This window comes from Temnothorax longispinosus, chromosome 5 (assembly GCF_030848805.1).
Source record: "Temnothorax longispinosus isolate EJ_2023e chromosome 5, Tlon_JGU_v1, whole genome shotgun sequence".
NCBI lineage: Eukaryota > Metazoa > Arthropoda > Insecta > Hymenoptera > Formicidae > Temnothorax > Temnothorax longispinosus.
This window is the reverse complement of record NC_092362.1, coordinates 9618669-9690757: the sequence shown is the minus strand read 5'-3', so window position 1 is coordinate 9690757 and position 72089 is coordinate 9618669. Positions and strand designations below refer to the sequence as shown.

Sequence of the window (72089 nt, the reverse complement as noted above, 5' to 3'; positions counted from 1 at the left end):
CCCGGGATGCTGGCTCAGCGGTTTCGCTGATGATACTTTCCTGGGGGTGGAGGGGGATGATTGGGAGGAGGCCAGGAACATCGCCAATGTCGCGGTAGCGGCCGTGGTGGCCTCGATGAGGAAGGTGGGCCTCCGGGTGGCCCCCCAAAAGACGCAGGCGGCGTACTTCTACGACCGCCGCGCCGTGGGGAATTCGCCCGGAGTGTACATCACAGTAGAGGGGACCCGCATCCCCGTGGGGGCTCAAATAAAACTTTTGGGCCTCTGGTTGGATGGAACTTGGAGCTTTGGCGAGCACTTCGCTCGCCTGGCCCCCCGAGTTAAGGGTGTGGCAGATGGTCTGGCTAGACTCATGCCAAACCTAGGAGGGGCGAGCGGACGTGCTCGCCGGCTGTATGCCGCAACTGTGCACGCCGTGGCACTCTATGGTGCCCCTGTCTGGGCATCAAAGGCGGAGGGCTCCAGGCGCATCAAGATGCTTTTGCGCCAGATGCAGAGGCCTGTAGCCTTGAGAGTGTCACGAGCATACTGCACAGTGTCACACGCGGCGGCGACTGTCCTGTCCGAACTTCCCCCCATGGAGCTAGCTGCGAGGTAGCGAGCTGATACTCATCAGCGAATAAAGGAGTTGAGAGCCCGGGGGGGACCAATTCCAATTCCGGATAGGGCACGCCAAGCCATTAGGCTCCAAGAGGCGACGGTCCTACGGAGAAAGTGGCAGGAGTATCTCCGTAATCCAACTTTAGCCGGGAGAAGGACCGTCGACGCCATCCGACCCTACCTGGATGAGTGGCTGGGTAGACGGCGATGCGGGTTATCATATCATGCGACGCAGGTGCTCACCGGGCACGGCTGCTTCGGTGAGTACCTGTGTCGCATTGGGAAAGAGGCCACCAATAGGTGCCACCACTGTGACGCGGAGAGAGACACGGCGCAGCACACGCTGGAATTCTGCCCGGCGTGGGATGTGCAGCGCCGTGTCTTAAAAGGGAATGTTGGGGACGATTTGTCCCTGTCGGCGGTCGTGGCGGCGATCGTCGACAATGAAGAGAAATGGAGGGCATTCCTGGCCTTTTGCGGCCAGGTAATGTCCTCCAAGGAAGAGGCTGAAAGGATTCGCCGGGGGGAGAGAAACCCTCCCCCGGGTCCGGTGAATGCCTCTCGACACAGATATCGGCGGGCTGTCAGAAGGAAATAACATCCACCGCCCGCCTGGTCGTTGCTGCAGGGCAAACAGTCGCCGCAACACACGAGAGCAGACCTGTACCTCCCAGCCTTTCCTCTCCGACGAGAGGGAAGCTCGGAGGAGGAGAGATTCGGCGCTTTCGGCGGGGAATCCGGAGCGTCGAACAAACTGTCACAACAACGAGAGGAATGACAGAGTGGACGGTGTCCCCACCCTGTCATAACAATAGATAAATAGGCTCTCTGAGCCACGAGCCAACAGCTCAAAGAAGGGAGCCATATAGGCTCGGCGCCGAGGGTGACCCGGATAGCAATAGTAAATGTTCCCGGGCGCCCTCAACAACGGCGCAGGTAAGGACACCCGTGAGGTTTTAGTGGGTAGGCTGCGCGCGCTGCACTTTATCGAATGCGGCGTGCGTGGAATCCCACACTCCCCTCGTCCTCTCCCCGGAGGGCGAGGGGGTCTTCCCCCTCCAACACCAGAGGGGGCTGCTGGGCCATATACCGGGCTTGCTCGGGAACCCAGCAGTAGAAGATTCCTTCAGGTAAAAAAAAAAAAAAAAAAAAGGTTAGGTTGTGACCGGACGTCACTCTCCGGGTACGTGGATCACACGAAAATGTGAGATTTCAGCCAGATTTGCCTATCAAACGGTCGCCACTCGGTTTGACCCATATGTACCGAGAAGGTGAGTAACGAAATTATGACACAATATTGCAACGATATCACATTAATTCTCTCTTATTTTCAGGTTCTCGACGCAGGATGTCTCGACGCCCCGACGCTGCCTCCCCACTGCTGGATCATCGATGGACAACGTGGGACCACCCTCGGAGTACCAGGTACGTAGATAATGGATACGTTTAATTAATCGGTTAATTTCTGTTTCAGGAATTCCACCCGAATGTGTTTCAACTGCCGCTGACTATCCCAGATCCTCGCCTTATCGCATACTGGAACGCCGCGTGTAATTCAACTGCCGCCGACTATCCCAGATCCTCGCCTTATCGCATACTGGAATGCCGTGCTGACAAATCTTCTCGCCCCGGATGGATCTCAACTGCCGCTGACTGTCCCAGATCCTCGCCTTATCGCATACTGGAACGCCGCTGGACTTCGATGGATCGATGCCGTGGGACAAGGTAAGTAGCAGGTAAGTAATTCGAAATTAACTTGACACTGCGTATATTAACAAACGATTGATTTATTTCAGATCGTCGTTGTGGGTTACAATTTCACGCTGACACATTTCGTCGAACGTTGTTACAAATGGTAGCTGAGTACCTCTCGCAATTGTATAACGAGCTATGTTTAACGCGCACATACGCGGGAGTGCTTGGTTGTTATATACCGCGAATCTAAAGAGCGCGTTACCCCGACCGCGGTATCCGAGCGACTGCCACGAGTTGCCGAGCGCTCTCGGCTATCCCACCTCGGGCTCTTTACTCCTACCACCGGGTTGTTATTCCCATGCTGGTACTTTTCCGTGCCAGGTGTTACCCGCTTTCACTTTTCTTTCGATAGTTTTTGCCTGTTTTCGTCGCCGGTGACGCCTGCGGTTCTCAATCTACGCCTTGTAACGAATCGCGCCTGCGGTTCTCAATCTACGCCTGTAACGGCCTAACTTTATCGAACGCGGACTGGTGTGCGGGATCAGGAGTCCGATGACAGGCCCAGAAACAATAATCAATTTAGTGAGACATGCAGTAGTTTATTCAGAGTTTAATTATATACACGAAATGACGCGATATGTACAACGAAAGGGGCAGTGCCGATGCACTCGCTAACGGACGTGGTAGCACGCTATTCGGCGGACTCGGTATACCCGAGCGGGATGTTAGCGCGGTATGTGCGCAGGGACGGACAGAACGCGATATATACAACGAAAGGGGCAGTGCAGATGCACTCGCTAACGGACGTGGTAGCACGCTATTCGGCGGACTCGGTATATCCGAGCGGGATGTTAGCGCGGTATGTGCGCCGGGACGGACAGAACGCGATATATACAACGACGAGGTAGTGCGGATGCACTTGAGTGCATAGGCGGCCGCGGTATCGTTACGGGCTCGGTATATTACATAGACGTATTACATACAGGCGGACGCGGTATATTTATAGGTAGTGCCCTTGCACTTGAGAACGGCGCGGTATTTAACGAACGCGGTACCGTTACATAGACGTATTACATACAGGCGGACGCGGTATATTTACAGGTAGTGCCCTTGCACTTGATAACGGCGCGGTATTTAACAACGAACGCGGTATCGTTGCATAGACGTATTACACGGGCTCGGTATATTACCTAGACGTATTACATGTAACGCGGTATAATGCCTGGAGGCTCGCGGATGTCGCGGTATCGCGATGACGTGCGGGAACGCGTAGCGTAGGAGGATTTCCGGAGCCCCGGGGCGGCGGCAGCGAGAGCCCTCGTTGCGAGGCCGAGCGCGCTCGACCCCGCGTAACCGTGCCTTCGGGGTTAAGTTGAAGGAGTGCGAGAACACCTGAGAGCCCTCAGTCGAGGCTCGGAGCACCGGACCTCGTTTGGCGTGTTCCCTAGGAGTCGGGAATAGGTTTCGTCTGGGGAGCGGATTTCTAGACGAAGTGTCTCTTTTTCTCGGAACGGCGGTTTATATACCCGCCCGGCGCGGCGGGTTTGCTAGGAGCGCCGATCGTCGCGCTGTGGTGGGGAGGCGCGACGCCGCGCTCGTCTTCGGGGCGGCTCGGCTCCCGTCGTCGCTCGTCGGGAGGCACCGGTGCCGCGCTTGGCCCGCGCACACGGTGCGTTTTGAAAGGCGTTTAAAATGTGGGCGCACCGCGCCCTGGTCTTCGCCCGACTGGTCGTCGGTCGGGCGGCATCCGGCGGTCGTTTGCCGGGAACGATGCTTAGCGCACGGGGTGCATCGTTACACGCCTTGTAATTAATCGCACGCATCGGCATGGGTCCCGCTGGACCCCGCTCCCCCGGTTCCCGGGTTTGGGTATTTCACGATTGAGTGGTCTCGCTGACCCTCCGGATCGATTTCGGCACCTCCTCTAATGGCTTTCCGCCCGCCAATTTTCCCCGGGCTACCTCGGTTTCCGATATCCGGGGGTCATCATTTGTCCCCGCTAAACTCGCTTCCGTTATCGATATCGCGTCGCGAGTCGTTCGGTTGTTCTTCGGGTCGCCCTTGAAGCGTGTTTCGCGAGTCGGCCGCGCGCTGTGACCTCCGTGCCCTTCGGCGCGGGGGTCATTGTTATGACCCCGCGATTTTCGCGCCCGTCGGTGGTATCGCGTCGCGGTTCGGTGGGTCGTTGTTTGTGCGTCCCTTGGGACGACCTCCGCGGTTCAGCCTTCGGCTAAGACCTCCGTGCCCCCCGGTACGGGGGTCATTCTCGTGACCCCGCGATTTCCGCGCCCGTCGGTGATATCGCGTCGCGGTTCGGTGGGTCTTTGTTTGTGCGTCCCCTGAAACGACCTCCACGGCTCAGCCTTCGGCTAAGACCTCCGTGCCCCCCGGTACGGGGGTCATTCTCGTGACCCCGCGATCTCCGCGCCCGTCGGTGATATCGCGTCGCGGTTCGGTGGGTCTTTGTTTGTGCGTCCCCTGAAACGACCTCCACGGCAGAGTTGGGCACATTTCATTCGAATAACGAATTAAGAATAAATTATTCGAATAAAATATCATTCGAATAAAATTTCATTCGTATGTGTCTCATTCGTAACATAGTCAACTACATTTTATTCGGATAAATCTTCATTCATAACGTGACGAATGATTTTTCATCCGAATAAATCTTTATTCATAAAATACGAATAAAACTTTATTCGAATAAATCTTTATTCGGAATTTACAAATAAATTTTTATTCGAATTAATGCTCAATCGTACGATACGAATAAAGTTTGATTCGAATAAATACCAGTGTAAGCGCAGAGAAAAATTAACGGAGCTACCGGGACTTGAACTCGGGATCCTTCGCTCACAAGCCTAGCACTTAGGCTGCTACCCCACGACTGCTCCACTACTACGCTAATTTCTCCGATCCCTCATCAATACTGGCCCTACGGCCCCAAATCTCCTACAGCTCGGCCTGACATCACATTCGCCCCGAATGTGCCATGCCCTCCGACTGCCGAAGCCTGCAAGAATAACTCGGAGCTATACTCCACAACTTCCCAATCACACCACCCACACACAGGTATCCGGTGTATCGGGCAAGTTCTCCTCCAACGAGGTAACGCGAGCACAATCCCACTTCTGAACTGTAAGCGAAGAGAAAAATTAACGGAGCTACCGGGACTTGAACTCGGGATCCTTCGCTCACAAGCCTAGCACTTAGGCTGCTACCCCACGACTGCTCCACTACTACGCTAATTTCTCCGATCCCTCATCAATACTGGCCCTACGGCCCCAAATCTCCTACAGCTCGGCCAGCCCTGACATCACATTCGCCCCGAATGTGCCATGCCCTCTGACTGCCAAAGCCTGCAAGAATAACCCGGAGCTATACTCCACAACCTCCCAATCACACCACCCACACACAGGTATCCGGTGTATCGGGCAAGTTCTCCTCCAACGAGGTAACGCGAGCACAATCCCACTTCTGAACTGTAAGCGCAGAGAAAAATTAACGGAGCTACCGGGACTTGAACTCGGGATCCTTCGCTCACAAGCCTAGCACTTAGGCTGCTACCCCACGACTGCTCCACTACTACGCTAATTTCTCCGATCCCTCATCAATACTGGCCCTACGGCCCCAAATCTCCTACACCAGTATGTCTTATTTATGTCTCAAATGTTGGCGCTCGCGCCGCTCGCTTTCATCAATAACAATAACCATCGTACAAGCGTTTGACCGTGTAACGGTCACCATGATATATCCAGTATTACTGTTTTGGCTTTATTCGATCCAGAGTAGTGTTATTCTGTTGTCTGATGTGTGTGGATCGACGATCGACACACAAATTATAGTGAAGTAAAAATATTTTATTAATCGAAGGTAAGATATTTAAATTTGATTGTGGATCAAATCCCAGAGAATTAGGTTCAATTTGACGTGGAATACCACATATATGTTTTGCTTATTTTTATATATTATACATTGTTTTAGTTAGCATGGCTGAATCTGGAACAAACACTGTACCAGACTCTCACTCTCAGACAACGTCCTTGTCCTCGCCCTCGCGGATGAAACAGTCTGAAAACGAAAATAATGGTGCGGATAATACCGAAAATAGCAGAGATTCACCTTCAGTGAATACAATCATCTCGAACATGGCAATCTTAGATGGAAAGTATTTCAAAATTGTACAGGGTAAAAATTCCTTGAAAACTAACGACGTAGTGGCTACATGTGTAGCATGCTTACCAAAGATTGTTGAAGTAAAAGGTACATTAACATCGACATCAAATTTCAAATCACACCTGAAACGAAGGCACGACAGTAATTTGGTGAAGGAATATGAAAAATATTGCAAAGAAAAACGAGCCAAATTATCTGCATCGGACTGTTCTGATGAAAATCAACTTGCATCTCGCAAGAAACGCAAACTGCTGAGCTTACAGGAACAATTGGACGAAGATATAACTCAATTCGTTGTTCACTCTATGACCCCATTAAGGATAGTAGATGATCCTTATTTCCAAGCTATATTTGATCATCTTCAAGTTAAAGCCCGCGGAAAACCAATAACGGTACTAAGTCGACGCTCTCTTGGTAGAAGAATAAAAGATTTGTATGAAAGCAATACCAAATCTATTTAAAAAATTTTAACTGAAGAAGCGCAATATATTTGTACCACAGCTGATGTGTGGTCTTCGAAGAAAAGAAGTTTTTTAGGAGTAACTGCACACTGGATTAACATTAATTCGTTAAAGAGACAATCTGCAGTTTTGGCCTGCCGGAGATTCCAAGGAACACACAGTTTCGATAGGATTGCTGAGATGTTATGCGATATTCATTCCGAGTTTGGTTTAGATTCGTCAAAAATATTAGCCACTGTCACTGATAATGCTAGTAACTTTGCTAAAGCTTTCAGGGTTTTTGGTGTAAAACTTTGTAACTTTCAAAGGGACGTTGATGGTGAAAATAATGAATTTTCGGATACATCAGCAGATGAAGAAAGCGACAATGAGGATTTTCAATCAATTCCGATGGGTAATATTTTTTTCACCAGTTTAAAATTAACGCTGCACCTGCACTATTATTAAAAATGAAGCCAAAATTAATTATATTACGATTCGATTTATATATTATATTATGTATGCATAACATTACAATTTCTAGATCCTGATGAAGAATGTGCTTTAGAGCCAAATAAGCCTCTGCCACAACATCTCAGGTGTTGTGCACATACGCTCAATCTTTGTGTCGCGAGCGATGCCATAAAAGCTATCAACAGCTTTCCATCGCTATTATCAGTGCATGAACAGGCAATGGCCAAATGTACGGTGTTATGGAGATTCGTCGGACGTCCAAAGTCTGCAGAAATACTAATGGACATATTAGGTCATACGTTGAGCAGGCCAGGTGAAACTAGGTGGAATTCATTGTATGATTCTCTGCGCCAAATTGTAAAAATTCGTGAAAAGTGTCCTCAGCTAAGTCGAGCGCTCAATATCAAGAATACTTTAAAGAAGACTGATTTTATTTACATTGAGGAACATCTGTCATGTGTCGCTCCTGTGGCTGAAGCTCTCGATATTCTGCAAGGGGAAAATAATGTATATTACGGAATTGTTCTCCCTTGCCTTTTCGCATTACGTAAAAAATTACAAGTTTTACAAAACAAGGAGTTGAAATATTGTAGACCACTATCGGATGCTCTTTTGGAAAGTGTCGAAAGACGATTTAAAGATTTCTTTGACATGTCTGCGGTATCAGCACAGAATGCTGCAATTGCCACATTGTCATATCCAAGGTTCAGAAATCGATGGTTGTCATGCATTGGCCTTGAATCAGCTCAGATACTATCACTTTTTAAAAAAGCAGTTGCAGCAGAGAGTAATTGTGTAGAAGTTTCCGAAAAAGAAACGGATCCGTTTGACGATTACTTTGATTTTGCGATGGAATCACAATCAGCAGCTTGCGGAGATTCATGTACGATAGATATGGTAGTTTCAAAGTATTTAAGTGACAGTACTCGAGAAGTTTCAATGCTCAAATCTTATCCAGCAATAAAAAAGTATTTGTGCGTTATAATACACCACTGCCGTCCTCTGCCCCCGTTGAACGATTATTTTTCTACGCTACCATGACAAATGTTCCAAAAAGTAGTAAGCTGTCAGATAAAATGTTCGAAATGAAAGTTGTTTTAAAGGGAAATTATTCTAAATCTTATGTAAACGAGTAAGAATTATTAGATTTTTTTTACATTGAGAGCTGCAGTACCGTGTAGTCAACTGCCCAATGAAAGTGGCAATAATAGATGCAATTATAATGCTGCGATTTAAGATAATGTATTTTTGTAACGTTAACAAAAAGTGATTGTTAATTATATTTACATTAGGTATACCGTATTCACATATAAGCATATGTAAACTTATTTTAAGTTTATTATACTAGACCCACACGCAATACATCATAAACCAGCCTTATTTATCTCATTGACCGGCTCATGAGTTATTGACCGAGATCAATCGAAGATGTGGAGACATTTTTATTTTACTTTTTTGTTTTTTTGCAATTAATTTTTTTTTAATTTTTTATAGACACAAAAACTACGTTTTTCAAGTATTATTTTTATGTATTTTTCTTTTATGATGTTATACAGAGCAATAAATGTAAAAAGAAAAAGTTCTCTAACAAAAAAATTTCTCTCCTTGTATCGTAGCTAAAATCAATGTTTGAGCTTACAAAAAAACTCCGACTCAAAACTAGCTATTTCTTTAAGTTTTCCTTGTTTTTTAATCTTATAGCCTTATATTTTACCGAAATTTTATACAATAAAATTTTATTCGTCACTTGTACATAAGAATTTATTCGAATAAATTTTTATCTGCAAGTCAGAAATATAATTTTATTCAAATAATTTTTTATCCGTGATTTACGAATAAAATATTGTCCGAATAAAAAATTATTCGCCAGACATGAATACTTTTTTATTCGAACAATATTTTATTCGGATAAAAAATTATTTAAATAAAATTGTATTTCTGATTTGCAGATAAAAATTTATTCGAATAAATCCTTATTTACAAGTAACGAATAAAATTTTATCGCATAAAATTTTATTCTCACTTTTATCTAAATAAAGTTTTATCTAAATAATGCCCAACACTGCTCCACGGCTCAGCCTTCGGCTAGGACCTCCGTGCCCCCCGGTACGGGGGTCATTCTCGTGACCCCGCGATCTCCGCGCCCGTTGGCGTTGTTGCTTCGCGGTCCGGTGGGTCGTCATTCGGGACCCCTATGAGACGATTTCCGTGGTTCGGCTATTGGCTGCGACCTCCGTGCCCCTCGGCGCGGGGGTCACCCCCGTGACGCCGCGATCTTTGCGCCCGCTGGCGCTATCGCGTCGGAGTTGATTTGATTGCCCTCCGGGTCGCCCCTGAAACGATTTACGCGGCTCGGCCCCCGGCTATGACCGCCGTGCCCCTCTGCGCGGAGTTCATTCGCGTGACCCCGCTATTTCCGCGCTGGCCGTTATCGGCGCTTCGCGTATCGGGTGGTTGGCCTCCGGGTCACCCCTGAGACGTATTCCGGGGTTCGGCTCCCGGCTATTACCGATATACCCTCGTTCGCGGGGGTCAATTTCGTGACCCCGCTATCTCGCGTGCCCGTTGCGCCATCTCGACCGCGCTCGTCCCGATCTGCTCTGCTTGGCTCTCCTTCCAAGACCCGCTCGTTGGCTCGGTCGATCATCTGCTGCTCGCCTGTCGGGGTCAATCGTGCCCCGATCACCTATATCTCGGAATTCAGGTAAACGCTAGCCATATGGGCTCTTCGGACTCGCTTATCCGGTAATTCCATTTGAGAAATGTCGATGTCCGCTGCTCCTCCGGTCGCTGCTGCCCCTTGGAGTTGTTCGGCTGCTCAGCTATGCGAACGGTTGCAAGGTTAGGTTGTGACCGGAACAACGACTAATGATGTTAAAATTAAGAAATAAGCCACTTACGGGCTGTAATTACGGTCGCCACTGTATTTTTCTGGATCTATACAGAAACCTTGTTGCTATGCGGTGCCCCGTCCTTCCTTCCTCAGCAACGGTCGCCGATATCTACGACGCGGACGTGTTCAAGGCCGTCGGCCACGCCCTGGTTAAGCGCACGTTAGACACGGATGTTCGGAAAGGACATTCACTAGGGTCGCGAATAATGAGTCTTTGTTTATTATAAACAAATAATAGTTTAATAATTTCACAGTTACAATATCTTGGTACACGAACGGACAGGTTTTATCGCGCACGGACCTGCGTCGATTGTTAACGAACACTGTATCGCCGTCGTTGTGAGCTTCATGCGGTTAATAACCGTTAACGCGTGGTTGTTCGTCACGTAACTCTCGTATACGGCCACGGGATAAGCGTACGGGATCGAGTTTTATCGCGCGACGTGAAAAGATGTACGCGCCTCGACGTTAATCCGCAGACTGTCCTGGAGGAACGGGTCGAGTTCCCCCTCCTTGATGCTCGCGCAGGCGCGATGCCTGGCTTTTACGCCCGAAAGTGATGTAATCGCGCGCGTTTCTAGTCTCGACCAATCGCGTCGCTTGGTGACGAGCGACACGATCCTTTTGTCGCCTTCCCATTGGCTGAGCCGATCTCGTTGGCTCAGCTCAAAATTTGACCGAGATGTTGATTTGGGATCGGACGGCGGACATGGGCTCTCGCTCCTGACGCGGCAACCAATGCCTGCCGTCGCAATCTGCACGATGTGCAAGTTCGCGGCGAGTCACTCGGAACGTTTTCCGAGTGACCGAAAATGGTCTCTTTGACGTTTCCTTTTGCAACCAGGTAAGTATCATAGTTACTAGAATCAATTTTTTACTAATTCTCCTTTTCTTTCAGGTACCGGGCTCTCGCGGGATCGTCTCGCCCAATCAATGGACTGGTAAACGTCGTCGGTAAGTATCCGAACGCTAAGTATATAATGAAGCATCGTACGTGCTAAAGTAAACTAATACAACTCGTTTCGACAGGGAATAACATAAAATCATTGAATATAAATCAAAATTCGCATCATCGAACTAATTCTCGCTTGTACGAGTCTTGCTCGTTTCCTATTGGTCGGTTTGTACGTTCTAGCGGTACTGAGTCGCTTCGCGCGCTCTCATTGGCTTAAGGCCTTTCATATCAAAGAATAAGTCTTGAAAATAATAAAACTTTGTTAAATCGCCGGGAATATATCCTGTCGGCTCTCATGCTGCTTAAAATGTTATAACTACTCGAATAAAATGAAACTTAACACACACTTGAATATAACGGACCGGGACTCTCGCCATTGGTCGTTGTCGTTCGGCGTTTCGCCTTTACTGTCAAACTTATGATAAATGAATAAAATTGAGTATCAAATAATAATATCGGGACTCGGTTGGCCCTCGCTCGTGCTCGTGAGCACTTCTTGTCGCAACGCATGCATATTCACTCAAGGCTCCTCGGGAATCAATGGTGGATCGATCTCGAGGGTAAGCAACAGGATGTAGAGAGTATAAAGAACGTTTATCATGGTGACTGTTTGAATGTCTGGAAAACTAAGTATTATTGGAACAAATATGATCAGGGTAACTACCAGGTATCCCTTGAGTCTCATCTTGTGACCTTTTTAATCTTTCTCACGCCTGGTAATAAGAAACGGCTTTCGCCACGTTGGAATACGCTAATAGCAAAATGCAAACTATCGAAATGGCAAACAATATGAATATAAATGATAAGACTAGGATGCGAAATTTATCCGAATCCATAGCTAACTCGAACGAATAAAATATTGGCCTCTAATTGGCTCTTTTAGCTGACTCTACTGAATGAATCTATTAAATCTAAGTCTCTACTCCTTGGGATGTACAGGATAATTAGGATATGTCGTTAAGGATATGGTAAGCCTTGTTCTTAGCCTGAGTGTCTTTTTTAATCGTAAAACTAACTGTCGTCATGCCTTACATGCTATTCGTCAAATGAAATGACTCTATATAAATCAAAGTAAAATCTATCAATTGCACTTGCTGCATAAACTGTTAAAAAACTCTATGAAACGTCAAATATGAATGACTCGTTAAAATTATCGAATAAAAATGAAAATATCAAATAAAAAGAACACACACATAAAATATATATCAAAGTACGCGCCGCGCGAATACAACTAATGCTCCTGCGTACGCGGTTGGCTGCTGGGAATCGGTGCCTCCTCCGCTGCTCTCTCGGCCTCTCGCGGATGTTCGACGTCGTCCCCTGGTGCCTCGCTTCGTCCAGCGGGCTGCGTGAGTCTTTGGAAAGCCTCGCTATGTCCAGCGGGCTGTGTCAGTTGTTGGAAAACCTCGCCTCGTCCAGCGGGCTGTACTATTGGCTGGAATGCCTCGCTTCGTCCAGCGGGCTGTGCGATCCCTTCGGATATTATTATGGCTTGTGCCACAGCCTCCGGAATCGACTCTAAGATCTGCGTTGACGCCAGGCTCTCAAAGCTGCAGTCGTCAAGCTCGTCCGTCTCCTTGTTGATTTGGTCGACGGTTGTCTCCGCGGTTAAGTCCTCCATGCCTCGCGCCTCGGGCTCGCCGATCGGTTGGCAGAAACCTCCGCTGGTATGGTCCAGGCTCGACGATGGGTAGGATGATCTAGCATCCGATCCCAAGGTTGTGACCGGATCAACGATTGACGCTGTTGAAATTGAATAAATAGCCACTTACTACTTGGGTTGAAATTACGGTCGCCACTGTATTTTCTGGATTTATACAGAAACCTTGATGCGTTGCGTTGCCCCTTCCTTCCTTCCAGCGTAACGGCTGCCGCTGTTCTACGTCGCGGACGTGTTCAAGGCCGTCGGCCACGCCCTGGTAATGCGCACGTAAAGCACGGATAATCGGACAGGATGTTGACCGGGGTCGCGAATAAACACTCTTCGTTTATTATAAACAAATAACAATTTAATAATTCTTTGGTTTACAGCATGTGCTACGATCGCGGACACGTTCTCAACGGTACCGACGATATTGAGCTTGTATCGACTCTCAGGGTCGTTCGCGTGTCGCACAATTAACTCCCGTTATCGCGCAAACACGAATAAATTGTAATAATCACGCTAATGTCGCTAGCGGACAACGGGATAAGTCGATCGGGTTTGAATGATTTACGCGGAACCGAAGTACGAGTTGCCGCTTCGAGTGCCAACGATGGACTGTCCGGGCAGTGCCGCCAGAAAATGAGACGCGGCCCGGTCGTCATGGAGATGGAGGGGATACTCACACAAAACATGAGCTACGTCCGTGTGCGCTCAGCGTTTCGGTTGCCTTCGGCTGAATAAAAGAAGGCAGACATATGATCTTCTGTCCTTCTTCCTCCCGCTCGATCCGTACCATAACTCGGGTGTCCACATTTCGTTTTACCACGCAGTCCACGCACTGACAATGTTATATGTATATGTACATACAATTTGTAATACTAAAATGAATTAAAATATTAAAATATTAAATATTAAATAAAAATAAATAATGTAACGATACACGATAATAACGTACCTACGATAATTCTTTCGCGTAAACGAGATTTTGTAGTAACTTACGATAATTCACTCCGCGCGTAAATGAGTGAATTATCGTAAGTTACTACAGAAGTAACGCTCGCGTAAACACAGTATATTTCTATTTTTATATTTAATTTAATATTTTTGTTACACAAGTAGAAATGGCATAGCAATTTACATTTTTGCAACCAGTATTTTTTTTACTTTCCTGAAAGCGAGCATCATGTATAATTGTGCAGATCATTGTGCAGATATGCGACCAATATATACCAATATATACCAATATATTTATATTCTTCAAAATTATTTATTTAAATAATACACGTTTATTATACATTACCGTTATGTGAATTATTGTATTAATTATTATGATAAACTCATTTATATATGCTAGTAAAGACATTAAAGTAAATGGAACATAATAAATAACACTTAATATCTATTAATAAATAATAATAAAATTCATGATTTATTCATAGTATAATGAATAAATGAACGAACATGTCCTTCGATATTACATATATTAAAGCACAATTTGCGTGCTTAAGGAACAACACAATCGCAATTCACAATTTTGTAAATTGCACATCTTTACTTGCAGATCAGTACCGCCGGCATTTGCGTTACCCGATGTGCACCACGGGGAGGTTGCTCGGTCGGATTTTGCACATCATGCCCCAGCGAGAAACGTCGATTAGATGGGGCATTTCTCGCTGGGGATGTCTCTTACAGACATGAATGTCTTTTACAGACATATATATGTCTCTTACAGACATGAAGTTTCTTATAGACATGATGTCTTTTACAGACATTTTGTACATAATCGTTTTTTATGTCTCTATACCTTTGTATCCACGATACTAGAAATCGCTCCGAGATCTCGGATGGAGAGAGAATTGACTAATCGCATTGGTCAATTGACCGAATTGTTTAAATATGATTTAAATATGATTTGATAAATCTTTCTCTGTCCGAGATCTCGGAGTGATTTTTAGCATCGTGGTTACAAGATTTACAGACATGGTGTTTTTTATAGACGATGTCTTTAAAAGATACTTTACACGGCGCTGCTTTTATTTGCATTTGCTTTTATAGACATTATTGCATATCATTAAATGAAGAAAGATCACCAATATTGTCATCATCTGCAGGATATAATGTTAGACTACTTTTTTGCTTAGTAGGATGCTTAGCATATAATTTATTAGATGACATGAGAGATAAATGATTGTCATCAATTTTCATGTTTAAAATATTTTCCCCTCTGGCATGTAATGCTGATTTAACGACGCAAATAGCATTTACAGAAACTGATGACAGATTATTTCGTTTTTTCGTTTTTACATCTGGCAGATATGAAAATATTCTTTCTGAATCAGCATTCGAGTTAGGAAGTAATCGAATTGCATTTAGAAAAGATCTTAAATTAGGATATTTAATGTCGTTATTCTGACATTGCAAAATTTGCTTCCACATTTCATCAAAATTTAATTCTTTTAAATTTTGTTTTTCTGCTACAGTAAAATCTAAATGCAATGTTGACCATTCTTTCTTTAAACAGTCTTCATCAAAACCGCCAATAGTTTTAACGATAAAAGAAATATCATTGAATGACGTTTCTCTATCGATATCAAATAAAGCTGTATGCGATTTGAAAACTTTTAATTTAAACAAAAATTTGTCATTGACTGGTAATCTTTTACAAATTTGCTCGGCAGCAGTTATGTAAAATTGTAAACAATTTTCTCGAATATTTATAACTGCGTCTGTATGTCCTTCAATCATTAATTGACTGAGATATTCTTCGCATTGCGATCCTAAATTAATTTCAATCAAAGATTTATGATTTTCATTTTGTGAGAAATTAATTTCAGGCAAATATTTTAAAAGTTCTGGTTTTAAAAAATTTTTACAGATATCAATAAGGAAATCAATTACTTTTGACTGCAACAAATGAATCCTTGTTTCTTTAGCTTGAAAAAATGCATTAAAGACATTAAAAAATTGTAATATATATTTTAAGAATAATAAATATGCTTTCATGTCTATGTTCTGCATTACAGATAAAAGATATTCCCCCGATTCTGTCTTTTCACTTACAACCATTTCATTCAAAAAATATTTAATAGTATCCCAATATTCAAGAATTCGTTCAACACATGAGTGGCGAGAAAGCCACCGCGTTTCTGCTAATTTTAAAATTTTATGATTTGTTTCTTGAAAACATTCACAAAATTCGCGAAAAATGGCTGTACGCTTCGGACTACTATTTATATATGTTGCAATCTTTCTTAAAAATTTGTCGCAAACTGGAGGTATTTTTTCACATGCGGCATGCGCAATTAATGCAGCGGAATGGCATGGACATGAAAGCGTTAATACATTTTTACACATTTCTTCAAGTTTTTTTTTAAATAATAAATGTTTCCCTGTCATGACAGAAGCATTATCGCATGACAAGGCAATAATATTTTCAAATGGTATTTGTAGTTTCAACATTTCTTGTTTAAAGGCATTAAATAATTTTTCTGCACTGCAATTTCTCGCATCGACATCAATCAACTTTACTAGTGAGTGAATATCTAATGTTTGAGGATTAACATATCGTACATGAAACGTCATCCATTTTTCATTTGTAATGTCTGATGTTTCATCAATAAAAATTGAAAATTTAGTATTTTGAATATTTTTGACTACACGATTAGTCTCAACTGGGCACAAAACATTCGAAATTATATTCGTACACTTTGTTCGACCCATACACATACCTTCTAAAATCTCTCTACAATCCTTATCTTTCGCTAAGTCTTTAAACAAATTGAGAATTATTTCTGCAGATGCAAATGAAATATTTCTTTCAACCATTACGGCGGCATATCGAATTTCAAATGACATTTTTTTCTTTTTAAACGGCAAAAATGTTTTGTTTTGCGCATTTAAATTTATATTCGACGAACTACTTTCTGTATTACATTTTTCCAAATTTTTTAAATGCATCTTAGAATCTGCATGACGATAGATTTGAGATAAACCACCAACAATAGATTTATTACAAATTGAACAAGCAAATAAATTTTCTTTATGTGGCACTTCAAGTAACCACAGCTTAAATTGTTCAATCTGTAACCATTCTTGTTTAAATCGTCGTTTACCCGCTGCTTTATTTAGAGTACTCGAGTTTACATCATTATTATTATTATTGAATAATGATGTACTTTTTGTGATATTATTTTTATGACATGCAGATTCCGCATGTCTTAAAACATGTGATGAACTGCACGAGAAATTATTATTGCATACAGTGCAATGAAAAAGACTATCATCAAATGATACTTTGCGTATCCAAGATTTAAATCGATCATCAGTTAGCCAATTTTCGGAAAAAATTCGTTTACATTTCTTTTTCAATTGATCACACATTTCCATATTAATAATTAAATAATTAAATAATTAAATAATAATAATAAAATTAACTTTTATTATTTGAAATTTTTTAAATTTTTAATACGCAATTTTTCATATGACTCACCACACGTCGAGTTGTCACATGAATCGCCACTTGAGTCACCAGCAGTGTCACCACACAAATAATTATATTAATAAATAACGCGAATCCTCACAAGTCAAAGAACAATCAAGAATAATCAAGAAGAGAAGAACAATCAGGAACAATCAGTCAAGAACAATCTTCACCAAACTTTTATAAAAGCTCAATTCGTGAACTTTTATAAGAATACGAAGAATGCTCAAATTCGAAATAAAAGTCACAGCGTTTTTTTTTCTCCACACATGCACACAAAGACGCCTTATTTATTCGTGTCGGCTTGTCAGCTGTCATTACACGAATAGGCGTTTTTTATTTGTTACATAGGTGAAAGAAGAAAAACGCCGTGACTCGTTTAGATGACATCTCTGCTTCAAAGAAAATTAAAAAACCTTAAAATGTCAAGTAAGTATTATACATTATTTATTATTAACTCACTCACTCATACTACGTTTACGCAAGCGTTACTTCTGTAGTAACTTACGATAATTCACTCGTTTACGCGGAGTAAATTACTTTGGCTCGGACGCCGTAGACCCACATATACATGTTAAGGGTTAATTTAATTTAAGGATGTATGTTCTTTTAGTCTTCCTGATGTGCTACAAAAAAGTAGAAACGAATCTACTAAACGGTTGCTGAGATATAACGATTTTAATTTTCACTGATTTTACACGTATTCTTATGGGAAGAGACGATTTTGGCGGATAAAACAGCTAAAAAAATGTTGAAGGAGCGCTACCAATATTTTGAATTTTTTTGTACATCTAGTATACGAATAGATGAAAATATTTGCCAAGTTTCAATTGTCTTCACTACACCGTTTTAAAAAAATAAATTAATAATTAATGATAATTAATAATTAATTAATTATTAATTATTAATTTTATTAATAATTTGATGTTATAAAGTTGAAATCAGGGCATTTTCACTGCCAAAAGTTTAGGCTCATAAATTACAAAAATCGCAAATAATACGGAAAAAACATTTATAAAGTAAAAAATACTTTTCTAGGAGTAAAAATAAGACTCCTACTATCATTTGAGTATCTTACATCTAGATTTACTATGCGTTAGGCGTAGATATTCAAGTATTTCAAATTTCATGCACTTTTGTCTAAGATTGTACGTGTGATACATCCTTAATTATATTACAGATTTTATTGTCATTATCTTCTTTCAGCTGAAGAGAAAGGAAATCTTGATGAAGATCAAGATATGTTTGACGACAATGAAGAGAGTTCGGCAAAAAGTTCTGCTCCACCCTGCTACACCCTAAAGCAATTGCAAATAATGACGCAGCAATTGCTGCACCAGCAGAAGCAGCTGCATATCCAGCTGCAGAAGCAGCAACAGCAGCAGCAGCAAAAAGAGCAATCGCTGTCGTTGCAAATTAAGCAGCTGCAACTGGAATTGCAGCGCCAGCAGAAGCAACTGCAGTTACAGAAACCGCAGCAACCGCAGCCGCAACCGGGACAAGAACAGCCGGAGCAGCAGCTGCAACAGCCACCGCAGCAAGAGCAGCAACAAGATAAAAAGAGTACGTATTTCTTTTTATATTAATAGTATCATATTCATCTATTATTTTTCATGATTAATTACATACACATATTCCGTTTACAATATATTCCTTAATTTTTTTTAGGACTCCGACAAGGAATGGGACGTGGGCGAGCGCGCGCGGGCTGGTATTCTCAGCGGGGACGTGGCCGCCCCTGGGGACGAGGCCGCGCTTATATAATAAAAAATTATTATATAAATTAAAAAAATATTATTATTATTATTATTATTTTTCTCTTTATTTTTTCTCGCTTTAATTTGCGTTTTGGTTTATTAAGCTTCGTCAATTTGTTCGTGAGTTATAATTTTTTAAGTAAAACGAGTCGTAACGTGTGTTTGTCAAGATATAATTGTTGTAAAAAAATATTTAAATAAATGATTTCCAAATGTTCTTTACATTGATTTTTAGTCGAAGGTACAAAGATATTATAACAATTTTTGGGGAATTTTTCAAAGCTATAATTAACATTTTGAAAAACGCGTGGGACTCGAAAGAGCATGGTTGGAAGATTGATGTGCCAGAAAAAACGTTGGAGGGATGAGTGTTAATATTATATTATATTATGTAATGATATACGAATCTTTTATATTAATATTTATAATATATCAATTGTTGTTGCGTTGTTTTTAATATTTACTAATTAATAAATAATTTCAAATTTTTGAACACTAAAATTGTTAATTTTATGTTTTAAATTTAAAAAATTTGTTTATGCTTTTGCTTTCTAATTTCTTTTATGTACTTTAACTTTTAACTTTTAACTTTTATGTATTTAACTTTTTGATTTTTTTTAAATCTTATTTATAAGAAACATATGTCTGTAAGAGATATAATATAATGTTTATGTAAAAGACTTATTCATATCTGTAAGAGACATCATGATGTGCAAAATCCGATCGAGCAACCCGTGGTGCGCATCGGATTACGCAAATGCCGGTGGTACTGATCTGCAAGTAAAGATGTGCGATTTACAAAATTGTGAATTGTGATTGCGTTGTTCCTTAAGCAAATTGTATGCTTTAATATATGTAATATCGAAGGACATGTTCGTTTATTTATTCATTACACTAAATAAATAATAAATTTTATTCTTATTTATTAATAGATATTAAGTGTTATTTATTATGTTCCCTTTATTTTAATATGTCTACTAGCATATAAATAAGTTTATCATAATAATACAATAACTCACATAACGGTAATGTATAATAAACGTGTATCATTTAAATAAATAATTTTCAATAATGTAAATATATTGGTATATAGGTATTGGTCGCATATTTGCACAATTATACACGATTCTCGCTTTTAGGAAAGTAAAAAAATACTGGTTGCAAAAATATAAATTGCTATGCTATTTCTATTTGTGTAAAAAAATTATTAAATTAAATATAAAAATAGAAATACATTATTTATTTTTATTTAGTATTTTAATATTTTAATTCATTTTAGTATTACAAATTGTATGTACATATATGTACATATAACATTGTCAGTGCGTGGACTGCGTGGTAAAACGAAATGCGGACACCCGAGTTATGGTACGGATCGAGCGGGAGGAAGAAGGACAGAAGATCATATGTCTGCCTTCTTTTATTCAGCCGAAGGCAACCGAAACGCTGAGCGCACACGGACGTAGCTCGTGTTTTGTGTGAGTATCCCCTCCATCTCCATGACGACCGGGCCGCGTCTCATTTTCTGGCGGCACTGTGTCCGGGAGGAACGGGTCTTGCTTTCCCACTATGGCTGCTCGCGCCGGCGCATCGCCGCTCATTTCGGCGCGAGTCTCGTGCATTTCGCGCGTCTCCTCGCCCTCGGCCAATCGCGTCGCTGCTTTACGGGCGACACGATCCTTCGAGTGTCGTTGACCAATTGGCAACTAACTGAGCCGGTTTACTGGCTCAGCTCAATCACGATGCTGAATCCCGATTGGACGGCGGACACGGGCTCTCGCTGCGATCTCCGCATTGCGTCAACCAATGCCAGCCGTCGCAACAGCACAAAGTGCGTGTTCGCGGGCTAGTCACTCGGAGCGGTTCCGAGTGACCAATCATAGGTCGTTTTGACAATCCGACGCTACGCAGGTAAGTATCACGTACTAGAATCAATACTTCGATTAATTCTCCTATTCTTTCAGGTACCGGACTTCGTGGGATCGTCTCGCCCAATCATTGGACGGGAAATCGTCATCGGTAAGTATTCCGACGGTAAGTATATGAAATGCGTATCGCATACAAAATAATAATATATCTTAACAGTTTCGACAGGGAAAACATAAAAGTAATCGCAATTGAACGTTTAAACGCGTCGTAATGCGAATCTCGCTATTTCGAGCCATGCTCGTCTCTGATTGGTCGGATCGCTGCGTTCGTTCGGCAGAGTCGCTCAATGCGCTCCGATTAGCTGAATGCCTTAGAAAACTTAAAAATAAATCGAATAATGTGAAATTAGCCAGGATTCGCTCCTATTGGCTGTCGTCGACAATATGGTCTGTGAATATTAAAATAAAGGTAAAATTCGACGAATCGATATAAAACTATCAGGGCTTCGCCCCATTGGCTGTCGCTACTCGACATTGTGTCAAAACTGCAATTAAACTGTGAAACATGCATAATTAATACTAAAGTACGTAAAACGGACGCTATTGGTCCTCGGACGCAATACACGCTTAATTCGACGTGATTGGTTCATCGCTCGTCGGGAATCAATCTAGGATCGATCTCGAGGCTTAACAATAAGATGTATAAGGTATATAGAATGAATATCATGCTAACTGTATGTATCTCTGGAAAACTGATAATCAAAGGTATGAATATGATCAAAGTGACCACGAAGTACTCCTTAAGCCGCATCTCGCTGACTTTATTGACTCTACTGATTCTACGGTAAATAATACGGTTGGTGTGCTCCCGCTGAATGCGAATAAGCTAAAAGTAATATGCATACGATAGAAATCGCAAAAAGAATGAAAATGAATGCAAGAACTATAATTCTGAATTTATCAGAGTCCATGGCCTGTGATTGGCTCTCGCGATGGCTCTGTCTTCGCTCCTAATGATATTCACTCTGGGATGCGTGGGATTGGTTGAAAGGATTTTCGGTTGTTCGCTTGCGCTTGTCTTGTATGAAATACTATGTATTTGACTCCCTACGCTCCTATTGGTTGCTACATGCGTTATAAATTGAAAACGATAAAATGAATATAAAACGAGACCTCTTGGGTCCTTAGTCGCGCTATTGGCGTAAAACTTTCTGAATGCTCAATCAAACGATAAAATAAAACAATAGACTTCAAAATACAATAAAATAAACTCAAAAAGATGTTTACACACGCGTTACATCGGAACGACCTCTCTCATTGGCCATACTTTCCGGAATCGTGTGTCTTCGCGCAATCGGGGTGGGTTATGTTCTACGGGGCCGTCGCTGCACCCGCCGCTATCTCCGGCGCCTCCGTCTGGTCGGGCTGATCCTCGACGCTCTCCTCGTCCCTCGATTGGCTCTCGCGTTCGTCCTGCGGTCCAGCGGGCTGTTCCCCGCACTGGGCCACGACCTCCTCCTCGATGACCTCCGGCAACGTCTGGAACAGGGCCAATTGCTCGGCGTCGTTGTTCGACATAAACAATTGCACCTCTGCTTCCGTAAGGCCCATCGATTGGTCAGTTTCCTCAATCGCTCGTACGGCTCCCGGAACCCCTGGAATCACCTCCGTCTGGTCCATCGGCTCGCACGGTGTCTGTCGACTCGGAGGATCCGACCTTGGGACGGTGACTTCAGCCACCGGTTCCAAGGTTAGGTTGTGACCGGACGGCACGTGTTGAGCCCGATTCCGGCGGATAATATTCCTGTCAAACGGTCGCCACTCGGTTTTACCTTAGACTACCGAGAAGGTAAGTTCGCATCAACGCCCCGATTATTCGCAAGACGCTAATAGGAATTATTTGTTTCAGAAAGATGTCCTTGATGGATCACCGTTGCTGCTTCTCGTCCCTGGATCCTCGCTTTACATCGCATACCAGATAGAAGTAAGTAAGGATAAAATAATTATATCCTAATTATTTGAATTTTATTTCAGACTAATGTCCCTGTTGGATCACCGTTGCTGCTTCTCATCCCTGGATCCTCGCTTTACATCGCATACCAGATAGAGATAAGTAATCATAAAATAATTATGTGATAATTATTCTATGTTTTGTTGCAGATCGACGCCCGGAATGGATCGCCGTTGCCGTTATCCGTCTCTGGATCCTCGCTTTACCTCGCATACCAAATAAGGATAAGTCCCGATTATTATGTATTAATTATGTACTAATTCGCTTCTTTTCTTTCAGGTTCCCGCCTCGGATGGATCGCTGCTCTGTTGCTGCTCTGCTTCCTCGGATCCTCGCTTTACATCGCATACCGGATTGCTGCTGGCCAACGTTGGATCATCGCCGAAGGACAAGGTAAGTAGAAGGTAAGCATCGATAATTTTTTATAATTAATCAGGAGAATTTGTTTCAGAATTAATTAATCTTTAATTCCAGATCATCATTTTAACGTTACAGGCCGTTTCACAATATCATAAAGGTGTCTCACAACGCGAGTTTCTCGCCTCGGTGTGAATGTCGCTTTATTTTAATAAAGTTGCACAATTATTCAAATTGCGTATCTCGGCTTATTCGTTTAGTCGATACGATGCTTTTATTCCAGATAATTATTCCGATCGGAGGACTTTGTGCCCCGTGATTGTTAAACTATGATCACGCACTCGGCCGTGATAATCACTCTATCATACAATGTTCGTGCGCAAAATTAACGAACGAGTATTCGGTGGTTAAATACAATGATTAATAATGTCCGCACAATATTCCGTATCCGCGTGACCCAATGCCCGTGGTTGTTATATACTCGATAATTGCACTTCCGTTAATTAACAATGCATCCGAATTTCAACTCGCGTATTGTTGCTAGCACTCGATTGTATTTGGCAATTAATTGCCCCTCGCTGTTAGTTAAGACGAGTAAATTTTACGCGATAGTACGCGGGAGTTCTTGGTTGTAAAGTATAACGCGTATGCCGATCGTACAGAGTGTGATACGTGTGTTCGCCACGGCTATACCCGAGAGACTGCCTCGAGCGGTCGCTCTCGCCAGTGCTGCGATTTCGAGCCTCGGCACGCACGCGAATTTCCCCCTCCACTACGCACACAAATGACGCTCGGTCTATCGGTGTGTCGGCAGCGCTCGGCCGTTCCGAGCGAGAGGGAGAATATCACTCCCTCCTTGTCGCTCTCACACAGCTCGCGAGATCGACGAATGTTTTTACGCTGGAAATGCTTTCTCGGTATCTCGGCGTTCGGCGTGAATCTGAGTTGCCGGTGCACGATAACCAAAGAGCGATCTTTGGAATAATGTAGAGATGTAAAAATGATTAATAAACATGAAAAAAATTGTAGTAAAAAATTATATAAAAGTATATTTTTGTTAACAAATATATTTATAGAAATACTATATTTTTTAATATTATTTATTTATATGTCCAATAACGTGATATATATGTATATATATATATACATATACGTGTTCCAGGGGATATTGAACTAAATAAGAAAGTTATATACATATGTATTGTATAATTTATAACTTCTTTATTTGTTTCAATATCCTCAATTGTATACCATTCAAATAAATTCTAGTAAGGAATAATTTCCTCATATAAAAATTGTACTACAGTTAAACACATTGTAATAGAAGGAGCCCACTATTGAGAAATTTAAAGAAGCATTTTAAAGCTCACAGTTTAATAAGTAGGATAGGTAGTTACCTCTATTAAGCTGGACCTCCCACCAGCGCAAATCAAGTTCGCACTAGGTCAAAAATTTAGTGCTATTTAGGTGCTAATTAAGTGCCCTAGTCCGAATTTTGGTGCTCGAACCGTTTAGCAGGAAATCGCGTAAAAAAATGGGGGGGGGGTTCAGCTTGCCATTAAGCTGGACCCCCCCATATCAGAAAATGGTCCTATAGAGAAGACAAGTATACTATAATTTAGTGCTAATTAAGTGCTAATTAAGTGCTCTAAAATAACGATAAAATATTGACAGATGTATAATATTTATTTAAATATACTACTATATATTGAACACAGTACCGTCGCGGTCGACACAAACACCTAAAAAATTTGCTGCATATTCGTTACTAATGATTATAGTATTAAAATTATATTATTAATTATAGTATTAATATTAAAATAATTCTCAGACATTGTACTTTAAAAGAATATCACGATTCGAATTTAGTGCTAGCTGCATAGTGTTGAAATTAATTAATTAATCAATGGAGCGCGCGCTTCGCGGATAATCTAGTTAATTTGCAGCTAGCACTAAATTCGATTCGTGATATTTTCTTAAAGTACGATGTCTCAGAATTATTTTGGGACTAACTAGATTATCTGCGAAGCGCGCGCTCCATTGATTAATTTCAACACTATGCAGCTAGCACTAAATTCGAATCTTGATATTCTTTTAAAATACAATGTCTGAGAATTATTTTAATATTAATACTATAATTAATAATATAATTTTAATACTATAATCATTAGTAACGAATATGCAGCAAATTTTTTAGGTGTTTGTGTCGACCGCGACGGTACTGTGTTCAATATATAGTAGTATATTTAAATAAATATTATACATCTGTCAATATTTTATCGTTATTTTAGAGCACTTAATTAGCACTAAATTATAGTATACTTGTCTTCTCTATAGGACCATTTTCTGATATGGGGGGGTCCAGCTTAATGGCAAGCTGAAACCCCCCCCCCCATTTTTTTACGCGATTTCCTGCTAAACGGTTCGAGCACCAAAATTCGGACTAGGGCACTTAATTAGCACCTAAATAGCACTAAATTTTTGACCTAATGCGAACTTGATTTGCGCTGGTGGGAGGTCCAGCTTAATAGAGGTAACTACCTATCCTACTTATTAAACTGTGAGCTTTAAAATGCTTCTTTAAATTTCTCAATAGTGGGCTCCTTCTATTACAATGCGTTTAACTGTAGTACAATTTTTATATGAGGAAATTATTCTTTACTAGAATTTATTTGAATGGTATACAATTGAGGATATTGAAACAAATAAAGAAGTTATAAATTATACAATACATATGTATATAACTTTCTTATTTAGTTCAATATCCCCTGGAACACGTATATGTATATATATATATATATACATATATATCACGTTATTGGACATATAAATAAATAATATATAAAAATATAGTATTTCTATAAATATATTTGTTAACGAAAATATACTTTTATATAATTTTTTACTACAATTTTTTTCATGTTTATTAATCATTTTTACATCTCTACATTATTCCAAAGATCGCTCTTTGGTTATCGTGCACCGGCAACTCAGATTCACGCCGAACGCCGAGATACCGAGAAAGCATTTCCAGCGTAAAAACATTCGTCGATCGCGCGAGCTGTGTGAGAGCGACAAGGAGGGAGTGATATTCTCCCTCTCGCTCGGAACGGCCGAGCGCTGCCGACACACCGATATACCGAGCGTCATTTGTGTGCGTAGTGGAGGGGGAAATTCGCGTGCGTGCCGGGGCTCGAAATCGCAGCACTGGCTCTCGCTTGGGCTCCCCACTTATGCCGGATCGTTCCCACTCCTCGGAACTTTCTCGATCGTCTATTGTTCGCGGCCGGCACATCTGGCGCGATCATGCGAAAACACGATGATTTTCACTACTTTCTCGCGTGCCCTTTTGCGCATCTCTCACTTATGTCCGTTCTAGAAGGTTCCCGTGGAAATTTCCACGCGCAACGCAGTGCGAGAACCTTCCTTCCTCGGTACCGCTGCACCAGGTTTTCACTCGCGGAAACTGTTCGACGCGGACGACGTCGACCCATGCGCACCTCCTCGGAGATGTCCCTGATGATGAATTTGGGTGTTCTTCCTGTAGACGACGTCCGGGTGACGTCGATGTCGTCGGCCGTTGACGCCGACCCTCTGGCTAGGTTTCTCGGGAGCTGGTATCGCTGTTCCGGGCCACTGTTCCCGGAGATGATGCGTTTCCCGGGGATCTCGTCAGAGCTCGACGTCGACCCCCTAGGCAGGTGTCCCAGGACCTCTCGCGACGGATTCCGTCATTTGTTCCCGGGGAAGATGCGTTTTCCGGGGAACTCGTTTGACCTTGACGCCGACCCCCTGGAAGGGTGTCCCATGTCTTGGTAAGACCGTCGGATGGATAAGTTCCTGGCGAAAGTGCGTTTCGCCGGGATTTCGCCGGATAATGGCGCCGACCCCCTGGAGAAGCTCCTTCGGTCCTGGCGAGTTCGTCGGACCTCTCTTTTCCTGGAGAAGTTACGTTTCCCGGGGATTTTCACCGGGTCATGGCGCGAACCCCCTGGAGCTGTGTCCCAGGTCCTCGAAAGACATTTTGGCCTGGTTGTTCCCGGAGAAGATGGTTTTTCCCAAGAACTTAGTCTTTTCTCGGCGCCCACTTTATGGACGCGCGTACCGGGTCCGGGGGTTGTTCCTCCGTGCCCCCAATACGAGTTATCGCCGTAACTCTATGTCGGCGTTTCGATTAAACGCGCTTATCATTATACGATCATTATCGCTTAAACTGTATCGACAACCGGTAAATAATATGAGACCTTTTTGATCGGCGGTGAGTCAAAGTGTCAACTAAACTTGGTTTTATACCTATCGGACGGATATAATCTTTAACCTAAAATTACGCGCGGTCTTTGCCGTCTTGCCGAGTCTGTAATCTTTAATAATACGCAAAAATCTAAATGTAATATGCCGTACGGGCTTTCAACGCAACTTAATCCTAAATCTCTTACAAATGTCGTAAGTGTCCACTTTTAAAAAAGGCGTGTGTTACCTGAGTGAATTTCGTTTGTATCGTAAAATTGAAGCCTCTTTTCCGCGATGCCGATTGGCTATCTCGATTGATTGCCGCGCCGCGTAGCTTGCTTCATCCCGTGAGGGACTGTCATCGCGGAGTGTGGCGAGTTTCGTGCGTGTATAGTGCGTCGTGTGTGTCATGATGTGACAGCTCGCGTCGTGTCGCGAGGTTAATCATCCCGCGTCGTGTCGCGATTATTATACAATAGCATAATGTTAAAGCTAAATGGCGCGCGCGAAGCGCGCGCGTCTGTAGTGTCTAGTAATCTTAAAATAAACGGAATAAATGTGAATGGCAGAAATGAAAATCTAACGAAAATAAACTATGTGACCATTTTGTCGAGCAAGTTATCAAAATAAAAATCAAACAAAAGAAACGTGTATTTTATATATGTTTAATCGTCGGTCGACGAGCCGTCTTTCCCTACTTTGGCTCCCATGCCTCGTCGTCGTCGTCACTCTCGCTCTCTCCCGACGGTGACTGGAAGTCATCGGAAGGCTGATCCACCGGGCCGATCGGGAAGTCGTATCCAACGAATTCCGCGATTGCGTCTATCAGAGGAGGAGGCGCGGGAGTCATAACGGGGACCTGCAATGCCGACATTAGCGGCGTGGGCGGCATGCTTGGGAGTTCGGTCTCCCGTGATGCAGGTGTCGCTGTTGGTCTCCCCTGAGGCGGCTGCGCTTCCGCTACCGCTCGTCCCGTCTGTGCCGCGCGTGGCTCTGCAACGGGTAGTCTCTGTAAGATCACCCGGGGTGACCGTTTGGTCAAGCGACGCGGCTGTTGAGAAGTGCCCGGTCGCAAGGTTAGGTTGGACGCCCTCTCGCGGCATGCCACCTTGACGTGGTGAGAGAGCTCCTTGTACCAATGATCCACTGAGACAGTACCTTCGGTCATACCAAAGGGAGGCCTCGGTGGGGAGGTACAGGGTCTAAGAGCATGCCGTGCCCCTCTTCTCGACTTGTCGAGATTTGGGGGCACAATAGGGTCCGGCGCCCCTGTCAGGGAACTTGTTCCCTGACTCCAAAGCGGCGGTAGGGGAAGGCGACCCCGATTACAAACGCCCGGTCGGCCGGGACCGAAAGGGAAGAGTTTCTACTCCTCCCACCGGCCTAGAGGAAGAAAAACCTCGATAAAAAACCACGTAGATGGGGGGCTCCTTCTGGGCCATTGCACGCCGGTGCTCCGGCTGGCTCGGGGAGGAGAGTGGTTCCCTGGGGAGAGAGGTGGGATGGGTGATCCCTCGCCTCCCTCTGGGCCGATGGCGGCCGCCGGATCTCTCGGGCAATGGCCCGGTCCGGCGGTAGTCCGGCCTGGGGGTTGCGGGGTACTTCCCGTCCCGCGTCACCCCACTCCCGGGACTGGGCCATTCACCCATTGCACGCCAGTGTTCCGGCAGGGTGGGTGGTCTTGGGGTTTCCCTTCTTGGGGTGGGGTAGAGTCGGCCGTGTCCTTGCGGTTGGGGGGTCAAAAGGCCTGCACTTCGGCCATTTCGGCGGAGGCGCCGCAGCCCAGGGAAGCCTCGGCTGTTGGCGCTGTGGGCCTGGATCGCCCTTCCGTGGGGTCGCGAAGATCCCCTCTCCTTGGAGAGGGGATATCCGCTTTTCATCCACCCAGTACGTGGTGCTGGGCTGGGTGGAGGGTAGGTCCGTACTAGGGGATTGCACACCAAGGACGTGGTTCCACGGTTCCCCTAGTGCGGAGGGTCGCCTGGGCCGCTCGAACATCTTTCGAGGTCGGGGCCAGGCGTCCTGGGTGGGAGACCCGTTGGGCCGCTCGGACATATTCCGAGGTTGGGGCCAGCGGGTCTAGTCATCGGACGTAAGGGCCGGTGACGAGTGCGGAGTCTGTTGGGTCGGCGGTGGTGTGGGCGCTCCGTGTCCCTGCTCGTGCGTGGCGGGGACCGGGATCGAGCGTGCTTGGCCGGGGCTGGGATCGAGGTTTCTCGGCCGGCCACCCCTCGTTGCGCGCGGGTGGGGATGGCGGGGTTCTCTCGTCGGCGTCGATCGGCGGACGGTGCCTCAGGGGTCGGGGGCGGTCTCTGGGGGTCCTTCGGGGCCTTCGGGGGGCGCTCTCGATACGGGTATGGCGAACCCGGGGATACCCGAGGGCTCGGGCAGGCTGGGCTCGTGAGGTGGGTGATGCCAACCAGCCTAGGGGAAGGACACCCCGAAAATAAACCAACGTAAAATCTATGACAATGAGTATTAAAGGAGCTACGTTTACCGGCTCAGGGGATTCAGACCCCCAGGACCCGGCGGATGAGGAATATCGTCCCGGTCTCTCTCCGTCGTCATCACACGTCGGGCTACAACTTCAGCTACCATCTGGGTTGAGGGCGAGCCTGGATGAAGATGCAACCATCGCCCAGGGGAGCCAGTGCTCCTCTAGAAAAAGCAGTATAGAGCGCACAATCAAACCCGGCAGTAATGCCGGTCCAAAGTGCGCTAAAGCGGGCAAGGATAACAGCTCGCAAGCGGTGACTGTTGGATCCTCCCTAGATGGGAAAGAGAAAACAAAACACTCTCGCTCCAAAACACGACGAGATGAACGTAGTAAGGCGATAAGCCCTACTGGGCAACGAAGCAGGTCACGAAAGGGGGCTCCTACTTTCAGAAAAAGTGACAATGAACAGGAGCAGTCAAAAAGTGATAACCCCTTAGGTGAGGTCATAAATGTGGAAATGTCTGACTCAGCGTCAGACACTGGATCAAATATCCCTGAGAACCCGGAGGGAGGGATGGTCGAGCGTAAGACGAGAAGTAGGCCTGTGACTACCGGAGCATATGAGATAAAGAAAGCGGTGTGGGCTAGACAGGAAAGGGAAGATGAAGAGAAAAGATTCAAGGAACTGGATGACCCCAAAATAGCCGCTAAACTCTCGAGAAATCAAAAAGAGTATGAGAAGAAATACACCGAGGAACTCCGTAATGCCCCGGTGAGAAAACCTTGCCAGTAGAATTATAGAGCAAGTGTCTACCGTTGACAAGGTTAACACCACATGCAATTCGCTTAGAGGGAGAGACAAAAAAAGTCTCAATGTGGCGGCTTCAGTGATCTCAGCTGCAGCTGCCCATCTGGTCGATCGAGTAAATGCTGATGAACCAATCGCCAAGGACTTTGAAGTTGAGGAGCTGAGGCGTGAAAATGCTAAGCTTCTGGAGAAGATTGCTCGGCTAGAGAAAAAAGCTGAAAAAAATAATAGCTGGAATATGGAGGTGGATATGGAAGATAGGCCTTTGTGCCGTGTCCAAGAAGAACCTCCAAAGGAAAAACGACCCAGAAGGGTAAAGAACGTAATAAGAGACGACTCATCTTCTGATGAAGATGATAATAGCAAGAGAGAAAAAGAGAGGATTGAAAGAGAAAGAATAGAAGCTGATAAGAGAAGGGATCAGTTATTGAAAGAGAGAAAGAGAGGCTTGATAAGGAAAGCGAGAAAAAGGAGAGAGAGGCTGCAGAAAGAAACAAACTACGCCTGTTAAAAGAAGTAGTTAGAAATGGTGCCTCTGAGGTAAGGAGACCCCCTCTAGGAGGGAAATCTCCAGCAATAATAGAGGCAGCCGTCCCTGCAGAGGAGGATGACATAATGATAGATACAGATCCAGAAACTGTCACTGGGGCCAGCATGGAGCCTAGAAACTCTAGTGTGCTGGGACAAGAGATCGGGAATGCTGTAGACAGCAATGTGCTGAAAAGGATAGAGGTGATTGAGACCGGAATGAAAAAGACGGCCTCACTACTCGAAACCTTGTTGAGGACTGTAAATACGTTGGCTGCGGGCGGACTGGTCATGGTCCAAACACAGCCAAGTCAGCTCCGCGGCAAAGTCATCGAGGCGGAGAAAGGTGGAAAACAGGGACGCAAAGGGGGAAAAGAGAAACCCCCTAACAAGCCACCCCCGCCACCGTCAGCGCAAGCTGCACCCAAACCCGTACGGGCTGAGGGTAAGGCCGGGAATGCAGAGAATAGTGAGGTGGCGTTGGTCAATCCACCCTTGGAGCAGCCTCCGTCTCAATTGTCCTGGGCTGAAGTGACAAAGAAGAAGGCCAGAAAAGATGGGAAGGCACCGTCTAAACCGACGCAGGAGAGACGAAACCAGCAGCAGCCTAAAGGGAAACAAGTAGCGAAAGGACAGGATCCAAGCAAGAAAACCCAAGGCCAAGCCAAGGATAAACCACCTATTCAAAATAAGAGTAGGAATGACACAGCGAAAGGAACTGGTACGGCTAACAAAGTTAGACGCCCACCAAAAACAGCGGCGGTGGTCCTTATTAGCCTTAAGGGTGAATATGAGACCTTAATGAAAGAGGCTAGAAGTAAGATCTCTTTAAAAGATATTGGGATCGAGGGTCCGTTGAAACCAAAAAAGACCCAAACCGGAGCTCTACTTATAGAACTACCTGGTAAAGAGGGTGCGGTAAGAGCGGACAAATTGGCCGACAGCATGAACGCACTGTTTACAGGAAAAGAGGGAGTCACGGTTGTAAGACCGGTAAAAACAGGAGAGGTTAGAATCCTGGATATTGAAGACTCGATTACCCAGGAGATCTCTGCTGCTATAGCGGATGTGGGCAAATGCTCAATTACCCAAATACAGGTGGGAACACCTAGAGATGGAACAAACGGGCTGAAAACAGCCTGGGCCAGATGCCCGCTTGCTGCGGTTAGGGCAATCCTGCAGAATGGAAGCAAGCTTAGGCTGAGCTGGTTTACGGTTAGGGTGCAGGTGCTCACAGCGCGTCCCCTCCAGTGCTTCAAATGCCTGGAGGGAGGGCACGTGAGAGCAACCTGCACCAATGAAGTAGATAGAAGTAATCGGTGCTATAGGTGTAGCGAGGAGGGACACATGGCAAAAAACTGTAGTGGGGAGGTGAAATGCCCGGTCTGCGCCGATTTGGGGAAGCCCTCTAATCACAGAGCTGGGAGCAAAGCCTGCTCCTCGGCGAGAAAAAAACGCAAACCGGGATGGGGGGGTGCCAGACCGACGCAGTCTACTCGGCCTACTCAGAGTAGTCCGGTGGATGTAGAGATGAGGGAAATTTCTGCTAAGGAAGGGGTCAGACAAGCGACCAAGCGTCCCTCGAAGGACATTGGCGAGTCTGCAACTGTTTCCCCAGAAGTGGGGGATAGGAAAAAGGCAAAAGGGAAACGAGCCGGTAGGAAGGCCGATAACCAACCGGAGAAGGATGTGGGGGTAGAACAAACCCCTGAACAAACTCTTGAACAAACTCCAACAGAACAAGGAGTAGAAGAAGCAATGGAGACGGAGGGCCTGAATGATGCTCAGTAATGGCCTATACATCCATACCCAAAGTTCTCCAAGCTAACCTGAACCGTTGCCGCGCCGCCCAGGATCTTTTCCTACAGTCCATGGCAGAGCGCGGCAGCGGTTTGGGTATTGTGGCGGAACCGTACCGTGTGCCTAACAACCACCCGTGTTGGGCGTCAAGTCGGTGTGGCCTTGCTGCGGTAACGTGGAGGCAAACTGCTTGTCCCGAGCCTTGCATCAAACTAGTGGCGGGCGAGGGTTACGTTGTGGTTAAATGGGGACAGGTAGTGGTCATCAGTGCCTACGTCTCCCCAAATAGGAGTAGGGCCGAATTTCAGGACATCCTTAATCAAATAGGGATGTGTCTGGCTAGGTTCAGCCCCGCCCCGATTGTCGTGGCTGGGGACCTCAATGCTAAATCGGCACTGTGGGGATCCCCGGTCACGAATGCTCGGGGGAGGGAAGTGGAAGATTGGATGGCGGAGAGAAATCTGCTTTCTCTCAATCGAGGGAATAGATGGACGTGCATAAGACCCAATGGGGGATCCATTGTGGATATCACGATGGTAAACCCGGAGGGATTGCGCCGAGCCGGGGGATGGGGGGTGGTTGAGGATGTGGAGACAAGGTCGGACCACGAGTATGTGGAGTTTTCCCTCCTGGCTACCCCTCGCGAGACTGTGGAACGCCGACAAGCAGCACGCGAGAAATTTTCGCGATGGCAGTGGCGTAAGGCGGATCGCGACTTGTTTCGTGCTGCGATGCAAACTGCACTATGGGAGGAAAATATTCTGCGGAATGCAGCGACTAGCGTGGAAGACCAGGCTGAAAGGATCGGAGCTATCATGAGGCAAGCATGTGATGCTGCGATGCCCCGATCCAACCCGATCCCACGCAAGGGAATGTACTGGTGGACGGAGGAGATTGCCGAGTTACGGCGCTCCTCCGTCCATGCCAGAAAGGTCTATCTTAGGGCAAGGGCCCGACAAGACCCCCTGGCAGAGGAGGAAGCTAGAGAGGGCTACCGCTCCGCCAAGCGGGCCCTCTCTAAGGCGGTAAAGGTGGCCAAGGATCGCGCCTGGGAGGAGCTCCTCCAAACATTGGAGAAAGACCCGTAGGGGCGCCCATACAGGATAGTTTTGAACAAACTAAAACCCTGGGCGCCCCCCACGACAGAGTCTATGGACCCTGAATTCCTCGAGGAAGTCGTGGAGACTCTCTTCCCCGATGACGAGGGGGAGAGAGTTAATGGAGTACCCGCTCCGCCTCCCGCGGAGTGGGACGACGAGGAATTCGGGGTCACGATGGAGGAGCTCCAGGCTGCCGTCAGGAGGCTGAAGGCGGGCAAAGCGCCCGGGCCTGACGGCATTCCTGGAAAGGCGTGGACTTGGACCACCGGGGAGCTGGCCGAACACCTCAGGGCCCTTTTTACTAGGTGCATGAGGGAAGGCCGGTTCCCCAGCCAGTGGAAGAAGGCCAAGCTGGTCCTCCTCCCCAAGGAGGGGAAACCAGCTGACCAGCCGTCGGGTTATCGTCCGATATGCTTGCTGGACGAGACGGGAAAGTTGTTCGAGCGAGTAATCGCTGCCCGTCTCGTCCGGCACCTGTCGCGGGAGGGTCCGGACCTCAGTGAGGCCCAGTACGGCTTCCGGGAGGGCAGATCGACCATGGATGCGATCGCAAAGGTCCGAGCCCTCTTGGAGGCCGCGGCGGAAGAGGGCAGGGTGGTTCTGGGTGTCTCGTTTGACATCCAGAATGCGTTTAACTCCCTGCCCTGGCCGGTCATTAGGGAGGCATTGTCACATCATGACGTGCCTCCCTACTTGATAGCCGCCAGGGTACTCGATACGAGAAAAGTATATAACTTGATTATTGAGAACTAAGAATTTTGATAACTTGCAAACATAACCTGCTATATATATATATATATATATATATATATATGTATATACATATTTGTTGATTTCAGTATATTAGAAATTCTGAATGTATACATGTATACATATTTGCTATATGTATACATATTTGCTGACTTCAGAGGATCAGAAATATATTTCTTCAATAAATGTTGTCAATCATATATGCTTTCATTCATAATTTTTGCATAATTTATGCATATACTATAGTCCGATATTAATCATATAGTCTTGATCTTAATAGCAATAGAAAAGTGATTAAATTTCCAAGAAATTTTTGACAGCGTTTCAAATATAACTAATATTTTTAATATTCAGTACAGTTTTATTTTTGTTTTATGAAACGTATGTATATATGTACATACACACACACACACACACACACACACACACGCACGCGCGCGCGCACATATACACACACATTTATATATATATATATAGTATAATATATGTGCACATTCTTGATTATATACACTCTTCATATATGTAACGGCGGGAATAGATGAAGAAATTTTTGATACGTTGGATGATGACGAAATGTTAAAAAAAATTTTAACGAAACGGAATTTGGATTCGAAAAAAAATTCAAAATTAGAATGAAAAAATGGAAGGAGAGTCTCGTATCACTCAATAATATTCTTCCATCTTCGCCTGCAATAACGTCTGTCGAAGTATTGTCAAACGATCATCAATCTCCAAATTCCTCACAATTACTAACGTTAACACCAATAACTGATTCTGCACGAAATGACCAATACGTCTTAAATGTTTCTGATGTTTTTCGTAAGTCATTTCTTTGCTTTATTATTTATTGTACAGTGTAGGTTTCTATACGATTTTATTGCGTTGTTTGTTACCTCCTTCTAAGGTTGGTTATGTATTAAAATTTTTATTTATATAAATTATTTCGATTACGTTTGAAAAAGTATTCTATTTTTAAAACAATTTTTCAATCGTTTAACATTATGTAGAGCGATTCTTGAAATTTACAATTTTTATGAATTTAAAAGATACTTAGATGTAATGTTTAAAAATGTATAACATTGTTTAAACAATGTAATATTTTTCAAATTCAATCAAAACAATTAGAAAACGAAATTCTTGTTGAGAACACCTGTCTCTTTGAGCTTCAGCGTCATTCGAATATAAACTGTTAAAAAATGATTTACTATTAAACTTTCTCGCACATTTTTTATACGTCACATTTATATATTATATTTTAAAACTACATTTCTCTTCTGGAGTTTTTTTACAGTTTATTACAATTTGTAACATATAATGCATGAAATGCTGTAGCTGTACAGAGAAAAAACATATTTGATCTTTTGAAATCGTCAACGAGAGGAAAGATTGCTTTAAAAGAATTTAGAAAAGATTAAACTATCGACACGCGAATTATATCCGACTTAGTCGTTGAACACGAATTTGAATGTTCAGGTTCCTACAGGTATGATATTCATTGTGCATATATACATCATTCCAACATTTTAGGTTCTTGTATTATTTACTTCTGCCATGATAAGATTATATGACTATTATTTAGTCTGTTTTATATATATTGTATCAATGGATAAGTTTTAACATTAAAAATTTATGTACAGGAAATTTGTTATATGGAAACATTATATACTTAATAGACTATTTTTCCGAAAAATTCGACCATTTTTTAAACTAAAAAATTTTTTTTTATTTGTAGAATAACAACTGAAAGGTTTCTTGAACTTGCTGCCGAACTGGGAGCTATTTTTCAAAGACCAGACAAGACCATAACAGAAAGCTCACAATTGTTCTTCTTTCCTTATCAGAAGTCGACATCATTTACCCGAACAGCAGCAAATGCTGGCGGAGTGTTATATGAGAAGTATTTAAAATACAGAAAGAAATTAATTAAATGCGATATAATAAAGGACAAAAGATTATTACATGAAGGTATAATGAAATTACTTGGATAACTGCATTAAGATTTTTCTTACAACTTATTTTATTTGCGTAATTATTCCAAAATAACTTCTTCTTGTAACTTTCAATTATAGACGTTATTAATTGGGCTTCTAATTACAGACATTCCACAAATTCAACAAGAAAGTGATATTGAATGGCTGCAACAAAATGATGAACCACTGGATGAAGTAGTCGAAAAGTGGAATCAAACATTCTTATATAGACAACGATGCAAGAATATTAAAAACTATTTTGACACGTACAAATGTTTACGATCGAATTTCGGGTTTTTATTGGTAAATTTTGTATTTTAATTACTGTATCTTTGTAAAGGTATATTTTAATTACTATAATTAAATACTTGTTTGTATTTCGACAGTTGTCTCATGATTTTGATGCCACGCATGAAGAGTCGAAAAATAATTTTATTGAAAATTGGGGTACAGTGGCTTCCACGATCGTCAAATACGCCGCACTAAAAAAAAAACTGTCCTGTTTAAACCTCTGTCAAGTTAGCACCCCCACCATGAAAAATCGGAATAAGATACGTACCAAAATTAAGTGCTATTTAGGTGCTAATTTAGTGCTCTATTCCTGATTTTAGTGCTCAAGCCGTTTAGCAGAAATTTGCATTTGAAAGTGGCGGTGCTAGATTCACGTCAAGCTAGCACCCCCAACCCTAAATACGTACAAAAATAAAAATTAAATAGTGCTAAAATTAAGTGCTTTTTAAGTGCTTTTAGAAGCATTTGACAGAATTGAGCTATCTGTTACAATTTAAAAGATACAAGATAAAAAAGCGATCACATATAGTATACGAACAAGAATAAAGTACTTTTCAACATCGCAATACGGGATCGGTTCTAGCGTTAAACTATTTCCTGATTTTGGTGCTCCAAAAATATAAAACATCTGATTTTGGTGCTCACCCCTTGTCGTCGAAAAGACACCCTTAATTTGCAGAGTGTCAAAACTAACAAGAATAAAGTACTTTTCAACATCGCAATACGGGATCGGTTCTAGCGTTAAACTATTTCCTGATTTTGGTGCTCCAAAAATATAAAACATCTGATTTTGGTGCTCACTCCTTGTCGTCGAAAAAACACCCTTAATTTGCAGAGCGTCAAAATTAACAAGAATAAAGCACCTTTCAACATCGCGATACGGGATCGGTTCTAGCGTTAAACTATTTCCTGATTTTGGTGCTCCAAAAATATAAAACATCTGATTTTGGTGCTCACCCCTTGTCGTCGAAAAAACACTTTTAATTTGCAGAGCGTCAAAATTAACAAGAATAAAGCACCTTTCAACATCGCGATACGGGATCGGTTCTAGCGTTAAACTATTTCCAGATTTTTATGCTAGTCCTCTTCTAAAAAGGACATGTCATCGATATTAGAATCTATCGAAGTATTGTTGTCGCTTTTCCGCGATGTCGATTGATTATCTCCCTGCGCTTACTTCATGAGCGGCTATCATGGCATATTTTGACAGTTGTGTGGATAAGTAATATAGTGAAATATTAAAGTTAAATATATAAATATATAAATATATAGGTATATATATATAAATATTAAAGTTAAATATATAAATAGTGAAATATTAAAGGGCGCGCCTGTGATGTCTAGTTAATATATTTTATATAATTCAAGTAATTTCTTTAAATTGACCGTGACTGGCAATATATAACGTCTTTTCGATATGAACATTGAAAAACCGTGAGCCAACTTGGTTTGTCGGATTCACACAGCACATTTTTCGGATCAATCATCGAGACATTATTAATTTCGACTATGGGTACTGGTCAGTTGATGTAATTTCTAAATTAAATAGTTTTAAATTTTTATTGCGAAAAATATTACCCCAGCCAGGGTTTGAACCTGAAGAAATTGAAATGAAGAAATTTATTATTCTGATATTTTACATATATACATATTAAAAATGCCTTTTCACGTTGACTTTCGACGCTCATTTTCAGCAAGCAAAAATCTTCAGAAATAATATTTTTTATTTATATATATATATCTACAAAATATTATTACTAAAAGATATTATTTGAAAATAATTAATATTTTACATATTTCGAAGTCTATGTTTTATTGTACTGGGACGATTAACGACGATTCAGCGACGACGCTGAATATTAAACAAATTCAACTTTATTTTTTTGACGCTAGCGTGAAAGCGAAACCATCACGTTTACCTTGTTGACGCTCATTTTCAGCGTCTCATGAACTGGCACCTTAAGGTATTCCTTTCATGACACCAAAGTCTTAAGAATTAACTGATTTTTTGGTACGAGAAAGTTAAAATGCATATCTTTACGCCAGAAAAAAATTAAACCACATTACCGAACATATAAAGAAGAATTATGACTTTGAAAATTCAATATTTTATGTGACGTTATCGAAAAAGTCTATTTTTTACATTTCAATGTAATAATTTGTTTATTAAATATTTTAAGATATTAAATATTAACTGCGTTACATATTCGCTAAACTCTATACTTTCGATAGTGCGGATAAAAATACAGAGTCACCGAATATTTAAACAAAATATTTATGTTAAAAGTTGACTTGAAATGTGGTTTATAGATGAATATTTTAATGGCGACTTTCAAGGAATTATTTGGCAACGCTGCAAGCTGTGCGCTCATGTCACACTTCAGTTCATCACGTACGGTTTATCAACTTTTTTTTTCACAAATTGTCTCTTATTTTTGCCCACATTACTCCTCACTTTAGGTTTTTTATCACTCATTATTATTATAAAATCTCTCTTTGATAAAAAGAAAATGTCACAATATTCTTTGATTAATGAAATTGACACTTACATTGACACTTTTGTTATGAACTTCACATTTTACAATCGGCGCCCTGAAAAGCGCAGCGTTGCCATATTGTTCTGACAGTAAAATTTACCGAAAAATGAAAAACTTCTAAATACACATAATATTTTCACTTTTTTCTTATAATTAAACATAATAATCAATTGTAATGCAATATACAAGAGTTTGCTGAGGCCCTGCTTAAGCGCCTACAAAATACGCTCCTCCGTGAAAGGAATACCTTAACATACCACGATCGCCTTAAGACATTCGTTGTTGTTAACCCACGCCAATCTTCCATTACTTTGTTTTAATCGACTATTTTTTGTTTGTGCGTTTGTGCGAGGCAATCGAACAAGAGACATAAGATCTGCAAAGGTTCGTGGACAGTAGATGCAGTTCAGTCGATCCCACGATTCGTAAGCGCGTACTAGTGTAACTTGCGTTGTGGTGTAGTATATTATTATAGTTTTATTGTAGTTAAATATAAAGTTGTTAGTCATGTTTAATCGCGGAAGACCTATTAAAATAGATAAGGACAAAGTAATGGAATTATTAATACATTATAAAAACGATATTGTGTTAGATGACGGCAAAATCATATCAAAACATAGTAGAATATGGTATACGTTATCAGATGAGATGGATAATATTATGACGCCAATTGCTTTGTACACATTTGTTGTGTGTAACAAGCATAATGTTCGAAATGAATTAATGAGTTATTTTTCTTCTATTGATCGGGATATTAATAAGACAGACGATGAAGAAAATAATACTTCTAAAGAGCAATCATCAGATATTAATGAGTCTGGGGCGTCATCTGACGAGTCTTATCAGCGCGTAATGCAGTCACGTAAGAAAACTATCTTCACCATAAATATACCAAAAAATAATTTTAAAGCTATGGTAATTCATAAAAAATATCAGAAGAAAGATAAGTATAAAGGAAGAATGATACGGCATCATACAATTTTGCAATCAGGAATGTGGCAGCATGAAATTTCTCAGAAAATTTGGGAAGCTACTAAATTGTCATGTGGCTTCAATTTTAAAAACCATAAATTGACTCGTGATGGACAATCAGGATACGCAAGTGGAACTTGTCGATGCGGTTCTATTATTAATTGCAAAATAGATAACTCTGACAAAAACGAATTGAGCACGATAATAACGTGTACATTTACTGAAGGTAATGGACGTTGCGGTAAACGTTATCTTCGCAAACCCATACGAGAAACTGTCGTACAAAATATGCGTGGAAAATCTGCAATGGCTTATAGAGTACAATTGGCAGAAGAATGTATGGATGACACGGTAGAGCCCCCACACTTATACACTACAGGAGTATTACGTACCGCAAAATATGAAGTTTTGCGAAAAAATTATGTTGACGAAGATCCAATAAAAGCTTTGTATATAATGCAATTTGATAAATTAGCAGGAATTATTCATAACATCGGGATGAATCCGTTTTATGTGCATTATTGGGGAAATTACCAATTAGATGTGTACCGAGCATACGCTGCTTCACAACCGGCATGTATATTTATAGATGCAACAGGGAGCATTGTGAAGAAAATTCGAAAACCCGATAACTCAAATTCTAAACATATACTTTTATACAACTGTGTTATAAATTGTGATCGAAGCGGACTTTTCCCTGTAACACAAATGTTAACAGAGAGCCATACAACGAATTCTATCCAATTTTGGCTCATTGAATGGATACGAACAGGTGTACCTTGTCCTCGAGAAGTCGTCTGTGACTTTTCTATTGCTCTCTTGACAGCAGCAATTCGCAGTTTTACCGGATATTTAACGATGGAACATTATGCCGATGCCTGTAAAGATGCTCATGTACCTGACTGTTATATTCGGATCGATGTAGCACACTTCATAAAAATTTATGCAAATTTCTTGAAAGATGTCCGACCTCGTATTAAACATTTTTATTTATCTGTGTTGGGTCAGTTAATTTTATGCTGAAATGAAGAAACAGCAAAAATGATTTTAACATCTATTTTAATAATTGCACGCAGCGAAACAGAGGGAGTAACAGAAGAGGGCACTACAACAATCTGCGAAGAATATAAAATGAAAATTAAATCTTTTATGTCTTCAATGATAGAAGAAAATTTATGTGAAACAACGAAAGACAGCATTATTGACGAAGAAGAAGAAAATGTTGAAGATAACGATCGTACAAACAAATGGATAGAATGGGCCAAAGAGATTGAAAGAGATGTCGCAGAAAAAATTAATGTTATTGAAGGTGATCGTAAAAATGCACATTATTTGCCAAGATTTGCGAATAAAATAATGACGCATATTAAGTATTTACCAATGTGGTCATGCGTCTGTCATGATAAATTTGGATACGGGCGAATTCCAGCCAGTAGTGCATCGGTGGAAGGAGATTTTAATATAGTAAAGAATATACTACTCAAAAATGAAGAAACACCGATGCGAGTTGACGAGTTTGTATTGAAGCATGTCAACTTTCTAAGCGGACGAGTCAAACTTGCAAATGTGCGATCGAATTATCTAGTAGATACAACAGAAGAATCACACACTGGAAAAGAAATCCTTGGTAAATTTGTGAGATGCATTTACTAATAGTTTTTTTTTTCAAATATTTGATTATTATTACCGATTATAATAATAATAACAAAACATTTTGTAATAATTATAAATATTTTAAAAAAGCAAATTTTGCGTTTAGTTGAGTCAATTAAATTATGTAGTACTTATTATCAAATAGTTTAATGATAATTAACGAACAGTTTGGTAATTAGTAATAAATTGTCTTCAAAAGCCTTATCTGATTGGTTTGCTGACAGTTACTCAATTATTTAGTAAGCAATTTCATTATTTAGAAAGTATTACTAAATTTAATAGGCAGTGCTAAATAATCAGATTATTCTTTACGAAAGCTATTAGTCTATTGTTCCTTTGTGTTATATTTTCTGAATCATTTTATAATTACTAATAAACTATCAATTTATACTTATCAAATCGTTTGGTTACATTTATCATTACTTGGTAATAATTATCAAACTTTGCCAATATTAACCAAATCATATCAGGTTTTGCTAGAATTATTTGTCAACATTAACCAAATTATTTCGTCACAATCACCTATACGTTGAAACTATTTCATCAACGTTCTTGATAACATTAACCAAGCCTGGATTATTGCAACCTAATCTAACTAAGCTTTTTTTTCAGTGCATGAGGAAATAAACAAAAATGTAGTTGAAGCATTTAATGACGATATAAATGTATCAAGCATACCAAATCCAGCATGTCCAGTATGTGCGAATGGAGACATACCTACCGGTGCACACAAATGTTATATTTGTAATAAAGCAGTGCATGCGATAGATGCATGCTCTACACCCGTGAGCGAAGAAGGATATGGCCAAGCACGAATGTGCAAAAATTGCAATGACAATAATATCGCGAGTGATATATTACCAACGAGGGAAATAGAAAATTGGCGCGGTTAGCCACAACTAAGACAAAGAGGAAGAGCAAATATCTGCATGCGGATAGTGCCGATAATCTATTCTCACATGATAAAGTTAAGAAAATGCCAATTATAAAAAATGGTGGCAATATATCGGTTAAGGCAATAAAAATAGAAGCTAACAAATTTTCTGTTACTAACACTTGCGCCTTTGATAGTTTGTTAAAATTATTTATAGCAGCATATTTCGATAAAAAGGAGATAAAACATTTTATGTCTTTGCAAGAATCAAATACATTTTTCCAATTAGTTTTAGATACAGCATCCCATGGTATTACAAAATATACATATAAGTTGAGAGCTCAGATCTTAGATGAGATTTTTACAAAAAAATTATTACCAAACAATTGCAACTTAATTGATTGCACGGTGAATGTTGGCACATTAGCCAACAAATTATTTGCAAAATGTTCTTCTTTTAAAGAAATATCTACATGTTCAAATGGTTGTTTAGAAAGAATAAAAGAATTTCCACTGATGCATGCAGATATTAATTTATTGACGCACCAGGACTTTGAGACTGTAGAAAACAACATGATCATACAGGGATCTCGATATTGCGGTCGAATAAATTGCAATGGTTTGGAGACAACAGTATTTTCACATACAGGTAATTATTATTTTAAATTACCTACATTAAATACTTGACATAACTGACATATTCGTGTTATTCGTGTTCCAGGTATTAGTTAATAGGTATAAAGCTTATTAATTATTACTGCACTATTATAAATTTTTGCTTCCTTATAGAGGAAGCTTTGTTTTCATAAACTACGTATATGGACCTTTGATCGCATATAAAGCTGGGTCTAATCAACCAAATTTTAAAGAATTATATATGAAATAGGAGATAGAAAAGACTAAAGAAAAAATTGTTTTTTTAGTTTTCGATGCCAATGTGTTCAGAATGTTGTAAAACATCGAAAAATCGTAATTTTAAAAAATGTCCGTATGTGTGCATGCGTGTGACTTAGTGTGTGTGTGTGTATGTGTGCCAAATTTACCGAAATTTCTATAACTCAAGAACTGATTAACCAAATCTTAAAGAATTATATATGAAATAGGGGTAGAAAATACTAAAGAATATAATAGAATTAGAAAAATTGCTAATAATAAAGGAGTTACCGATTTCTATCTAAAAAAATGATTACTCTAATTTCCGCAAATTTTGAGATATCGAGCTTAATTTTTTTATGGATGGAATATTATTAAAGGTTGATGTTGAATTTACCAAGGATTGGTGAAGGAGTTACCAATTTTTGCCTAAAAAGTGTACAAGTTATACATGTAATCTTATATAAATCATTAAAGAAAGGTTGTTCTGAATTTGGCGAGGATCGGTGAAGGGATTACCGATTTCTGCTAAAAAAGTTACATGTATAAGTTATACATGTAATTTTATATAGAGTATCATTAAAAGAAGGTTGGTATTGAATTTGGCGATAATCGGTAAAAGGGTTCTTTGTTTATAAAATTTTGAATTTTTTGAGAAATGTCCGTGGTTGCTCTAACTTATTCCGCCAATTTTGAGATATCAGGCTGTTTATAATTCTATTATATTCTTCTGTCCTTTCTATCTCTATTTAATATATAATTCTTTAAGATTTGGTTGATTAGACCCAGATTTATACGCGATTAAAGGTCCATATGCGAAGTCCATATTGGACCATGTAGCCTGAACTCCCAAAGTCAACATCGATTTGACATTGCGTCGATTGTAAAACTCCACTTGTGCTACTAAGCTCTATCAATTCATAAAAAGATTAAGTTTAAAATTTAAGAAAATGTGCAAATTAGAAATTTGCACATTGTTTTCTCATCATTACAGATTGCCACCATTGCTCCTATTTGATTTCGCTCATAAAGCTTTCTCTATGAGGAAGCCAAAACAAATAAATACTAATAATTATGCATCAAATAAAATACAAGCTTCTTCATAGAGGAGCTTTGTGAGCGAAATAAAATAGGAGCAATGGTGGCGATCTGTAATGATGAGGAAGCAATGTGCAAATTTTTAATTTTTTGTATTTATTACAGTAAATATTTCTCTATTTTTAGGACCCTATATTATGCTAGAAATCGCAGCTGAAGAAGTATCTCAGATAAAATTAAGTGATATCCCCAAACAAATTAAATTTACATTTCTTGAAAGAGATTATCTTCTTATTGGTATTGTCAACTATACGGCACCTAGAAAACAAACAAGGAGTGCAACTGATGGCCATTATACAGCTATATGTTATAGAAATAACAATAAGTGGGTTAAATACGACGATTGTAAACATGCAGAAAAGATCTTACATGAAAACTATGTTACCTGTCCTGAAATTGTTTTGTATGCAATATAATGCTTATAGTTCCATTAATATTTGTAATACCTTGATTTTTTATGCTTTATACTTATATTGTTGTATAAAATTACGAAAAATTATAATATATATATATATATATATATATATATATATATATATATACATATATAGGTAATACCGTACATATATTAATATACTGTAATTAAAATTTTTTATATGCAATAAATTTAATATGTTATGTAAAATATATTTAACTAGCATGAAAATCAGGAAATAGTTTAACGCTAGAACCGATCCCGTATTGCGATGTTGAAAGGCACTTTATTCTTGTTAGTTTTAACGCTCTGCAAATTAAGGGTGTTTTTTTGACGACAAGGGGTGAGCACCAAAATCAAATGTTTTAAATTTTTGGAGCACCAAAATCAGGAAATAGTTTAACGCTAGAACCGATTCCGTATTGCGATGTTGAAAGGTACTTTATTCTTGTTAGTTTTGACGCTCTGCAAATTAAAGGTGTTTTTTCGACGACAAGGGGTGAGCACTAAAATCAGATGTTGTATATTTTTGGAGCACCAAAATCAGGAAATAGTTTAACGCTAGAACCGATCCCGTATTGCGATGTTGAAAGGTACTTTATTCTTGTTCGTATACTATATGTGATCGCTTTTTTATCTTGTATCTTTTAAATTGTAACAGATAGCTCAATTCTGTCAAATGCTTCTGAAAGCACTTAAAAAGCACTTAATTTTAGCACTATTTAATTTTTATTTTTGTACGTATTTAGGGTTGGGGGTGCTAGCTTGACGTGAATCTAGCACCGCCACTTTCAAATGCAAATTTCTGCTAAACGGCTTGAGCACTAAAATCAGGAATAGAGCACTAAATTAGCACCTAAATAGCACTTAATTTTGGTACGTATCTTATTCCGATTTTTCATGGTGGGGGTGCTAACTTGACAGAGGTCTTTTTAAAGGAAAATTTGATTGCAGCAGGTGAATTATATTAGGTGTATATGTATCACATCAAAGAGGATGTACTCGTAAGTCGTAATGCTTAAATTTCAATTTTGCCGCAGGAAAAGAACATATTGCAGCATTTCTTTGTCTGCCGAAAATTTTGGGAGTGATCGTACGTAAAAGGAAAAGCGATGGTTCATTACCAACTTCTGCAGATGTGATTAACAGTTTTTTTGTTCATTTTAAGGTAATTCATTAATTTATGAAAATGTTCGGTTTTCGTATATATATAGATTATTTACAAAAATTATTTACAAAGAATATTTACAATTTTTATCAGTTTTTTTTATTATATTATAATTATTTACAAATTTATTATATTACAATTATTATTTACAATTTTATAACTATTAAGAAAAATTAAAATAAAATAGTTATAGAAATGAAATATATTTTTAGTCAATTTAATATTTGTAATTAAATTTTTTGAATTTTTTTGTACAGACTTCTGAAGAACTAACTGACTTCAAAGCAAAGTTACAAGCTTTCCATAGTGCCCTCCCATACGTAGCATTCATCGGAGATCTACTTAACGAAGGTTCCACCGATAAAAATACATATGTTTTTGTGATTATAAATAATTTAAATTTTAAAATTGAATCTAACAAAATTATCGAGGCTTTCGATTATTGTTACAAAGCCTTTTTTGCATTAAATACCGACTTTACGCCGGAATGTCGCCATATTTGGGTGTTTTTTTCAAACACATATTTACAAAAATGCAAATAAAAAAATCATGCGTGTGGTCGCCACGCGCGTTAGAAGTGAAACTTCTGAAGGCAAGGCTTTGCCATAACTTTTCTGAAATTAATACAAAAACAATGCAACGGAATTAGTCACTCCAAGCCGCCCGCAACTCGAAAATATAGTGTTATACGCAGTTCTCACTATATCCGTCTTGCCAGTGCCGTACGCCTGATCGAATTTTCGTGACGCGTTTTCGAGTCGCAAAATCGAATTTACTCACCGATCCAAAAGGAGTTTCACTTTGTACGCCTGTTGGTCGAATTTTCGTGACACTATTTCGTGACGTTTTTTCGTGTCGCACAATCGAACTTACTACCGTACCAATTAAAGAAGTTTCATTTCGTACGCCAATTGGTCGAAAATTTTCGTTACACTTTTCGTGTCGCATAATCGAACTTACTACCGTGCCAGAAGAAGAACCGTCTCGCCAACGCCGTACGCCTATTGGTCGAATTTTCGTTACATTTTCCGTGTCGCACAATCGAACTTACTACCGTACCAAAGAAGTTTCATTTCGTACGCCTATTGGTCGAATTTTCGTTACATTTTCCGTGTCGCACAATCAAACTTACTACCGTACCAAAGAAGTTTCATTTCGTACGCCTATTGGTCGAATTTTCGTTACATTTTCCGTGTCGCACAATCGAACTTACTACCGTACCAAAGAAGTTTCATTTTGTACGCCTATTGGTCGAATTTTCGTTACACTTTTCGTGTCGCATAATCGAACTTACTACCGTGCCAGAAGAAGAACCGTCTCGCCAACGCCGTACGCCTATTGGTCGAATTTTCGTTACATTTTCCGTGTCGCACAATCGAACTTACTACCGTACCAAAGAAGTTTCATTTCGTACGCCTATTGGTCAAATTTTCGTTACATTTTCCGTATCGCACAATCGAACTTACTACCGTACCAAAGAAGTTTCATTTCGTACGCCTATTGGTCGAATTTTCGTTACACTTTCCGTGTCGCATAATCGAACTTACTACCGTGCCAGAAGAAGAACCATCTCGCCAACGCCGTACGCCTATTGGTCAAATTTTCGTTACACTATTTGTGTCGCACAATCGAACTTACTACCGTACCAAAGAAGTTTCACTTACGTTACACTTTTTCGTGTCGCGAATCGAATTCACTACCGTGCCTAAAGAAGTTTCACTTCAAAATACTAAAACATACACGATAGTGACGAAACTTATAGATGAACTACAGAAAGTCGATAAAAATAATTAATATTGTCAGTTTGTTTATCAAAGGAAAAACATATTAAAAGAAATGTAATATATAGTTTAACCGATCATATATTTGTTTCGGCATATTACACGCCTTAATTGAAGTAAATGTTACACTTTTTGTAATTTCTATATATAATAAACTTAGTACGATAAATTATATAAATCTCATTATGTCAAATCCAATCGACTTGGGAGCTGAAATGATGTTGTTAACATTGCAATTGTACAACAATCCAGTAATACCGCGGAATGTTGTGCAACTAGTTGTGGATACAATAATACATTTTGTTAATGTTACATATACAAATCATATACTACAAAAAATGGAATATTTGTCGCAGAAATATGATTCATCTGTAGTACGCGATATGAGAATAATTTTAAAATTTTCAAGTATAATATAATTTTATCGGAATTTCAAACGGAGCATAAAAGATTTTCATATTATGAGCAAAACGATCTTATGATTATGCCAATCGAATACAGTGTAGGGTCAATTACAAAAAATGCAGAATTTGGAACTGAAAAAAATTTAGAAGTTAAATCATACGCTACGTATATTCCACTAAAGTGGAGTTTAAAACTTCTTTTGGAAATACCAGGAACATTTGATCTAATAATAAATTACATGAATAATTTAAAACTGGAAAATGATATCATTAAGAACTTTATACAAGGGGACGTATGGAAAGAAAAAACGAAGTCTTTCGGAAATAAACTTGTACTTCCCGTATTCATTTTCCAAGATGAATGGGAAAGCGGCAATGCACTTGGCTCTAATGCCGGAAAACAAAAATTTGGTTCTGTATATGCATCTCTACCTTGTTTCCCTCCGCAATATGCCTTGCAATTGGAAAATATATTACTAGTAGGTCTGTTTCAAGCAAGTCATCGAAAACAATTTGGAAATTTTAAAATATTTGCAAAATTAATTTCGGAATTAAATGATTTGAGAAAAGATGGATTTCTTGTAAAGGTAAATGGCAAAGAGCACAAAGTCTATTTTATACTGTCTTTAGTTTTAGGTGATAATTTAGGCTTAAATGAAATGTTGGGATTTATCGATACGTTTAATTCTGGTAAACCTTGCCGGTTATGCAAGGCCACCATTCCAGAGATTAAAACTTTTGTTACCGAAAATTTCGATTTGATAAGGACTTTAGAATCTTATAATGCGGACTGTGAAAGTAAAAACCCAGCTGAAACTGGCATTAAAGAAAAATGCGTCTTTCATCTTGTAGAAGATTATTATGTATGTGAGAACGTTACTTTAGATATAATGCACGATATTTTTGAGGGAACTGCAAATTATACCATGGTACACATTTGCCATGATTTGATATTTAAGCAAAAATTGTTTACATTAGAGTTTCTAAATAATCGATTAGAAACGTTCGAATACGGTTACATACAAAATAAAGTGCCAATTATAAGAAAAGAACACATTCAGACGAAAAAGAAACTCAAAATGTCGACATCAGAAATGATATCCTTTACGAGATATTTCGGCTTGTTAGTAGGCGATAAAATCGAAGAAAACAACGAAACTTGGGCGCTGTACGTTTTATTCAGAAAAATTATATCGATAATCACTTCGCCAAGAATCGTGTCAGGCCATGTAACTGCATTAGATGAAACAGTTCCGAGCTTCCTTTCTTTATACAAAAAAATGTATGGAGATTTGACGTTCAAATTCCATAATATGACTCATCTCGTACGTACATTAAATAAGAATGGACCACTCGTCCACTATTGGGGTATGAAATACGAATCGAAACATAGACAGCTTAAATTAACTGCTGTATCCACCAGCAGTAGAAAGAATTTATTGTGGACATTAAGTATTAGAAATCAATTACGATTAGCCTACGAACGTTTGACAAAAATATACAACGCGATAGAGTAAAATTCGAACATTTCGAGAATTTAGACGAAGGTAACAAAATAAAGTATTTCCCATGTAACATAGCTGATGAAGAAGTCATTAAAACACGGCACGCGCAACTAGATGGGATTAATTACGAAATTGATATGATTCTTGTAACTGATATGCAGGGTAATGACTATTTACCAATATTTGGTAGAATTAAAGGTATATTTATAACAAAAAATAAATTGTATTTGCTTATGCAACTTTTTCAAAGTGTTTATTTTGACGACCATTGCTACGCTTATAATGTTGAAAAATGTACATCAGGGTTTATGTTAAAAGATGCGAAATTATTACCAGACGAACATCAGTGTCTACTGGTTAAATATCAGGGCTCGTTGTATGTCGCGACTAAATATATATTGTAAAATAACGTTTGTGAACCCATGTATCAATCAAATAAAAATAATAATAATAATAATAATTTCATTCTCAGAAAACTGTGAGATTCGACTATTATTTTATGAAAAAAAGGATATTTACTCACAAAGCGACAGAAATTAATTTTTCCTCTATTACATATATATCATATATACTACATATTCTGCTTACAATTAAACTATAATAAAGTAAATGTTTATGATCAAATGTATATATATACTTTGAAATTATTGTTTGAAATTACCCCTAAAAAAGAGATTCATTTAGAAAAAGGTTTATTATAAAGACAACCATTTGTTGAAGAATAAGATTTATCAATCGTATTTAGTTTACATAATCTATATATCTTTCTGTCATCTGTCAGTCGTGTGTGTGTGTGTATACACACACAGAAGAAATATACAGTGAGAGTTAGGCCTCTATGAGTGGTCTCTCAGGCAAGCGCGGCTTGTTCGCTGTACCGTACAAACTGCTTAACACTCCCAGGCTAAAACTGCCTGAGTGCCGAAGCTTCTGTAACTTCACCCGCCGGCTTAACAGAGTCAGGTCATAATAGCCGTGGCCATCGGCTGTAGAGACTTAACATTTTTTCCCGTGTATTTAATATATATATATGCTTGTGTATATATAATTATTCATATACATATTATGTAAGATAGGTCACATAAAGGTTGCAACACTTATTTTCTAAATTTTAAAACGTATAACTATTTTAAGACTACAAACCACTGCTAATACAAATCACCTATTCAAAAATTAAGTCTTACAATTTTTATGTGACCTTTCTTATCAAATTTTTACACAAAAAATAATATTAAAAACAACAATTGTAACAATTAACATTATTATTATATTTTTATATATTTTTATTATTTACAATTTATATATAAACATTTGTGACTTACGAATATATCCAGAAGAATTCATAACATCTTTTAATAAAATTGGTATGGGTCCATGACTTGAAGAGCTGGTAGGCTCATATTTCCCCAAATTATTAATTATACTGTTACTTTTTATATGAAGTTTGTAAGCAACATTTCCATTATTGAAATTAGCATGCTTAAAAGCGCGAGCCTGAACTCCATCTAAATGCATAATCTGTAAAAATTATTTTAGTTTTAAAATTATATAAGGAAGGAAGAAGGAAGGAAAGAAGGAGGAAGGATTAAGGAGAAAGGAGAAAGAATGTGGTTAAATACTTACGTGGTTTGGTATAATTATACTTTCAACGTTTTTTATTTCTTTGTTCCAGGCTACGACTTGAACACGTCTCCCATTTGCGTTATTAAGAAAGAATTTAAAAAATTTATATTGTTGCTTGTCTCCCACTAATCGGGGAGACTCAATGCCGTCCACATATCCAACAATTTCTCTGTTGAACTAATGTAGTATGTGATATATAACATGAAATAATGTAATATATATTATTATTATTTATTATTGTTATTATTATTATTTATTATATTATCGTTATTATTATTATTTATTATTATTATTATTGTTATTGTTATTTTTATATTATATATTTTGTTTTATAATTTGTATGTTGTGGTGGTTATGATGGATTATTTAGTTAAAATGGATAATGTGTGATACGTTTAGATTTTTAATTAAAATTTTAATTGTTATTTTTTAATAGGTGTAATACTTACACTGTGGAATCGTAAATTTTTACATTACCCAGCACTTCATTCGAACTTAATAAATCCAATGGGTTTATATTTTGTAAATCGTTCTCCCATCTGTTGTACGTTGTCTATTTTGGGGTCAGTAAAAATGCCTTGGTCGAAGTCTGTTTCAGTGTCAGTAGACATTTTGTATGTTTACAATAAAATTTAAAGTTGTTGATTAATCTGTAAAAAGAAAAAAAAATGTACAAAGCAAAAGAAAAAGAACGAAAAGGAAAATACGAAGAACAAGGGAAAAGAATGACAGAGAAGTAATGTATAAAATAGAATCATAAGAAATGTAATAGGAAGAGCAACGATAGAAAGAACAAAGGGATAGAGTAAAACAGAGTCAAAGAATGTATGCAGGAAAGAAAGATAGAAAGAATTAGAGATGGAGTAAAAAAAAGTCAAAAAGAGCGTAAAAGCGAAACTGGGACAATGAGTGATGAAGAGAAAGAACGAGACAAACTAAAACAGACGACGCATAAAAGTATGTTTGAACAATAAAGGAAGAACAACGAAAAAAAGAACGAGAGAGAGAGAGAAAAAGAGAGAGCGTGTTGTATGTACGTACGTGCGTACACGGAAAAAGGTATTCACCGTATGAGATCATACAAGGCGGACCATGAAACGCGCTGCGCCCTGCCACTACGGGCCGTATTCATAGTCCGTTCTTATATTTAAGATCGCCTTAAGTACCGTCTTAAGATGCCCTCTAGATTCATAGTTAAAAATAAGGCGGGATTTAAGCAAACGCTCAAGGCGTACCTTATTCAAGATGATCTTATTTGGGAATGTCTTGATGTGATTCATAAACACATCTAAGCATGACCTTAAGGCTACCTTATTTAGTGTGAATTCATAGTCATTTAAGACCATCTTATTTCACTAAATGAGGTTATCTTCGTCAAGACGTGTCCGAGGACGTCTTAAGCAACCGTTTTTGGGACATTTACGCATGTACTTTCAAATTTTGCAAACAATTGTTTGTGCCGTACTTTTAAATATAATTCTGTAACGACAATATCGAGTTGGTCTAGCTTATATCTTGTTCTTTCTTTTTTGCTTTCATGTGTGCAATCAGTAGTGAGATAGTTTTGAAGTGAGGTTAACCGTTAAACTCTTTCGATCGATACAAACGTGGGCCAGCACGGTGCAATCCAGGGCGTTAGGATATGTAAGTAATATTAATTTTCAAACAAATATAACTTTGGGCTACCGCACAAGCTTACTTTATGCTAAGTTCATTGATATTAAACTTAGATACGTATGTAACTTTAAACTTTAATCAATGCAGGCTTATTCTTTAACTCATAACGACAATTTGTTATCGTTATAATGTTTTACTACGTGAAAAAGCTGCGCAAAGACATTGCAACGATAACGAAGTGTCGTTAAGAGTTACAGAATAGGCCTACTGCGTAATATACGTTACGGAAAAGTTTGTGCGTAGTAGTTAGATTTTAATAAAAGAATACAGTCAGTGCATGTGTAATCATTAATACAAAATATTTTATTTTTACAGAAATCTTGTGACCGTTCTGACCGCCCTCCTGTTTCTCTTTGTGCTGTATCGGAGGCGGATGTGACGTTTCTATACATGTAAGTATCTCAGGTTAAACGATTTTTGTAACAGATTGCCATATTATATGCCTTATTAAACATTTTGTTATTTTTTCAGAAATCTTGTGTGTCCGTACCGGTCTGTCCACGCTTTCTGTTTGTCTTGCTTCGGGAGCGGCTGTAGCGCGTGCTGGCCTGTAGGCATTGCAGTCTTCGAAATTCGTCGACGTTTCTTTACACGTAAGTACCTCCGGTCGTACGATTTTTGTAACAGACTGATATTGTGTGTTTTATAAAACATTTTATTTTTTCAGAAATTTTCTGTTATTTTGAAAATGGATTTGGAAAATCTGAGAAATGTGGAGATGTTAAATTTTTCGAGTGATGAGGAAGAAGTAGAGAACTTGCCGATGCGTGCTCCAAAGCAATATCTTCGTGATTATCCAAATCCGTTTGAAGTGTACAGTGAAAGGGAATTTAAAAGAAGATTTCGATTTTCCAAAAATTCAGTAATGTTTGGCATTTTGCCTTTAGTAGAAGAAGGACTTGCCAAAATAAATAATCGAGGCTTGCCAATATCGCCTATTTTACAGTTATTAATATGTTTACGATTTTATTCAACAGCAAGTTTTCAGGTGTGTACATTATATATATATATATATATATATATATATATATATATATATATATATATAACATATATATGTATATAACAATAAATTAACAAAATATTTAATAAATATGTATTTTCTCAGCTTGTTTTAGGGGATATAATAACAATATCACAACCAACAATTTCACGAATTGTGTTTAGAGTGTCCATTTTATTAGCGAGCTACATTAACCGATACATAAGAATACCATCGTCAGAAGAATCACGTTCTGAGAATAAAAGATTATTTAGAGAACTTGGACGTGGTCATGGAGGCATAGGCCTTCCTAGTATCGATGGCGCAATAGATTGCACACATATTCGTCTAGTCCACACAAGATTTCAAAATGTTGACGAAATTTTTAGAAATAGAAAAGGATACTTTTCTTTAAATGTTCAGGTACATACACATATATTTTCTTAAATTATTCCATACAAAAGGATATACAAAGCAAAAACTATCTCTTAATTCTCATTTCACTTGTTCTCTTTACAGATTATTGTTGGGCCACGCACAGAAATTCTAGATATTGTTCCTGAATGGCCAGGTAGTGAGCACGACAGCCGAATCTTCCAAAATTCTCGCATATATATGCGATATAGGCAAGGCGAATTAGATGGAATCCTTGTAGGAGATGCTGGATATCCCGCATTGCCTTTTTTACTTACACCGATTGGTAATCCTAGAACAGATGAAGAAATGAGGTTCGATATATGTGTATTTTATATATAAGATAATGAAAAAGTAGAAAATGAAGTCCCGGTAGCCGAATCTCACTGACAACCTAAAAACGGGTTCTTCATACGAAATGCTTTTATTGATCGACTGTTCGGATATAATTTTTATTATTATTTTATATGTGTGTGTGTGTGTGTGTGTGTGTGTGTGTGTGTGTGTGTGTGTGTTGTTTAATTGTATTATGTTTATTAATGACATATATTAATTTCAGTTATAATACAATTCATGGAAGAACAAGGAGAATTGTTGAGAGGACGTTTGGCATATGGAAACGTGGATTTCCGTGTCTGTCAAAAGGACTTGGCACGAAATTGTTAACGTCCACATCAATCGTTGTGGCATGTGCTGTTCTTCACAACCTTGCATTAATTTTAAATGATAAGTTGGAAGAAGATGATGAAGTAGAAAATCTCAATAATGAAGTCCCGGTGGCCGAGCCTCACTGGCAACCTGGAGATGGTTTTCTCGCACGAGATGCTCTTATCGAACGACTGTTCAGATAGACAATTCTTCTTTTCGTACATCTTTTTCTTGTTCCTCTCCACTGCAACCATTAACGTATCATCTTTCTCTGTAGAAATACATGGATCTGTAAAGCATAAACACAATACATGCTTTTATATATACATATCTAGCATTTATTTATATACATTTAAAAAAATTTGTTAACATATAAATATACAACATGACTAAATACTACCTTGAAAAATATCTTTTCTGTGTGCGTTTATGTAACCCCTTCATTATCAGATTCCAATAATTCTACACTTTGGTCAGTAGATATTACTTCAAAAACGTCTCGTTTATCTGAAATATATTTATTATACAAGTAACGTGACTATTAATACTTAGAATTAAAACCTTTTAATTACACATGCTTCATTAAAACATTTTATTATGTAATTAATAATTATTACGTTTTAGTATGTTAGTAATAATTATAACCTTTTAAGTGTGATTAATGAAGATGACGTACGTTTATTATGTAAGTAATAATTATAACCTCTTGAGTGTGATTAATGAAGATAACGTACGCATTTTATAATAATTAGGATAAGAAGATAGGATAAGAAGTTGGGTAGACTTCCGAAAACGGCCCCCCTCCGATTTCGATGAAACTTTGTGAAAAGCTTCGTTTTGGGTTAAAATGAAAGCCCTTAAAAGGAATTTTGGCGACTCCTATGATAAAGCCATTTTTTTAGATAAAATGATAAAAAATATAGGAAAATCTTCGTAATTCTACAGGATGTTATAAATTGAATATATACTGTTTGTATTTAATGATTTAATGTTTTTATTATATACTTACAGCAGAATACATAAATAATATGCTTTGTAATATATTACACTTTCCACGCGAACCGAGGTTCACGCACACCCCCCCGTGCTTTCGGGGGAGGTGCGGTAGTCCCGAAATAGTTCACGCATACACTTTCCACGCGAACCGAGGTTCACGCACACCCCCCCCGTGCTTTCGGGGGAGGTGCGGTAGTACCGAAATAGTTCACGCATACACTTTCCACGCGAACCGAGGTTCACGCACACCCCCCCCCCCGTGCTTTCGGGGGAGGTGCGGTAGTCCCGAAATAGTTCACGCATACACTTTCCACGCGAACCAAGGTTCACGCACACCCCCCCCCGTGCTTTCGGGGGAGGTGCGGTAGTCCCGAAATAGTTCACGCATACACTTTCCACGCGAACCGAGGTTCACGCACACCCCCCCCCCGTGCTTTCGGGGGAGGTGCGGTAGTCCCGAAATAGTTCACGCATACACTTTCCACGCGAACCGAGGTTCACGCACACCCCCCCCGTGCTTTCGGGGGAGGTGCGGTAGTCCCGAAATAGTTCACGCATACACTTTCCACGCGAACCGAGGTTCACGCACCCCCCCCCCTCCCGTGCTTTCGGGGGAGGATAAAAACATAAAGTCATTAAATACAAACAGTATATATTCAATTTATAACATCCTGTAGAATTACGAAGATTTTCCTATATTTTTTATCATTTTATCATTTTATCATTTTAAAAAAATGGCTTTATCATAGGAGTCGCCAAAATTCCTTTTAAGGGCTTTCATTTTGACCCAAAACGAAGCTTTTCACAAAGTTTCATCGAAATCGGAGGGGGGCCGTTTTCGGAAGTTTATCCAAGAAGTTTATAATGAAAGTTGTTACACACGATGGATTGAAGAACATTGATTTATTTTTTTCAAACATAATATATGTAATGTATGTAAGGCACATACCAGTGACTTAAGTAACTTAATAAAGTAACATAATTTTAAATTTTTTCTTTTAATAACATCTTAGCCATAAACTTAATATGTTTATTATCTTTTATCACAATCTTATTTTTAATCTTTTATCACAAAATGTTATCTTAGGCAACAACAAACATCTTAGGCAACATAATTGCACTTTGAACTAAACACATCTGTAATTTATAATATTATATAACATATAATATTGCATACATAAACTTACATTATATTATATACATACATCTACACACGTACATATATGTATACAAAATATAGAACATAAGATAAATAATCTATTAGTAGACATATCGTTGTTAATGCAACAAAAAAATTAAAATATAACTCGTTTAAAAAAATTCATAATCCACTGCATAAAGTCGTGAGTGTGTCATCCTTTAGAAAAAAAGTGGATCTGTAAAACACAAACATAACATATATTTTTTACATATGCATATATATCATTTGTTTATATATATACTTGTGTTTGTATGTCCATTATTAGATTGATTTCTTTTCAGATCTGAGTTGTGTTTCTTTTATTTCTATTTCTAGAGCCTGGATTCGTCTCAAATGTTGCAATTCTAAATTTTGAATTTCTTTCAAATAATTTTCTTTCATATTATTCATATTCTCTTCATGTTTTTGTTTAATATGCGCTAATCGTTTTTCTTGAGCCATTACTCTTTTTATGCGTTTTATTCGTATTGTTTCTTCTGTGTTTGACAATTGACTGTAACTTATTGTATCCTTCTTTCGTTTGAAAGAACGTGTGTGTTTTAATTTTTCATTTTCCAATTTGTTTGATAATTCTTCTTTTCGTACATCTTTTTTTTGTTCTTCTCCACTGCATAAAGTCATTAACAACGTATCATCTTTCTCCGTAGAAATACATGGATCTGTAAAGCATAAACACAATACATGCTTTTACATATACATATTTAACATTTATTTATATACATTATAAAAAATTTTATAATAATATGTAATATATAAATAACAACATAAATATACAACATAAATAAGTACTACCTTGAGAAATATGTTTGCTGTGTGTGTTTTTGTAATCTTCATTATCAGAATCCAATAATTCTACAGTTTGGTCAGTAGATATTACTTCGAAAACATAGTCTCGTTTATCTGAAATATATTTATTATACAAATAACGTGACTGTATTAATATTAGAAATAGTTTAGTATATAAAATTATTTTCGTAGAATATATTAATACATACCATTAATTTCTATATCAGACATATTGGATGTAAATGCAACAGGTGCTGTCTTCATAAGATGTGGTGCGATTCTGGCAATATCAGGATCAATATCAATTTTTACTTCTGGTGGTCCTCCACCAGTTGCCATGCATGCTTGTTTTTCTTTAGTTAAGGCTTCCCTTTGCCCTTGTTTCAGATTTGTCCATAATTTCTTTAGTTGTTGTACTGTCCTCTAATAATAAAAAAGTTTTCAATTATATATGCTTTGTTAAAACGCTTTATTATTTTAGTAATAATTATAACCTCTTGTGCAATTAATGAAGACTGATTATAGGCAGTACATATTTCAATCCATGCCACATCCTTATCTTTTAAAGTGGCTCCATCACTTTTTTTTAATTCAACAATATGTTTATACCGTTCGAGTATTTGTAAGAAAACTTTTCTTTCCATTGTTGTGTAATGTTTATTTTTACTAGTAGGCTTTACATTTTCTTTGGACGACATTCTGTGAATAAATTGTAATTATATTTGTGAGAAATAATCTCCGGTGATTTTAATCTATCAGTAATTTTGAATTGATATCAATTCGACATCGAAACTGTTTGTCGAAATTATATCAATTTAAAGATCGATTTCGATTCCAATATTATTAATATAATTTAAAAGAAATAGTGTAGAAATTTATGTTTTAATCATAACATTTATTATAACAGCTATACATAACATTATTAGATAATCTCAAATCGAATTTACATCAAATCGATATCAATTCGATATAGATTCAATTTGAGGTAGTGTAAAACTTTGATACAGGTTGCGGAAGACTGATGCTACAAATGCTTTGAAGTAGTTTTCTTCTCCTTTCTTTCAAGAAAGGTATATAAGATATAGAGAAAAAAAAAAACGTTTCAAAGCATTTGTAACATTAAATCGATTGCAACCACAATTACCTATAGCTTTCATAATAAATGTAATGGATAAAATATAAATTTTTACACTATTTTTGATACACTTTACCTCTTTCTCTTATGCAGTACATAATATGAGTCTGTTACAAAAATCGTTTAACTTGAGATACTTACGTGTATACAAACGACAAGGACTCGCAAGTTTCCAATGCCTACAGGCCAGCACTCGCTACAGCCGCTCCCGAAGCAAGACAAACAGGAAGCGTGGACAAACCGGTACGGGCACACGAGATTCCTGAAAAAATAACAAAATGTTTAATAAGGCATATAATATGGCAATCTGTTACAAAAATCGTTTAACCTGAGATACTTACACGTATAGAAACGTCACATCCGCCTCCGATACAGCACAAAAAGAAACAGGAGGGCGGTCAGAACGGTCACAAGATTTCTGTAAAAATAAAATATTTTGTATTAATGATTACACACATGCACTGACTGTATTCTTTTATTAAAATCTAACTACTACGCACAAACTCTTCCGTAACGTATATTACGCAGTAGGCCTATTCTGTAACTCTTAACGACACTTCGTTATTGTTGCAATGTCTTTGCGCAGCTTTTTCACGTAGTAAAACATTATAACGATAACAAATTGTCGTTATGAGTTAAAGAATAAGCATGCGTTGATTAAAGTTTAAAGTTACATACATATCTAAGTTTAATATCAATAAACTTAGCATAAAGTAAGCTTGTGCGGTAGCCCAAAGTTATATTTGTTTGAAAATTAATATTACTTACATATCTTAACGCCTTGGATTGCACCGTGCTGGTCTGCGCTGTCCCACGTTTGTATCGATCGAAAGAGTTTATCGGTTAACCTCACTTCAAAAGAGTCTCATTTGTCCATTGATTGCATACATGAAAGTGCGGATAATAATAAATCCAAAGTTCCTATTGGAGGAACCAACGGAAAGAGTACGGAAACAGCCGATCGAGAATAAGCATGGTTTTAAGTACGGTCTTCGCCAAGGCGATCTCAAATCAAATAAGACTTCCTTGAGCGAAATCTTCGTGAAGACCGCCTTGTTTCACGACTATGAAATCTACCAATCTTAAGACGATTTTGATTGAATAAGGCCGCCTTGACCAAGATCGTCTTAAGAGCAAATTTGAGATTCGACTATGAATACGGCCCTATGCTAGGCCGTGTCCCCCACTCTTTTTCGTCGTGCGCCCATGTCAAAACACGCTGCCGCGTAACAACGTCTTTCCTCGTACCAAGCACGGTATTTTTCCATGTATCGCACCGGCTTTCGCATTGCGAACGTAGCACGTCAATCACGGAAAAATACCGTGCTTAGTACGAAGAAAGACATTGCTGCGCGGCAGCGTGTTTTGACATAAGCGCACGACAGAAGAGAGTGGAGAACACGACCCAGCGTAGTGGCAGGTCCGCCTTGCATGATCTCATACGGATCAAATAACTTTTTCCGTGATATGTGTTTTAGAGAAAACGGAAGAGGAGGAGATGGAAAAAACGCATAAGCAAAGGGCGAAAAGATTAAAAAGAGAAAGAATGTTATTATGTGAAAGGAAGGAAATAAGAAAGAGAGAAAATAATATGATATAAAAAGAAGAAATAAAGAGTTTAAATAAGTTATTTAATTTTTAATAATAAGTTGTAGTTATTTTTTACTCACTTTTCTAATAGCAAGTTAATATTATAAACGGCTCCGATGAGGTAACGCACTGAGGAATGGGAGGGGAGAAAGAGAAAGGGTAAATCTGAAGAATAGTGGCCTCCTCACCGATTTCGTTCAACTTGGGCTTAATCGACGCGTTTTTGCACGAAACGACCGAATCTGGCAGAAAAAAGTGTCGCTCTGCCCCGCGAAGCGAGATATTAACGGTTAAAGTTGACAGAAATCAGGTTATGATTCCTGTCATACCGACGAGCTGTAGCGACTACTGGCGACTACGAACATGCCCTGTGGCCACATGCGCATGCTCAGTGGCCGCACGCGCATGTAAAACTGCGCCAATTTTAAATGAATTAATTGTGCAGAATAACCAAGCATCTCGATTCAAGCAGTTAGGTCTCACGCTGGGAGTTTCATTAGTTTAATTATGCGTGGGAAGCACACACACACACACACACGGGGGGTGCAAGAGGGGGGCTTTCGGCCCCCCCTCCCCCGCACCCACCCCGTCGGTAGGCAGCGTGGACCTCGCTTTACAACATAAAGTACATGCTAAGTTGTAAAACGAAATTATCGCCCCCCCCTTCGGCCCCCCCCTCGCACTCCCCTGTGTGTGTGTGTGTGTGTGTGTGTGTGTGTGCTTCCCACGCATAATTAAACTAATGAAACTCCCAGCGTGAGACCTAACTGCTTGAATCGAGATGCTTATTTACATGTACTTTTCATATACCAACTATTCTCTGCTTTAACAAATTATTTCTGTTACAAATATTAAGCGTTTAAGTTAACGAAACATAAATAATTTGTTAAAGCAGAGAATAGTATGAAAAGTACACATAAATATTTACTTTTCATATATCAACTATTCTCTGCTTTAACAAATTATTTATGTTACAGATATTAAGTGTTGAAGTTAACGAAACAGAAATAAAATTGTTAAAGCAGAGAATAGTTGGTATATGAAAAGTTCATATTTACATGTACTTTTCATATACCAACTATTCTCTGCTTTAACAAATTATTTCTGTTACAGTTATTAAGCGTTTAAGTTAACAAAACATAAATAATTTGTTAAAGCAGAGAATAGTTGGTATGTGAAAAGTACACATAAATATGTACTTACCAAGCAGACAGTTGTCACGTGACCTTCTTTTGCATGCGCGTGCGGCTACGGAGCATGCGCATGTGGCCACAGGGCATGTTCGTGGTCGCTACCAGTCGCTACATCGCGTCGGTATGACAGGTCTCATAACCTGATAGTCGTCAACTTTAACCGTTAATATCTCGCTTCGCGGGGCAGAGCGACACTTTTTTCTGCCAAATTCGGTCGTTTCGTGCAAAAACGCGTCGATTGAGCCCAAGTTGAACGAAATCGGTGAGGAGGCCACTATTCTTCAGATTTACCAGAGAAAGAGAAGGCACACGGAAAGAGCGATTATTTTGGCCCGACGGGAAGATGGGGTATCTCGCGCGGCGCTCCCGCTTTCGAATCGGATACTCCAGCCGACGTTCCTCGATCCCTTATCTTCTATTTTCCTCTCCGCACGATTTCCTCTTTTTATAAATCTCTCCTATTTTTTTCTTTATCCTGAGGTAGTCTCAATTCCGCTTGTCCGTTTTCAAATCTTGATAGATTTAGTTATGTTTGGAACAAATGAATTTTTTAATTAATCGATTTTTTGTTATGTTTACTTCATAGTGAATTTTATTACCATACACAAAATGCATAACGTCGCATACGCATAGCATAAGATCGCTAGACCAATGAGCATCTAATGTAAATTAATATGATAGAGAGAGAGAAAGAGAGAAAAAAAGAGAGAAAGAGAGAGAGAGAGAGAAAAAAAAATAGAAAATAGAAAATGAAAAAAAGGATTAGCATAGAAGAAAGATATGTGCAGTTTTATTAAATTTATATATTTTTAAAAATCTTTTTTTGTCACTTTGTCTTAATATCTTTCCGTATTTCTATCTTTGTTTTTCTGTCTTATTTTTGCTTCCTCATAGAGAAAACTTTGATTTCGTAAAAAAATTTTTTTTTTGTTTTTCTGAACGTGTTCAGAATGTTCTAAAACGTCGAAAAATTGTAATTTTAAAAAATGTTTGTATGTTTTTTTATTATCTTGCGACGCTAGCATGGTAGAAAGATAAAAGACACTAAAGCAATCTTAAAAATTAGATTTTTTTACGATCACGTAAGTATCTTGATTAGTAAATTGCGGATTATCGATACATGACTGATCTTATTTCTTTTCCAGATGGAAGATAGTTTAATTTATGGAAAACTTTGATATCGTTCTCATCGACAATCAAAAAATATGGAATACTACAAAATATCTCGTAATACTGTCTATACAATATATATATATATATATATATATATATATATATATATATAGATATTGTGACGTTGCGGCTCGCCGCATCGTCGCGGCGCCCCGCCGCCGTCACAAGACGCGGAATTTCGCGCCCAGGGACGGACCAGGGAGGCAACGGCGAGATCTCCAGGGGTCGTAGTTAATCGCGTTTCCGCATTCTGATTACTTTCTTTTGTTTTTATGCAATGTAATACGCGCGGCACCTCACCCACACCACGGCAAACCTTCGAGGGAGTAATCGGCGAAGGAAATCAAGGACGATTGATGACCGAGGAGGGGTGGCAAACACGGAAGCAGCAGAGATCACGGGCTGGCGAGAGCAACGCGGCAGGCGTGCGGCACGTGAGGCAGCGACGGACGAGGCCGCCAATAGCGGGGCCCCAGACGCCTGGGTAAAAACCCGGCTTCAGCAAATGATCTCCACAAAACACCGACCCACGGGGTGGCTGGCCACCGCCCCAGGGTCAAACCGGAAGCACACCGGCACGAGCGAAGTTCCGTCCGCCGCTAAGGACAAAATTTGAGGGGTTGTACGCCGCCGAGGGACCGTTGCCCGCCCCCGAAGGATCTCGTATCGACAGCACTGCGCCGGGACACCGCGGGCTTGCAAGCTCGCGCCCGATTGGCTCGCGCGCCCCTCAGGAAGGGGTACCGTATCGATTCCGCCATCGAGCGGGTTTAGCGTTTCACTCTCTGGTCGTCCGTCGGCGAGATACGTTTTGCTAAGATACGCGATAGCCACCCCGAGTCGGGTATTTCGATTTTGCTTGGGATCGAGGATCGTCGGTAGAAGGCGACGGCGAGGAGCCCAGGAGGAGGCGTATCACCGGTGAGGTTGCCCGTAAATCGCGAAATGTAAAGCCACGACACCGCCCTCCGGTGCACGCTCTCGCTCGGGATAACGCATGTCAAGATCGAGTGTAATTTCGCGATCGATAACGAGAGCGAAGGGCCTCGGGATGGTATCATGGCCGCGGAACCGTGGTACAAACGTTAGGGCGAATCCCTGGAGATCGTGATAGGCGCGTTAATGAGTTCGATATCGCGAGTATATTGCGTCGTCCTCGCGACCTTGATGTACGGCAGCATGCGGGCCGGTACTTCGTAAATTGTGTTACCGTTTCTTCGCGTCGGAAAATTCTTGTGTTTTCGCGTCGGGTGTTAGCGTATCGATTGTGTTCGGATCTCGTTATTACGGGTTGCTAATTGTGTCAAACTCCCATTGGTGTCGATGGAGTCGTTACGTTGGGTTTGCTCTCGCGTTGAGAAACTTTCGTTCACAAGCCCCTTGCGTTCGGTATTCCTTGCGTTACGCCCTATGGCGTCCCGCCCTGCTCGCGATGACCTCGAATTTTGCGTTAGAAATAGTATTCCTTGTATTGTCACAAATCTCGACGCCTCCGTGTTGCGCCCATTTAGAAAATTCCCGTGTAGATTACGATAGCCTGGCGATGGAATTCTCGTACGGGCGTGGGGTTCACGCGCATCGAGCGTGATGCACCACCATTTCGCGACCTTTTTCGTTACTTTTCGTATCTCGCGTTGGTATTATTAATATTAAGTGTTTGAGAACTGCGCCTTCCGTGCGCCTACAATAAGCTTTTCTTCGCGTATGTTTAATGGCCGCGTTATAGATTGTTCCTGTGGAATAAATCCAGGCATCCCGCCACCGGCTATTCTTGATTTGTTATTGGCTTTATTTGGTGTTTGATCGAAGCCGGATGGATAAACGTTGTTATTTTCTCGACAACCAGTACTCAATAAATGTTATTTTCTTTGTTATCAGACTGAGTTACAAAATTTACGTGTCACACACGACACGTCGGATATCGCGCTGCCCTTCATTAACCCCGCCCGTGATTAGGTCAAGCTAGCCGATTCCACGCACCTCCACACACTTCGTTTTGCGTCTCGTTTAGGTTTTCGCGATTTCGTGGACGCGAATGTACGCGTCTGGCGCCCAACATTCGGAACATTTCGTGGAGTATCGGAGGTGCGAGGAAACCACTGGAGAGGCCTACTATCCCGCTCTCCTAAGTTTTTTTGATCCGGCACACGTCCCGGAGTGGTCCGGGAGTGCAAAAAGTCGTGACAATATATATATGTAAAGAAACCTTGTATCATTTGCTTTTCTTTTATTATATATATATATATATATATATATACAGGGTTGGGAAAGTTACTTTTTAAAAATAACTAGTTACAGTTATCGTTACCGAGTCAAAAAGTAACTAGTTACAGTTACTAGTTACTGATTCTTAAAATTAACTCGTTACAGTTACAGTTACTTGAAAAGTAACTATTAGTTACTTTTTCAGTTACTTTTTTAAAATGTTAAAACAAGATTACACACACAGAATAAAAAGTTTAATTTTAACATGATAATTTTAAACTTAAAATTCTTAAATAAAATGTATTATATATGAAACTAAAATTATATACATATATGTATATTATAATATTATATATGCATATTATACAGGGTGTCCTATGACTCGAGGTCCGCGTGTGTTATTGAAGTCATTTAGAGTTGAAATTGTTTAATAAACATTAAACATATCTCCGTAAATGTTTCTAACAGAACCACAACTATTGAAAGTTAATATGAATAATATTTGAAACATTTTCAAATCCTTGGACTACTTTCTTTGGGGGCATATGAAGTCAGTAGTTTATACAGAACAATCTCGCAATAGGGATGAACTTGTGAACAGAATTATGGATGCAGCAACGCAAATAAGAAATTCTCCTGGCATGGTGGAGCGAGCTGTTAGATCACTTTTACCTTTTACCGAGGACAAGACTTTGCATTGAATCTGCAGGAAATAATTTTGAACAGAATTTGTAAACAAAAACAAGTTAAATTAAATGTCTTTTTTCTTTCCTTTTTTAAATATTCACATTAACTTTCAATGGTTGTAGTTCTGTTAGGAACATTTACGGACATATGTTTATTAAACAATTTCAACTCTATATAAATGGACTTCAATAACACTCCCTTAACATATATAGACCTCGAGTCATGGGACACCCTGTATATGCATGTATATAAGGACCAGTCAAATGAAAGTGAGTCAAGAAAATTATTTCAGAAACTCTAACCTTTATTTAAAAAAAGTTTTTGAAAATAGTCTTTGAAAATAGTTCCACCAACCCTGTATATATATAAGTTCTAGTTATGCAACGTTCCTTATATGTGCAACCAGACCATTTCTCGATTCTTATAGTGTCTAACATTGCGACCAGTTTGACGACTAGTACATATCTTAGTTAAAGCATTCATTTTTATTTCTAAATACTCTTTGATAATTAACTTTGATAATAAAATACATAGCCAGAGAGTTCTTTAGTCGTATCATCAAATATATGAGTATTTAAATCAGGAAAAAGATTACTCTTAGAATCTGATAACAATTCTCTCAATATCTTTGAGCATAACATAGCACCAAATTGAGGCTCAGTTGGAACTTTACCTTTATTGCAGTTTATTGCCCTTCTGAACAACTTCTCTGTCGCTAAAGCTAGTGTATTTACGCTTAACGATGGAGGTATCAAATTACCCCTGCTTTTAGTCACAATTAATCTCAAAGCATTTTTATGCGATAAATACTCTGTAGCATCATCTGAATAATTAGTTTCAATATTGTTCTTAAGATTCTTAGGTTCAATATCACAACACATAAGAGCTCCACGACATGTTTCACATTTAATTCTCGTCCAAACTTTACGAACTACATAGCCACATATGTAAGCAATAGCATTCTGTGAAAAACCACTCAGTAGTTCTGGTAACTCGCAATTAGTTTTACTCGCGCTAGAACTATTTCTTACAATCGTTGGCTTATCAGTCAAATCATATTTGTTACATACGCGTATATTGGCCATAGTATCATAAACCTCTGGATCATATCTATCTAAAAAGGCTTTTTTCCCTAAACCTGAACTAACCGTCAAAATTTTGGTATTATCTTGCATTGTCACATTGCCATTTGTGGCTTTTATTTCATTATGAATCAGCAGTCTTTTATATGAGGCTCTGAATTGCATAGCAGTGAGGTTGGGACACCAACCACTGCGAGCCCGAAGAGCACAAAAAAATAATTCTAAATGATCCTGACTCAATTTGTACGTCAATAAATATTTCATTTGAGAATTTGGTGCTTTAACTCCTCATATAAACTTATCACAGCCAAACAGGCAGAATACATTCCTAAGAATCCTACTTTACGGGTTGATGAAAACATCAATTATTTTCTGCGTTTCGCAGCGTTGAAATGTACGTTAAAAGTTCTTCGATTCGCGATCTCCATATATGTTCGTTCGTAATTCTTAACGGGGCCGTGTATCCTTGATAAGGGCTACGAGAATTCAAGAAATCGAATAAAATGTCAATTGAACGGATAAATTTGATCGCTGCTTCACAACCTTTGAATTCTGGTAACTGCAGTTCTTTTAAACAAAACTCCAACGCGTCGGCAACACTCTGACTCAGAGTCTGAGCCGCTAAATTCACTTTCATTTTTATTTTAAAATAATCAATATGTCTTAAACGTAATTTGTTCCCTGCACGTAACCCTTCTATCTCTTGTAGTTTAGCTAATGTTACAATGTATCTCCATTCAATTTTTATTTCCCTCATTATCTAGTAGAATTTGTCCTTTACCAAATGCATTACGGATCAATTTGAGCATGTGACAAGCATCAAAGATAACGTATATAGGTTTAGAAGTTATTGGATGGAAAAAGTAGAGCTGTACTTTATTTTTAGAAAAAATTGCCCCCAATCTTCGAACAGTTGCAAAATGTTCATTAGGCCCATCTAAAGTCAAAGACACAACCTCAACACCGGTCTCATGCAATTGAGTTAATGCATTTTCAATTAATACCGCGGATGTTTTTGATTCAATTCCATTGATGAGAAAATAACCAATGGGCAATTTCCAATTACTATCCAGACCAACTACCATAAAAACTAAGGCATTTTTGGCTTCTTTTGAATTGTCATTTAGCACAGATTCTGGTCCATAATCAACGTGACCATAAACCTTTCCATCTCTACCACGTTGTGTCCCTACTTTAATTCCAATCTCATCTATCATCAATGAACAGAGTATCTGCTAATTTTTTGTTTTGGCTTCCTCAACTTTTCGTGATAAAGCTTCAAAACTTTCAGCAGTGAATCCTGCTTCACCATCAATGGAATTGTACCATGAACGTAATGTACTTGGTGCAGGCAGAGCTGATTTCATTTTATCACGCACATAATTATAGGCTTTAGGTGAATAGTAAAAAAGAGTTAACGCGAAACTACGAAGGGCCGATGGGTATTGCATTCTTGAAATGGAGTTTGACTCACCATTATCAATGACACGTTGCAAAAATTCTTTGACACCTGGATCGACTATAGATTGTAAAGAACGTAAACAAGCTTCGGAAATTTGAACTTTCATAGAACTACAAAGCTCATCAATCATCTCTCGGAAAAATGATGCTTTTCTGTGCAGCCGATTGAGTTTCCTTTTCTGCAACTTGATGATCTTTTCCTTTTCCTTCAACCTTTGTTCACAATTAATAGTCTACGACGTAGCGTTGTGGGAGAACTTTCATAATGATGATCATGGTCTATAATCCGCCGCGATTTGCAAACTGGAGATGCTGTTGTAGAGTCGAATTGCATGGACGTTAGTCCTCTTCCTGCATTATCTGCAAAATTGTCAATAATATGTTGTGAATTTTCTCATTTCATGTATTTTTTCCTCATACATATGTTTATCATTCATCCTTGAATAATCCTTACCAGAATTATGAAGTGTCTTCATAGTTATGTCGCTAACATTATGAGAGCTTTTTCTTCTTGCTTCATCAACAGGAATTGAATTGATTGTTAACACATTGTGCGATTCATGATGTGGTACTGAGTTTGTTGTTATGTTGCTTTCAGTTGCAGGTGGAATATTTTCCTTACACGCAAGAAATTCTATGAAACAAAAAATTAGGAATTACCTTTTTATTATTACTATCATAATTTCTCTCTTAATATTATGGTGAAAATTAGATAAAAATCATATTAAAATTATTGATGGTTAATTACCTGAAGTTTCATACAGTGAACTACAGTCACTGGAAGTGAATATTGTTGGAATACTATTTTCTTTCATTGCCACATCGTGCAGTTCATGATGTGGTACTGAGTTTGTTATAATGTTGCTTTCAGTTGGAGGTGGAACATTTTCCTTAAATGCAAAAAATTCTACAAGAATTAGGAATTACATTTCTTTCTTAATATTATGATAAAAAAATGAGATAGAAATTATAACAAAATTATTAATGTTTAATTTACCTGAAGTTTCATCCAATAAAGTACAGTCAATGGAAGTGAATATTGTTGAAATACTATTTTCTTTTAATTTCCAGTATTTTCCTTTTACTTTTCTTAAACAAGATGCTTCAAAGTGACTTGAACATAAACAACTAGTTTCAGTAGGCCTCCAGTTTAGCATATTCATATTCCCCAACCATTTATTGAGAAGTTCTGGTTTTTCCAAGGAAGACCTAAATAGAATAAATATCGCATAAATATAAATGAAATGTAAAACTGTAGAACTAATGTTAAATAATACAACATTTGGAGAATATACCTGAAGAATGAATAAGGAGATTGATGCGAACGCTTGCGCTTGCATATTACACAGGATCCCGGGGGATCTCCGAAACGAGTTGGAACACTATTACGCTTCAAGCGTACTCTAAATTCAGATCTATCAAAACAGTCCTCAGTAAAGTGATCTGAACACAATAAGCTTTCTTTACTAGGTTTCCAATGCTTTAAGGGTACATTGTTAACCCATTGTTTTAGTAGAAATATATCTGCTAAAGGAAATCTGTAAAAGATGGATTATATACAGAATAGAACAAAATGTTAAATATTTTAATAACTAGTTTTCTTTAGCAATCTAATCTATGAAATGTGAAAATAATTAATTGACAAACCCGAAAACATAACCTGTAGTTGTCACATTTCATAAATGTTGTGTATAGATTATTCAATTTATACTTACTTATGATATGTTCGCCCACATCTTTTTTTTTTGGATGTTTTGGCGAAAGCAACATCTCACCATTTCTCAAAATTACTCAATAAGTTTTTTATGCACCTACGCACCTATGCGCACCCGTACGCACCCACTGGCACCCATCCGACGCAGTCACAGTCCACCACGCATGCGCGTACTTTGGACGTGTAAAATGGCGGACCCTCAATTGGGTACATCGCCAAGAGCATATCAGCAATCCATTTATATATATCAGTGGTGTAGACGGTACGACTCCATCTGCACTACGTGCACCTGGATACGCTGAGTCGTTGTCAGGACTCAGCGCAACTACACTCTGAAGGTGCTACACTAAAAGTGCAACGACGTGAACTGGCTATCGCTCGCTCTGCCGTGTGGGAACCAATCACGTCGCTGCAACGACGAAATACGCTTAATCGCGCAGGGAGCCACTCGATTTGCACCGAGTGACTACAAGACAGTCACTTTGACGACTCCCGTGTCTTTAGGTAAGTATACGGGTAATTTTACCCCTTTCTAATCTATTTTTCTTTTTCAGGTACCCAGGATCATCGTGGAATCGTCTCGTCTCATCACCGGAACCGGCGTAAATAAGGTAAGTATAAAAGATAAGTATGATGTACTTAAACCTATCGCACGCATGATAATATAATAATTAATAATTAAATCGACAGGGAATAATGTAAATAATTATAAATAAATGGATTGAACACTTTCGCACTAAATCTTGCAACCGACGCCAAAAGGCCAGTCGGTCCCATTGACACAACTCGACCTCCTATTGAAAGGGAAAGCCATAGCCCAGATGTCAGCGAGGCGAGAATCAACATCCGTGACCAAGGTGGGTGTGAAGACCAAGGCGGAAATTAAATCCACCGATCCCCGCATACATACTTCCACTCCCCTTCCCAATAACGATAATTCAGATAAGGAGAATACCAGTTTCGATGCAGACATCACC

At 39.5% G+C, this 72089-nt stretch overlaps 3 protein-coding genes, 1 long non-coding RNA gene and 1 pseudogene across 6 annotated transcripts in view; 3 read left to right on the top strand and 2 right to left on the bottom strand.

The window, feature by feature from the left end:
* Positions 1-14308: 14308 nt before the first annotated feature.
* LOC139813172 (uncharacterized) lies at positions 14309-19168 on the top strand. The gene is made up of 2 exons (XM_071778527.1): positions 14309-18921; positions 19027-19168. The coding sequence occupies exons 1-2, from the start codon at positions 18600-18602 to the stop codon at positions 19143-19145; spliced, it is 441 nt and encodes a 146-aa protein (XP_071634628.1). The 5' UTR covers positions 14309-18599; the 3' UTR covers positions 19146-19168.
* A 34195-nt stretch (positions 19169-53363) lies between these two features.
* On the top strand, positions 53364-56326 carry LOC139813362 (putative nuclease HARBI1). 3 transcript variants are annotated; one of them, XM_071778849.1, is made up of 8 exons: positions 53364-53595; positions 53723-53812; positions 54161-54237; positions 54317-54438; positions 54513-54833; positions 54954-55250; positions 55347-55555; positions 55801-56326. In XM_071778849.1, the coding sequence occupies exons 5-8, from the start codon at positions 54534-54536 to the stop codon at positions 56090-56092; spliced, it is 1098 nt and encodes a 365-aa protein (XP_071634950.1). In that variant the 5' UTR covers positions 53364-53595; positions 53723-53812; positions 54161-54237; positions 54317-54438; positions 54513-54533; the 3' UTR covers positions 56093-56326. The 3 variants fall into 3 exon arrangements, with proteins under 3 accessions (XP_071634950.1, XP_071634948.1, XP_071634951.1); XM_071778847.1 differs by having other exon boundaries at positions 53720-53812; XM_071778850.1 differs by lacking the exons at positions 53364-53595; positions 53723-53812 and having other exon boundaries at positions 54084-54237.
* Positions 56327-57783: 1457 nt separating this feature from the next.
* Positions 57784-60821, bottom strand: LOC139813363 (uncharacterized). Its single transcript, XM_071778851.1, has 7 exons — positions 60776-60821; positions 60349-60425; positions 60149-60269; positions 59082-59295; positions 58879-58986; positions 58328-58745; positions 57784-58261 (listed from the first exon to the last, which is right to left on the bottom strand). Exons 4-6 carry the CDS (start codon positions 59209-59211, stop codon positions 58348-58350), a joined length of 636 nt encoding a protein of 211 aa, XP_071634952.1. The 5' UTR covers positions 59212-59295; positions 60149-60269; positions 60349-60425; positions 60776-60821; the 3' UTR covers positions 57784-58261; positions 58328-58347.
* Positions 60822-68830: 8009 nt separating this feature from the next.
* Positions 68831-71337, bottom strand: LOC139812954 (uncharacterized; annotated as a pseudogene).
* A 375-nt stretch (positions 71338-71712) lies between these two features.
* The window catches only part of LOC139813226 (uncharacterized), a 468-nt gene continuing 91 nt past the window's right edge, over positions 71713-72089 (top strand). The window contains exons 1-3 of the long non-coding RNA XR_011732086.1: positions 71713-71723; positions 71803-71969; positions 72082-72089. The exon at positions 72082-72089 is cut by the window's right edge and continues 91 nt beyond it. This is a non-coding gene — a long non-coding RNA (uncharacterized lncRNA). The remainder of the gene's footprint in view (positions 71724-71802; positions 71970-72081) is intronic.

Bases quoted from the DNA above. Each gene is read 5' to 3' on its own strand.
- LOC139813363 (XM_071778851.1), bottom strand. From the start codon at position 59,211: ATGGCAACTGGTGGAGGACCACCAGAAGTAAAAATTGATATTGATCCT. The intron at 58,987-59,081 runs GTATGTATTAAT...AATATATTTCAG, and splicing joins GTCTGATATAGAAATTAATG to ATAAACGAGACTATGTTTTC. The intron at 58,746-58,878 runs GTAGTACTTATT...TATGCTTTACAG, and splicing joins CAGCAAACATATTTCTCAAG to ATCCATGTATTTCTACGGAG.
- LOC139813172 (XM_071778527.1), top strand. From the start codon at position 18,600: ATGTTTGACGACAATGAAGAGAGTTCGGCAAAAAGTTCTGCTCCACCC. The intron at 18,922-19,026 runs GTACGTATTTCT...AATTTTTTTTAG, and splicing joins GCAGCAACAAGATAAAAAGA to GACTCCGACAAGGAATGGGA.
- LOC139813362 (XM_071778849.1), top strand. From the start codon at position 54,534: ATGGATTTGGAAAATCTGAGAAATGTGGAGATGTTAAATTTTTCGAGT. The intron at 54,834-54,953 runs GTGTGTACATTA...GTATTTTCTCAG, and splicing joins ATTCAACAGCAAGTTTTCAG to CTTGTTTTAGGGGATATAAT. The intron at 55,556-55,800 runs GTTCGATATATG...TATTAATTTCAG, and splicing joins AGAACAGATGAAGAAATGAG to TTATAATACAATTCATGGAA.